The following is a 72089-nucleotide window of genomic DNA, read 5'->3' as shown; positions in this document are numbered from 1 at the left end:
CGTTATCACTTCTCTTTCATTTCTGATACCTTTATTTGGGTCCTTGATTTTTCTTGATGAGTCTGGCTAAAGGTTTATCGATTTTGTTTATCTTTTCAAATAACCTGCTCTTGGTTTCACTGATTTTTTGTATTGGTTTTATGGACTCTATTTCATTTATTTCCACTCTGATCTTTATTTTCTTCCTTCTCATAACTTTGGGCCTTGTTTGCTGTTCTTTTTCTGGTTCCTTTAAGTGTAAGGTTAGATTATTTATTTGAGATTTTTCTTGTTTCTTGAGGTAAGCCTTTATTGTTATGAATTTCCTTCTTAGGATTGCTTTCACTGTGTCCTATATATTTTGGGTCATTTTGTTTTCATTTCCATTTGGCTCAAGATATTTTTTGATTTCTTCCTTGATCTCATTGTTAATTCATTGTTTACTAGCATGCTATTTAGCCTCCATGTGTTTGTGTGTTTTTCATGTGTTTTGTGGGGTTTTTTTTGTAATTGATTTTTAGTTTTATTGTTGTCAGAGAAGATGCTTAATATGATTTCAGTCTTCTTAACTTTATTGAGACTTGTTTTGTGGCCTAGCATGTGGTCTATCTTGGAAAATATTCCATGTGCACTTTAAAAGAATATATGTTCTGCTGTTTTGGGGTGAAATGGTCTAAAAAATATCAATAAAATCCATCTGATGTAATGTGTTATTTAAGGCTTCAGTTTCCTTGTTGATTTTCTCTCTGGAAGATCTATTCATTGATATCAATGGGGTGTTAGAGTCTCCTACTATGAGTGTATTACTGTCAATCTTTCCCTTTATGTGGTTAATATATTTCTGTATATATTTAGATGCTCCTATGTTGGGTGTATAAATGTTCAAAAGGCTATATCTTCTTGTTGGATTGATCCCTTTATCATCATGAAATGTCCTTCTTTTTATTATAGCTTAGTTTTAAAGTCTGTTTTGTCTGATATAAGTATTGCTACCTCAGGTTTTTGTTTGTTTGTTTGTTTCTATTTGCATGAAATATCCTCTTCCATGCCTTCACTTTCTGTCTGTGTGTTTCTTTCAATCTGAAGTGAGTCTCTTGTAGGCAGCATATGTAAGGGTTTCATTTTCTTATCCATTCAGCCACCCTGTGACTTTTGATGAGAGCATTTAATCCACTTACATTTAATTGTTGATATATATGTAGTTATTGTCATTTTATTATTCATAGTTTTTATTTCTCTTCCTCCTCCTCCTCCTGCTTCTTCTCCTTTTTCTTCTTCTTCTTCTTCTTCTTCTTCTTCTTCTTCTTCTTCTTCTTCTTCTTCTTCTTCTTCTTCATCTCCTCCTCCTCCTCCTCCTCCTCCTCCTCCTCCTCCTCCTCCTCCTCCTCCTACACCTCCTCCTACACCTCCCTCTCCTCCTACTCTTCCTCTTCCTCCTCCTTCAAGAAGTCCCTTTAACATTTCTTGTAATACTGGTTTGGTGGTCACGAATTCCTTTAGCTTTTTCTTGTCTGAGAAGCTCTTTATCTGTCCTTTGACTCTAAATGATAACTTTGCTGGGTATAGTAATCTTGGTTGTAGATCTTTGCTTTTCATCACTTTAAATATTTTGTGCCAGTCCCTTCTGGCCTGCATGTTGAGAAATCAGCTGATAGTCTTATGGGAGCTCTCTTATAGGTAACTAACTGCCTTTCTCTTGCTGGTTTTTAAAATTCTCTTTGTCTTTAACCTTTCACATTTTAATTGTGATATATTTTGGTGTGGGCCTCCTTGAGTTCATTTTGTTTGGGACTGTCTGTGCCTCTAGACTTATATGTCTATTTCCTTCACCAGGTTAGGGAAGTTTTCCATCATTATTTTTACAAATAAGTTCGTAATCCCTTGCTCTCTCTCTCTCTTCTTTTTCTGGTACCTTTATGATACAAATGGTACACTTTGTGTTGTCCCAGAGGTCCCTTAAACTATCCTAATTTTTTTAAAGTTATTTCTTCTTTTTGCTGTTCTGATTGGGTGTTTTCTTCTACTCTGTCCTCCAAGTAGGTGATTTAGTCCTCTGCTTCATCTAACCTGCTGTTGTTGCCCTCTAATACATTTTTCGTTTCAGTTGTTGTAGTCTTTATTTCTGAATGATTCTTTTTCATGGTTTCTATGTCCTTTTTAATGCTTAGTATCTCTTTGTTGACGTTCTCCCTGAGATCACTGAGCATCTTTATAACCAGTGTTTTGAACTCCGTATCTTGTAGGTTGGTTGCCTCCATTTTGTTTAGTTCTTTTTCTGGAGTGTTTTCCTGTTCTTTTATTTGGGACACACTTCTTTGTTTCCTCATTTTTGTTACCTCTCTGTGTTTGCTTCTGTGCATTAGGTAGATCTGTTAAATCTCCCAGTCTTGGCAGGGTGGACTTATGTATGTGTCCTGTCGGGCCCAGTGGCACAATCTCCCTGGTCACCTGCACTGGGTGTTCCAGGAGTGTCTCTTTTGTGGGTTGTGTGTGCCCTCCTGTTAGCTGAGCCCTGATTACTATTGGCACATCAGTGGTTGGGATTGACCCTCAGTCTGACTGATTGTGGGGTTTGGCCATGTGCACAGCTTACAGGATGCTGTATGGGGGGCTTACCACATGGAGCAGGATTCGCCCCAGCAGGCTCTGGTTCCTGTTGAGACGCCATTTGAGTGTGCCACTTATGGGGCTAATTGGGGGGGGGGGGTCTGCTGTGGTCTGAAGCCAACCTTCAAGTATGTTGCTGCTGGGGCCTCTTGGGAGGGGCTCCAGTGGAGGCCCATGTCAGCCACTGCCTATGACTGGTCTGTGACTACCTGGTAGGAGCCAGTTACAGTGAGATCTACATTTGGTCGCTGCCTCTGCTAAACCTCGAGGCACGTGTGAGAGGCCACGCTATGAATTGAGGATGGCAGCCACTAGTACAGGGTCTGGGATAGTTCCACAAAGAGCCAGGACACATTGAGGCCTGCTGCTGGTTGCCAGCTGCCATAAGTTTCAGCCACTGATGAAACCTCCTTCAGAGTTGGATATGGCAGGTTCTTAGTGAGTCATTAGGGTTGAGCAAGCAAAGCTCACCAGACCAATTCAGATTCAGATTTGGTCATAAGTGTGTGGGGGGGGGCTCAGGTAAGATGGCATCCATCTGCAGGCTGCACAGGAGAAGGACAGATTTCTCTCACAGAGAAAATGGAGACTATCTTCCAGCTCTTACCCAAAGCCACACACCTCATTTTGTCCCCCATATGTCTCCGACATCCCCCAAGTCACTGTCCTTCTGCTTAAGCCTAGGGTGAGTGCGTGCAAGTGAGTCTGTATGGGCCTTTTAAGAGGACATCTAGGTTTCCTGCAGCCTTCTGTCCCACCCACACAGTCGGGATCCCCACTGTTTTTCACAGCCAGATGTTGTGGGTCTCCTCTTCTTGTCACCAGTACTCTATGCTGGGAGCCTGGTGTGGGGCTGGGGTACCTTGCTCCTCCATGGGGAACCTCTGTGGCTGAGATATCCCTCCCAATTTTCATCTTCCACATGGAGGTTTGGGGCCAGCCCATTTCGCATCTCTGCACCTCCTACCAGTCTCTATGTAACTTCTTTATATTTTTAGTTATAAAAGCTGTTCAGCTAGAGTTCAGATGGTTCTCCAGATTGGTTGTTCTATACTTTAGAACACAATTTTGATGTATTCATGGGATGAAGCAATTACAGCGTTTATCTACTCTACCATCTTGGATCTCTTCAAAGGGTTCTTAGTGAGCACTAGGCTGGAACTAACTAGAACTAAAACTTGTTTCTAGAACCTTGAAGTTGCTTGCTTGGCTTTATTCTGTGTTGTCTGAGGGGCTAGTAGTTGCAAAACAGCACTAATGTATCATGACCTAAGATGGATGGGATCATTAAGCCCTTCGCCTAGCAACTTGAATCAATGCAGTGTCCTGGGGCCCTGACTCTACTTCATGGAGCACTCAGGGCAACCACAAGTTTAAAAGAAGGAGGATGCTGGGCTCATGGGGCACATCCTGAGTTATTTCCTCTCTCACACTGCCTGGGTCTCCCTTATTGCCACTACCCACAGAATAGAGTGGAAAGTGCTCAACACTCAGTACTCCTGGGAGACAGACACATTTGCCTGACTGGAGGCCCCAGCCTCCTTATAAGCTCATCCCTGAGTCTCCTAATATACCCGCAGTGCAATGTCATCCCATAAGCCAAGTCTCAAAATATAAATTTAGAGACAATTTTAAATTGGTTAAATTATTTTTAAATCCAGAGTATTATTTTAAGCCTCACCAGGTATAATCAGATCCTCTTCCTGAAGGCAGGTTTTGCTGGCTATGAGCTATGGGCTATGAGCAAGACAGAGCTGAAGGCACTAGCTGTATACACAGCAGAGGAGGGATGACACATGCTGTTACCTTGGAATGGGGAAAAGGGTGTAAGAAAAGGTAGGGGCCTCAAAGACACTCCACTTACTTTTCAGGGCAGGTATTAAATGACTGCTGGCTCTGTGAGTTGGCCTGGGTTTAAAGAGCCTTCTTTTTAAATTGTCTCTTGTCATGTGATAACCCAGTTTCGGAAATCTTCTTCCAAGCAAGCCATGGAGAGCCTGGAGTCATCAGCAGGATGCATATGGACCAGGGCAGTTGAGACAGTAGTAACTCCTCTGCCTGAAATGATTAATACCATCCAAGCGAAATCTTAGAAAGTTAATGCCTAACCCCAAACTTCAATACCTTGAGGACCAGCCCCTAGGCTCCCATTCACAGTGGCCTGTGAATCCTTTGTTTCCCTACCAGACGGAAAGCAGGTGTTGTCCTCTTCTCCTTGCATCCCTTCTTGAGCACCATAATAAGTTCTAAAGCACATAAAGCTAAATGGAAAAGTAAACATTCTTCCTTTTAAAAAAATGAGGAAAAGGGGAAAAATATGTGTCAGATTTTCCTGGCCTGTACTTCTCTTCTAGTTTATCAGATCAAAATAAATTCATATCAGCAATAGCCTCCCTGGTATTTCCTATTTTCAATAATACTGGGTTGAAACACACTTCACCCTTTCAATGGGACAAAAGGATTATAGTTATTCTGCTCCTGATCTTACTTTCATGCTCTCTTTTGCTTCCTGGATGATTTAAGTAACAGCAAAATACAGATGTTGCCAACTCTGGAAATATTTCTGGCTGCATTCCTTTTCCTCCCTCAAAACCTAGGCTCTTGTGAAAACCTTAATTCATGGTGAATTATTAGCAACCAGACCAAGTTGTAGAATGAAATCCATTATGAAGAAACCAAGCTTCACTTGGAATCTGACAACTAGCTTCTCGGAAACAGCCTCATTTTCTAGAACAAGCATCAGCGGAATTCAGAGGGTCAGGGGAGGAGTTGTCTCAGCCCGCCCTCTTTTGTTTTATCCTCCAGGTTTGGTATGCCCATTTCCTATTTTATTTTTTTCTCTGCCTGTGACACTGAATTTTGCATTCTTGGGAGGTGTGTCAGGACAAGTCCCGTAAATGATTTGCACTGAAATGACCTTTAAAGAGCAGGGTAGAAATCAGCTGAATTTCAGGAGCCCAGAGCTGTCTTGAAGCCAAAACTTCCTGTCTGTTTGCTTTCAGCTGGAGCTCACTATTACCTCTCTGGCTGCAATCCTGATCATGTGATTTGGTGGTGATTTTAATCAGCAAGCCAATGCTGGCAATATTTACATATGCTAGGTAAATAAAACCTTGGGGATTATTATATAATCTCCTGAAAATAAATGAGATTAATAGGCAATTTAAAGGATTGGTGGAAGGAATAGGTATTATAAAGAGGGAACCTGGTTTATTTTAACTCATTAATGTGGTTTTTTTATTACTATTTCCTGTTCTATGTTTGATTGTAGCATTTAGTGCCACCAAAAGGAATTAACTTAGCCCAAGAAATAATTTAACCTAGCTACCATGGAGTATAAAAATTTTGCCAAATGCTTACTACATCACTGCTTTGTAAATTATTAGTACCATTGCTGATTTGAACCAGAGAGAAGTTTTTGTTTCTTTTTAGTGTTTTTAAAATGCTGTCTTTTTCCCCCCTGATCCCAGAAATAAAAATGACCCTCCTGATGGCCCAATCCTTTTATCTCTCTCCATTCTCTTCTGCTACCACCAAGGAACAGTTGTAAAAGGGTAATTTTTAATCACCATGGTGAGGATTCCAAGAATCATTCTCATGTACATTTACAATATTCTGAAAGACAAGATAAGGCAGCACCTTACTACAAAGTTAATCACTGGAAAACTCCAGCAGGTCACAGGACAGAAGAATGACCTGGGACAGTGGCTATTCTGAAGGCTCCAGTGTTCTTGAGGTCCCATTCCCCACCCCACCCCACCCCACTTCTAGCAAACTTTTTGTCCCCAGTCAGTTTTGTTTATGGTTTTATGTGTTTGCTTTTCCACCCACAAGGTAGTGAAGGTGGGGAAGGAGCAGTTCTGAGTTAGGTCATTAGGTGGTTTCCTTCTTATTTAAATGCTGAGCAAATGGTAGGGATTCTTCAGAGGAAATTTAAACAAGTTTTTGTGAACAGTTAGATGCTTTTTTTAAAGTAAGAAAATACACTATAAGATAATAATATTTGTATTTTAATGCTAAAATATTCTCTGCCTTTTGGATTTCCTAGACGTGCCATAGGAAGTTACTGGTGTGTGTGTGTGTGTGTGTGTGTGTGTGTGAGAGAGAGAGAGAGAGAGAGAGAGAGAGAGAGAGAGAGAGAGAGAGACAGAGACAGAGACAGAGAGAGACAGAGAGAGAGAGAGAGAGAGACAGAGACAGAGAGAGAGAATATGAGAGAGAATAAGAGAGAGACCATGAGTGAGAGAGAACAGTCTTAACGATGAGAAATGAATGGGCAAGATGACCTAAATCTCTGCTCAAAAGATAGAAAATTGTAGGGCTTTTGTGCCTGGGGTTTTTCTCCTCCTTGGTTTTTATTTCCATGCACATTTGGTTATGAATGCCAGTGGAAACCAACACACCAGGAAAACAGCTGTTCTCAGGGTGTTTCTGGCCCTGCACGCCAAACAAGGGAGGGTTGGACTTTTCCCAACTTCTCTGTTCTCACACAATTCTAATCTTTTCCCCAATCCCCACGTCAGCCTCACTTGGTCAGTTTTACAAACTTGTCCTTAGTAAATTGGGGAAATTTTACGTGTGGATTCCTTATTATATTTTAGAATTGTTTTTATTTGCTATTTAAAGCAGGCATCTGAATTGTTGGTAATTTAAAGTCCATAATCAAGATTTGAGATTAGTATATTATTTAAGAACAGTTGGTTGAATTTCACATAAAGTTATCCAGCTTTTTTATCTTGAAGTGCATGTGGAGCAGTTGCCTTGATCATACAGTGTTTTCTTGTATTTCTATTGAAATATTTAGATACTAGTTGTGTGCCCCAATCAAAAAAGAACCAAATTTAACTTTTTTGGAAATAAATTCTATAGTGAGGTTTTCAGGGCTAAATTTCAGGGATAAAGTAGTCTAAACTTATCCTTTTTAGGGCTGAATTTCAAGGGATGAAAAAAGTACATTCATTTTGGTGACTTGAAGAGGAATTTCCACATCCGGGCCAAATCTAGCCGCTCTGGCTCCTGCATTTTGAAATTGATCCTTCAATTTTAGCAAACTTGGAGAAAGATTTCTTGAAGAACAGAACAGCTTTTTTTTGTGTGTGTGCATGTGTGTTTGTGTGTATGTGTCTGTGTGTGTGTATGTGTGTGCCCTCCTACCTCTTGCAGCTGATTTAATAATTAAAATAGACATGAGACAGATTAATGAGAGAAAATGACCAAATTTAACTACATACATACCCTGTTTCCCTGAAAATAGGACCGGGTCTTATATTAAGTTTTGCTCCAAAAGACACATTAGGGCTTATGTTCAGGGGATGTCATCCTGAAAAATCATGCTAGGGCCTATTTTTCGGTTTGGTCTTATTTTTCTGGGAAACACGGTATGTATGAAAACTCTACATACATGAAGCATCAGAGACAGAGAAGGAAAATGAGGGAATATATGACATTCCGTACTAAGGATGAGGCACAGCACCTTGGGGCTTCAGAGGGGAAGAGGACAATTCACAGGAAAATAAAAAGAACAGGTTTTCAGTAATTACAAGTTTGATGTGCCCTACAAATAAGTACAAATAAATCACAAAATATTATTTCTGGCGATAACTATTATTATTGGCAAGGCCCCTAATTTAAATTCTTTAAGGGAGAGGTAAAGGTTTTTTGTGAACCCACAGGGTCTCGATTGCCTTCAGCTCCAAATAATTCACATGCCAAAGTGGCACATTATGGGAAGGGGTATTCTCTGTGTGTGTGTGTGTGTGTGTGTGCATGTGTGTGTGTACAAATATAGAGATAGAGATATAGAGATATATATAGGCATTAGTAATAGATAATCATAACTTAACGAGCAGTAGGAGACCTTGCCATCTCCCCTCTACCTGCCCCCAAACTAGGTCTTAAACTCTGGGAAACCAGCCTTCCATAAACCTAAAAGAGAAATCGTTGTGTTGGTCTCTCTGGCAGAGGTCTAAAGGTTATTTATCACTCCCCAGATTTCATAAGAACCAAGGGGCCAGACTCCCTTTTAGTGATGTCACTGTTGGAGAAATGGGTCCTTTCTTAGGTTAAAAAGAAATGGTCCTCCTCAGCAGCCTTGCAGCTTTGTTCTGTGTCTACAATTTAAACATTTCACACAGTGATTGTGTGATCTTTCCTGTGTTAAATGGCTCATTCACAACCACGGCCGTGCTAAAAAGTATCCAGACGAAATTTCATCCAATTGAATTAACGCTGGGACAAGAAAATGTCCATATAAGGCTGAGGCTGAGTTATTCCTGGGGTCCTCATATAGGACTCTTTCAGGATTGTTTTCAGGCTTTTTTTTTTTTTTTTTTTTTTTTTTTACTTTGGGCTGTGGGTAAGACGCATTCAGTCACCCCCTCCTCCAAGAGTTTCCTCATTTACTCTTGAGTTATACACAAGAGCAAGTTGTATTTCAAAGGACTAATTTATTCCTTGAAATTTAGCCCTGAAAGTCTCACTATAGGATTTATTTCCAAAAATGTTAAACTTGATTCTTTTTTAATGTGGGCACATAACTAGTATATATAAAGTATTATTTGGATTTTTTTATTTTTGTTTTTTGTTTTTGTCTTGGGATGTGGAGTTTTCATGAATATAAGCTGTTTGAAAAAGGAAAGTTTATAGCTGAAGACACTGAATGGGAGATGAGGGAAGAGAGATTTTTTTTTCCCACTAGAACCAGAAGGCCCATTTTTTACCTTCACTAACATATGGACGAACTCTTTCCCTTTTCACTGAGGTCAACAGCAGTCATAACAGGTAAGCCCACTAGAGAGAAATTTTGCTCATCAGTCATAACAATAGTAATTAGTAATAGTAGTAGCATGTGAACAGTAGAAGAATTTCTCTGATACTAAATGAGCACTGCTACAGTGCTTCCCCAGGTATAAGTCTCTAGGTGGAAACAGTGTGGGTCCACAGAAACTGTTCCTTTTTTCCTTCCTGTGTTGTTTCTGACTCTGTTCCTTTGGTTCTGAATCTGATCCCAGCAGTGGAGTGCATGGGCGAGGAGCATGTTCAGATGTTGCTTCTGCTGTGTCTGCTGTCTTGACAAATGCCTGCGCCATCTCAACCAGGTAAGTCTCCTCCCACGTGCCTCAGGGACACACAGAGGGGCCACTGGTGGACTCTGTCTCTTAGATCGGGGATTGGCAAATTCTTTCTGTAAAAGCAGAGATTGGTAAATATTTTAGGCTTTTGGGACATTCAGCCTTGGTCAAAACTACTCAACTCTGCCATGGTAGTAGGAAAGCAGCCATAGACAAAATATAAATGATTGGATGTGACTGTGTGCCAATAAAACTTTATAGACACTGAGATTTGAATTTCATATAATTTTCGTGTGTCAAAAATCTTCAGGGTGGCTGGTTAGCTCAGTTGGTTGGAGCGTGGTGCTGATGACACCAATGTTGCCGGTTTGATCCCCGCATGGGTCAATCTTCTTTTGACTTTTTTTAAACCATTTAAAAAAATGTGAAAATTATTCTTAGCTCTGGCCAGGGGAAAGCAGGCTGTCTGCTGGGTCTGGCTCCTGGGCTGGAGTTTACATTAGAACCTTATGTTGTTGAAGCCATTCTTCAAATTCTGAAAGAAATGTGTTTCTTTTCAAAAATAAAGAGTGGAAGAGGCTTAAAAAAAACCCAACCATAATGAATATAGTATAGCAACTGAGAGCTAATTTTCAGTGTCTTCTCCAAGAACTGTAATTTTCCTGAAAAGGAAAAGAATCACTTCCCTAATTTTTATATATTTCACTAGCCTTTCTCATTCATGCTATAAATATTCCTTTAAAAAATTACATACTATGATTGTTTGGATTGCAATTTTTTTTCTCTCCTGAGTCTTTTAAATTGATGAAAATTTAAATATATATTTTATATTTTGTTAGATAATTTAGGAGATTTTAATAGCCCTTAGTCAAATTTACACAAAGTAGTATTTAAGTGGTATTAAGAATACCTTTCATTATTCAGAAAGTGTAGTCTTCTTATAGTAAAGCTCTATTTTTAAGGCTCTTCTTAAGAATCTTGGAGTGTGTTTTAGAATGTATTTAGTTTTCATTTGGATTCCTTCAAACCAGCATGTATAAAACAGAGTAAAATACCACCTTTCAGAATGACGGTTCATATAGCAAGTCAAGCCAGACCCTATGACTGTCTTGTCATGTTATAATATCCCAGCCTCTCTCTCTTCCTAGAACTGTGTGCACATATCCAGGTGCCAATTTATTCCACAAAGATTTTGAGGTACATTACAAAAATGTACTATGATGACATGAACATCAAAGCTAAAAAACATATAGATAGACTCAAAAGACAAAAGTATAGACAAATATGTTGACCACATGGTCCTGCAAGTTGCCATCCCTTCTCACTTTGTTGTGAAAATTGAGGTTCTTTCCATGTCCCTCTTTCACTTATAGCTTTTAAACTGCCCCATGGAATCCTTGTGGATGCGGGGTCCACCACTTCAGTAGGGAAGATAAATGGGTGAGGAGGAGGAAGGGTGGGCTCTGCCCGTACCACCACCACCCTATCCTGCCTTCCCACCAGAGCAGCTCCACTTTTATCTGGGTTAGGAGTGGGATTCCACCGAAGGTTTCATTTGAACACAGGACTCAGATGCTATAACACTTTTGAAAACCACTGTCTCATACCATGTTCATGTTTGTTTTCTCTGCCCTGTCATCCTGAGGGACATATCTGCATTCTGAAATTTCATCACCTTATATTAATCCAATACCTTTTCCCTTGGAAGTTCAAAATGTTTCCAAGGTCATAAGTAGCTTAGTATTAACCACACTATAATTGTCATTGTAAAGGTGAGGAATCTTTATAACTGATGTACAATGAGAGTGACTGTTCTTGAATCACAAAAAAGCTCAGCTAGCCTTCATCCAGCTCATAGTGAATCAGTGTTGCAAACAGGGATCAGTCCTTTGGATTCTTATTATGGTGCTGGTGCACTAGGCCTTGACCTTGTTGATGGAAAGGTAGCTGCCACCAATTCAATGCCAACAGGAGTCCCCAATCTGGGATGCAATAAAATGAGAGACTTTATTCAGGAGAATAGTTACCAAACTGGGGAAACAGCCTCCAGAGGAAACCAAAAGTTTTCTCCCCCAAGACAAAGGGGAGGCCCTCTTATGTAGAGAAAGTACCCACCTTGGTCGCTGATTGGTCCATTTTTATGCAAATGAAGGATCCAAATTTGCACAGTTTGATTGTTCCAAACTTTACTGTCCTGATTGGTCAGAATCGCATGTTCTGATTGGTCAGTAAAGATGCAGATAAAGATATAGCTGAGCAGCCCTGATTGGAGAAGGCAGGTTTCAGCTCATTGGTCCAATAAGATTCCACAAACTCCTTTATAAGGTCAGCTCAGCTGCAGGAATGCAGTACAGGAGGCTTGGCAACTCCGTTTGTGGTTTTTCCTTAAAATGCAGCATATATGAGAGGCCCCCTGTAAACAGTGGCTGATAGATTCATTATGAATTTGGGCCCAGTTAACCACAAGGAGTCCTTCTTGACAGGTATATTCCTTTTTGGGGTCAACAAACTAACCCAGCTGTCAGAACAGCTTTAACTTGGAGTGGTTCATACAGCTGATATAGGCACTGCCGGGAGGTCTAAGATTTAAAAGACTGAGAAAGCAGAGGAGAAGGATGGAAAAGAAAGAGAAAGAATTGATGTGAATATTGATCGGGAGAGAAAGGTCACCTCTAGTCTAAATCAATTTCTGGAAAGCAGAATGAAATAAAGATTTTTAAGAATAAATATAATTATTGTACAATGGCAATCAGAGCTATTGTCAACCTCATTTGGTGGTGGACAAAGGAAAGTGAACTGAAAGTGAGAGAAGGAATTTAGATTAGCCTTTTGAAAAATTTCCTGGCACTAGAATGAATTTCTTGGGGAATATTTCTCTGGAAATCAGATTTAAAAGAGCTGATGCCTATTTCATTTTCCTTGTTTTGCGCAATAGGAGCTGGGAAATGCTAAAATAGAGTGAGATCCATTTGTTACCACCAGAACCCAGATGCTCTTAACAGCAAGGAGATTGGTTGTGCTTCATCACTGCTGCTTAAAAGCCTAGTCTGTCTTCACTAGTCCTGGAAGGGAGGTGGGTGGCAGTTGCTACATTTTGTAGACACCTAGCTGTAAGGCTCTGTATAATTCCCTTTCAGAGTGGGGGATGCAACCCCACATCTCGTCATCTCTCATTACTTATATATCTGCATCATAAATCCAGATGTGTGTATACCTGAAAAAGATTATATGTGTACCCCTCACACATTTTTTTATCCAACATGTATTTGTTTATTTATGCTGTACTTGAACATTTGAACTCAGGCATAATAGGGAAGGGGACTGTGGTGAACAGAATTAATTACAAGTGAAGCAAAGTCAGTCCTTAAAGGAGCTGACAAGGTAGTCTGAGGAGTGGGGGAACAGTCGGAGGCATTTGCGTGAGAGAGACATTTATGTAACAGTACAGAGAGGTACATGTTTTAAGTGCTAGAATGAGGGCTGTGGAAATTCAAAAAGGGAATCTTGGTAATTGGGGAGGTACTTTGACTTGGTAATTAGGAGATGCTTCTTAGAGGAGGTTGGATTTGTCAGACCTGAACATAAAGCATAACAGGAGGTCACCAGCTAACAACAATAGCAATAGCTGAGGATTCTTCGCACTCACTACATTGCCAGTGGTGTAAGCACTTTTCCTGCATTACATCATTTGTTAGTTTTCAACACAGCCCTTTGAGATAGCATCTCCAATTTACAGATGAGGAATCTGAGGTTTAGAGAGGGCACATAGTTAGTGGCAGAATTAGGATTCGAATTCATATCTGTTTTGTCTGTGAGATCCAAGCCCTTAACTACTATCATTTTTAAACAGCCAAAGAGGGAGTCACAACAACTGTCTGGGGTGGATTTCTTCAGTCCAAGCCATGGTCCAGAGAAGTCAGCTTGCTGGTAGTTGAGCAAGGCTTGTTAAAGGCAGATTCTTGTGAAGGAGGACAGGAAAGGTATAAGGATATTGATGGGGGTGAAGAAGAAATCATGCAATTATGAATCCAGAAAAGGCTTGTCAAGAGGTCAGAATCCACCTCCTCCCCTCAGGCAAGTCAGTATCAAAGCTTCTGGGAGGCCAGGTTGGCTTCTCAGATTTTCAGGTGTGGCGATCCTGTGGCCTCTCCTTCCCTTCCAGCATTTCCAGGAGCCTGACTGAGATGTTCCCTTATGGGCCTCTGCAAGCTAACCCATCAGCAAAAATGGCACATTTCTTACTGTTCCTTGTGTGTCACACACAGTTCCTCATGGAAATGTCTCCCTAAGTATACATCTCATCCATCGAGGACACAGACCTCTGTCCCAGCTATGATGGTGGTTTTAGATTAGTGTTCCTCTGAGTTTGAAACCCACGGGTGGACTACAGGATTCTTCCTGGTGATTCCAAACTGATCTGGACATTGGAGAATGTCCTTTCTTCAATTCTTATAGGCAAGTGGCAGAATTTCACGGATTTTCATTTTCACATACAACCAAGGTCTATTTACCAACCAGTAAAGTAGAGTTTGTTACTAAAATGTGTTATTTAGGAACGAAAATTGGTGTTTTACTTAGTTTTCTGCGGACTCAAATTCATTATTCTGTTAAGACCTCTGGCTACTATGATGATGGCTGGCAACCCTGCAAAGCTTGTGAATTTTGCAAACTGGGGAAAGAACACTTTGCTATGGGTATACCACCAGCATTGCCTTGTGTTGTTCAAGTGCCATTATTCTTGTCTTAGTCGACATTTTACTTCAGTTGTTCATTTGGCTCTTGTTTAATTCATTATATTTCTTTTTATCATGTTGAGCATTGCATTCCTCTTCAATCCTTTGTTCTTTCAGCAGAAGTGGAAATGGGGTAGGAAATGAGCTGTGGGCCGAGGTCAAACAAATTTGAGGACTATTTCCATGCCAGTCTCCTGGGAGGAGCTCCCAGTCAGGTGTAACAATAGTGAGCTTCTTTGTGGAACTTCCGTGAATTCTTCTACCTTGCTGAACTTCTGCAGAATGAGGAGGTCAGTTTAAATGACCCTGAGGGCCTTATGCGGCTTTCTCAACCAAACCTTCCTGAGGTGCCCAGTCAAGAGCTGGGGCATGTGGTCACCCTGCTGCACTGCCACTGTGACATGGTTTGTGTGGGATGTGGGGCAGAATAGGAAAAACGTGAATTGTGTGTTTTCCTGTCATGTGGAACATGATTGTTTTTTTTCATGCTGTACTTATTCATGATGAGGACTTACCCTGGGATCACAAAGATGAGTAAGGTTTCAGGAAGCCTGATCTCAAGGCACCGGAATCTTGGTGAGTGGGCTGAGAATGTGACTGAACAAAGAGGAGCCATCTATCTGCAGCCCCTTACAGTGATTCTCCCAATATTGCTGCTACAGGGTGATGACAATCAATAAATAAAATAATTGGGGATGAGATTCTGGTAAAATGCCAGTCACCTTTGTCCTTCTCAACAGTGGAGGACACTGTAATGTCCAATAGCTTTCTCATGCCATTTCTGCTGTGTGCCATTATGCAGGGTAGTTGGGTGCCTGGTGAATCTTTGCTGTCTCCCAGTCAGTGATTTGAGCAGAGGATGAGATGACTCAGATCTACGTGAATGTAGTCTGTAAAGCTGCCAACCTCCTTGACTTTGGCATCCAACTAGATATGATATAAGCCAATGCACAGATTACTGCCTCTTGGCATTTGATCAGAAATGCTGCAGCTTTCCGTTTTCCTGACTAACAAATAGACTGGTCAAAAAGGCCCCAGATAATCTGGTTGAGTCCAGTGCAGAGAAAAACTTGCTGCTACTTGGAAAACACAGACATCTTTCACTTCCCTACTTCATAGCCCCTCCCAAGCCTATGCTACCTGCCAATACTTTGTTTTTACAGTGCACATAATGTTGGTCTCTGTCTTCTAAGCCTTTGTGTCAGACGTGACTTTGTAATATCTCAAAGCCTTCCTCCCCTTTCCCCACCTTCCTTGCAGTTAGCTTGGTTTCAATGATTCCCTTTCTTGCGGTTCATCAATAGCAAAGGCACTCGGTGACTTTTCCTTGTCGGGTTTTGATTCATCCCAAGCCAACTGGCAGATCTCCAGTGACTCCTCTTCTTTCCTCTCCCTGGAGCAACATGTGCATTTTAGGAGGGAAAAAAATAATAAATATTGTGCAATTTATCTAACTAATGCAATTTATCTAACTAGATTATGGCAATGATATGAAAGTTCTTAAGAGGACACAGTTCTTTTGGTAACTGACATGCCACAGTAGGTACCCTCATCACAGAGCATCCAGAGAGCCATTTTTTCAATGACAGCAGCGGTTCTAAGTCCTGTCGCCCCCACCAACTGGTTTAGAGCTATTCTAGGGCAGCCAGCTGGTGATGAGAGCCCCAGACAGATGCCTCCATGTATGCGTGTCTTAGAAAGGAACTCGCATGTGTGTCAATATGATAGTTTGCATCAAGGCCCATTTAAAGAGAATGGTAATCCCCACAGCCCAGCTGTTTTGTGGCAAATGCTGCTACTCTGGCTTTAGATAGAAAGGAATTGAGACACCTATTTGTCAGAGGCCCCAGATTGTCTGGGAGAAGACTAACTATATCCTCATGTTTCCTGGTGCTGGCTCAGAACCTGTGCTTAGGGCCGTGGCTTCATGTGGCTTTCCTGGGAGCAGCCTCTCTGGAGCCTAGCTCCCACCTGCTGTGGGCATGTTGCAATGGTCAGGGCTCAGAAGGGTGAGGCCCTAAAGCCTCTTCCCCAAGTAGGCCTTAGCACCCTCTCCTCCTTTTGGGGTAGGACCCAGTGAGCAGCTGCCATCTTAGGTTGGACTCTGAGGTCCTTCCTGACTTGAAATTCTTCTACCTTGTCAGAGAGACAACTAATATTTGTTGAATAAGTGATTACCTCACTAGAGGGAAGGGAGGGTAAGTTATGCAATGGGCCCTCAGCCAATTAGGAAACCCTTCTGGTAGGCACCTGAGTGTTAGGCATTAATTACTTTCACTTCCTCTAAGGTGACTTCCTCGAAGGTGTGCAGCTCCTGAAGACAAGAACCACTTACGGGCACTTACACGTACCAAGCACTGTGCTAACTACTTTACATGCCTTCGTCTTCACAATGATCCTATGAGGGAAATACTATTATTATCCTTTTTCTTTTTTTAATAGAGATGACATGTAGGTTCAGAGAGGTTAAGTAGCAACCTGCTCTAGGTTAGACAGGAGGGCAGTAACAGAGCTAAGTGCTGAGGTTTTAGAGACCCAGTGAGTCATTCCTTCTTCTTTATCCAAGTTCTGAACAATTATGTGACACGACACAGGCAGATGAAGCTTAAAAGTATATTCTTGATGTCTAATCAGCAGGTGGGAAAATGCATTGTAGGAGCAGCTTATTAATGTTTTATCCCTGAATCAGAAAGATCAGCCCTGGGTCCCCCCCCCGTAAACTAAGGAGCTGAGAAAGTACATTCTTGGTGACAGGCTGTGCTCTGCTACTCCCTCAAAACTTACCCAGCCCCTTAAGTTTGTCTTCTCCTCTGGGAGCAAATGAGATGTATTACCCTAAAGGAGGTCCCTGGCCATGGAAATACAAATACAAGGTTACCCCACACCAAGAGAGGTCGTGGAGCACCCTCCCTTCCTTACAGCAGAACCTGGGATCCAGAGGGATTGAGGACCTCAACCAGGGTCACATAGTGGGTAGAGCTCGTTCTGATTCTTCTCCTCTCTACCTTGTATCTTCTCTCCCCCGCCCTCCAAGCTTCACTGAGACATCTGGGGACAGACAGCTATGTCAGATGACACAGTAGCAACCAGGGCCTACCTTTTAAGCAGAACTCTGTGCATCTCCCCGATCCCTCAGGCAACATGCTCGTAGGGGCAGAAGTGTGGGGAACATTTGCGTTCTGGGAAGGTTGGTGTCTTACCTGTTATTAATAGCACCACACCCTGAGTTTCCTTCTCCAAGTGTCCTCTCTTCTTCCTTCAGTCCTCTCCTTCTTCCAGAAGACAATTGTCCACATCTTATGAGAGCTCCCTCTTCCTCACTCCTTCCCCTCCTTGGACCTGGACCATATATCTATTTTTCTCAGAAGTGTGATAGACTGGGAAGAAGGCATACTTTGAGGCAGACAGGTCTGGGTTTGAACCATAGCTCCTTCACTTATGACTGGGACAGGTGACTTCACCTCTTTTAGGCTCAGTTTTCCCATATATAAAGCAAAATTCTTAACACCTACATCACAGGCTGTTGAGAGGGTTAACTAAGCTAATACATATAAACATAATAGCATGGTGTCTGGTTCTTAGTACATGCTCTGTACATGTTAGTTTCTTTTGTAAGGGGAAGGAGAGGGTTTAGGTCCTTTACTTTATTCATTCACCACATATTGGAGGTCTACCCAGTGCCAGACAAAGTGGGCATAATAATGCCTATCTCCCAGGATTATTATAAATAATTAAAGAGATCATATTTGCAAAGCCCTTAGTTTTGTGCCTGGCATGTAGAGGTAGATACTGAATCAATGGAAGTTATTATTATTAACCCATGAAGTGTAGGAGCTCTGATTTTATCATATGCATTGAGGACAGTGCTGATTTCCTCAGGTTACTCATGACATCTGTTCCATTAGGAGCACATCAGCATCCATAGGAAACATCTCAAAATACTCCTTTCTCTTCCCCACCACCAACCCTGCCAGAATCCCTGCAGTAATGACTTGTGGGGGAGTCGAATTGCTAAGGGTGGCCCTCCTGGTCCTTACAGTCCAGAGTAATGCCCAAGTTTCCCCCTTGCAAAGGGTGGTGGTGAGGGAAAGCCAGCCCTCAAATCCAAACCTGTGACCAGGAGACAGAAAATGACTGTGGTCCGAGGCTAAGGAATCATGCCCTGCACAGCATATCCAGTTGGCCCCTTTTTTCTGCATCTCATTTTCTTTCTCTCTTCACTCTGACTTTTCAGCAGGTAATGGCAGTTGTGTCTGTGCCCAGCAAGGGCAACTGGGACTGTTTTTCACAACACTGGTTCAAAGGGCATCTGATCCGAGGAATCGCCACTTGCTTAACTCTAAGGCTCCTTTCACAATCCCTATTGTTCTTTATACATTTCATCGTGACATGCTCCAGGTACGCTGGAAACATGCTGAGGGAGATTGCCTGTGTTTTTAACTTCCATCTATGAATACTATCTCTGGAGTCAGCAAAATCTGATTACCTCAAATAAGGAAGCAGGTGATACATGAAAACATTGGCTCTGATGATCAGTGTTTGATGTGGGGCCGTGGCAGTGCAGACAGATGCCCTCGTGTGTTCCTTCCATCACAGGCTAGTGTCGGCTGTGGGTGCCATCATCTATGATCACAGCCAGGGTGGGGACTGGTGGGGGCCAGATGGGGGAGGTATGTTCTCAACATTACCCTAAGGGCTTAAGAAATGTAAAGATTATAGATTCATTTTGACATTTCCCAAATTCATTTAGTGTGGAAATGAAATTAAACCATAAGTACCTCCTACTCCAAATCTAATTCTTCCTTGTGACAGACAGCAGGTTTCTTCATGTGATTTCTCATTGTCTGCTTCTGGAACTGAGTTTTTTCAGAGGGTTCCAACTGCCTATCTCTGAAGCCCACACCCTCCCTTTATACCTTGCCAGGCAAGGTGCTGGCTGTGAGGACATTCCTGCCCTGTCCTTCCCCAGCTGTCTTTGTCCTAGACATTAGACATGTTGGGAAAGGAAGTAATTGTTGGCCAGGGACTAGAGAATGCATTCATAAAAAGGTAAGAAGAAGGAAAGGAGCTATGAGTCACAGTGGTCACGGGAGTAAAAGCTGCTTTGATGCAGCAGTCAGTAGCTCATGTTCTGTATAAGTTAGAATCTAACAATGCTCTGGGCTCCCAGCACCTGAGTCTCGTCTTTGAGTGACTTCCACATAGGTGTGAATCTCAGCCACAAATTCAGTTGTGCAAGAAATACTGTCCCATGTCTCAACCTAATTTCTGACTAGGAGCTCTCATTTCACTGAACTGGTAGAAATTTTAACAAAAAGTTCTTGGGGGACTATATTTCCCCATGGGGTTATAGGAGGTATCAGGTGTCCCCAGGCATTAGTACATACAGGTGGCCCTTGAGACATCCATCTTCCTATCTCCTTGTCTCCTTAAGGCCCTGCTTGGGGAACAGGAATCTTCTGTAAGACCCCCACAGTCATTTCTGCCTGGATATGCTAGTGGTAGAGTAGCCAACCCTCTTGCTTTGCCTGGGACTGTTCTGGCTTTAGCAGTGAAGCCCCCAGTCTCTGGAACCCCCTCACTCCTGGCACACCTGGACCCTCGGAGAGGGCACTTCCCTTTAGAGTTTTGACATTTCTCCATGCTCTGCTGAAAAAAAAGCAACCTGGATCTCTGGTCAAGATCCACGCATCTCCTCTGCCTCCTTCCCCAGCCCAGGGGTATCTCATTTTCTCATCTGGGGGTGAAGGAGACCTGCATGCTCACCTGCTGCTCCCCAGTGTTTGGTTCACATTAGGAGTCCCCTTTCTTCATCTTCTCTACTGGTAGATAAGGGCTTAAAGAGCTTAATATTTTGGAAAGCAAAAGCCTGTAAGAATTGTGACTGGGTGTCTTCCTGCCCCCACCCATTACTAGCCCCCTAACCTCACCTTGGGGAATGAGCACAGAGCCTGAGTCCTGCTTGAGTGGGGAATGTGGAGAGGAGGGAAAGGCGAAAAGGAAAAGAAACAAAAGTCAGGAGAGCAAAGTAAACCATCAAACAGATATTGGGAAGAGCTGGATAGTCTTTCTGCCATTTAGTCTCATTTGTATGGATGTTTGAAAAACAAAGTCTGTGAAAAGTAGGAGAGGAAATGATTATGAGAATTTTGGTTCAGTTAGCTTGCTTATCTAGGTGGGGCTAGAAAGTTCCTAAAAATTTTGGCAGGTGGATCCAGGCTTTGAGAGTCCTTCAAGTGGACTGTCTTGAATCTTCCCCTTCCTTTTGCCTTGTGTAGAATGCCTCAGTTTCATAGAGGTATGGAGGGGAGAGCCATTTGCTAGACTTGCGTTCCTCCAAGGAGAAGACAGCTGAGGCCAAATGACTTCGTTAGGATGCATCTCAGTGTGGGTGAGAAGGGCGCTCTGGGCCTGTTTGCCATGCCCTTGTCGTGCCTCCATCAGCAGGCAAAAAAGAAACTCAGTGAGGTTCCAAGAACAAAGTGCTACTGACCTGGCTCAGTGCCCTGCACTCAGCCTTGAGCTTGGCAGAAGCACAACTTTCATACATGTCTGTGGATGGACGAATGATGGAATAGGAGAGCTCACACTTTCTCAGCACCCACCCTAGTTCATGCTGCCTTCACACAGCCTTTAGCATCTGTTAAGAGTAGCAAGGAAGCAACAAGGAAAGAGGAAATACATGCTCAAAAGAGCTGCCCTTTCCTGTTGGTGCTGCCCTAACAGCATCTGGGACTGATGGAAGGGAAACTGTTTTCCATGCACACGTGCCAGTGGACAGAGGAGGCTGACAAGGAAGCTTCAGAAAGTTCTGTTATTATAATGAGTGTCTTTAAGCAAATACATTTTCTCATCAAAGTTTTTAACTGCATGCTGGACCAAGCTATGGTACAAAGCTAAATAAACCAATGGTCTTTCAGTTATAGGATCCGATCAGTGGGCCTAACACCCCACGCCCACCAACAGTGTGCCCATGGAGGAACAGACACCCGACTTAAAATTATTTCCCCAAACACGCAATATATGAAAACATGTAAACATTCCTATTGCTGCTCTTCATCTCCTCGTTCCAATTTTCTCGGTCCTGAGTTTCAAATCAGAGATGTTTGATATCCTTCTTAACTCAAGAACTAACCTCCTAAAGTCTATAAATAACACAGCCATTATTGAGTTCTTATAGTATCCCAGCACCATGGTAAACATTTTACTGACACAGTCTAAGTTTATCCTCTCAAGGGTGCTACTGTTATGCGGTTGTTACTATTATGCCACTGTCCAAATGAGGAGGCTGAGGCCCAGAGCCCAAATTGCTGATCTAGGATTACGAGTTCTAGCCCTACTATGTGGTGATTCATAGGACTCCACCAACTGCGGCCTTCATGGCTTCATTGTGCTGTCTGGAGTTCCTTGTCAAGGACAGAGGTACATAGGTGTGAACCAATGGTCTTCTCTAACTAGGGCCAGACAGCTCATCTAGTTTATCTTGTTTATAAGGCCTAAAGTCAAAAAACAGTGTGAGCCTTTCCCATCCCCTGCATTTCCTATTTCACAGGTCCACAAGTTTAATTTTGCCTTGCAGAGGACCAGGCGTCCCTTCTGCCTCGCTCATTCCTCCACTGATTATGCCTAGGTCCCATGACCTTCGCAGTGGCAGAGTCCTGTAACTATGATGGGCTCACTGAACTGCTGCAGCCCTTTAAGAATCGTATCATTGTGCTGGTATTTTCACTGCAGAGTGCAGAGCTTTCTAGCACGTCAGCGACGGGCCACGTTCAGCAAGATGCAGTTGCCTGATTTGGCTTTTGGATTTGTGGGAGGAGGGGGCACTGACTATGAACCCCTAATTCATGTCCCATTTCCATCGCTTTTGCCTCATGACTTTGAGATTTTTGCCTCATGCCTGTTGAGATTTCCACTTACTTGTCACTAAAATGCCTGATTTGGCTTCCTTGTCACTAAAATGCCTGATTTGGCTTTTGGATTTGTGGGAGGAGGGTGCACTGACTATGAACCCCTAATTCATGTCCCATTTCCATCGCTTTTGCCTCATGACTTTGAGATTTTTGCCTCATGCCTGTTGAGATTTCCACTTCCTTGTCACTAAAATGAGAGCATTTTCTTTCGTGAGGTCGCAGTATCTTTTAATCCTAACATTCCACTGAAGGAACAAACTGACTGTCAAATCAGTTTGGGTTTTGTATGAAGAAATATTATTTGGAAGACAACCTTGATTTGCCAAAAGCACCCTCCTTTACCTATTCAACAAACATTAGCCTTGCAGAGAGGACTGAGGTCTGGAACAGCCTCTTGGCAGAAGAAACAGCATCCTGTGGGGCAGTATGAGGTGCCGCTGGTATAGAGCAGGTGTGTGTGATGATAATCATGGTGGCAGTGCTAGGTACATTTCAGAAAGGAATGAGACTGTCATTGTCCAAGAGGCTATAAATGTTTAAAACCCTGACAAAGTCAGAATAATAATGAAACGCACTAAAATCAGGAGGTGGGAGAAAGTGTGAGAGGAGTCATCCTTTACTATTCATGCTGCCTAAACTTAAGACACAGTGTTAAGAAAAAAAAAAGTCCTCTAACCTCTTAATTTTCATAATGCTTTTAAATGATTTTTTAGAAACTTAAGTCTTGTGTGTGAAGATACATTTGCCTGAAATTCAAATATTCATTCAGTGTCAGTTTAGTTTCATTTTTTGTTGTTGAAGTCAAATTACCATTAGAATTTTGTATTTAAAATATCATGCAGAGCATGGTTGCATTTTTATAATTTATGTTCACCCACTGTCCCTCCTTCCTTTTGTCTGTGGATACTTGCAAAGAAAGGTTAGGTGAGGTCATGTGATAGTAATTTCTGAGGAGTGGAATCGGAGTGATTTTCTTGCTGTCTTCTTTGTCTCTTTCTATGTTGCTTGATTTTTTTAAATGATGGACATGAAAATAATAAAGTCATTATTCCAAAAAATAAGCAAAATGTAAATAAATTTTAAAAGAGCACACAAAACAGCCCTGCCATGTGCCTGGCTTTACAGGCAGCAGCAGGTCTCAGCAAAGGCATGATTCTTCTTCCATCCGGTCTCCACCTCGTCCCAACCCTGGAGGGGACTGGCAGGTTTCCCCATTCCTATCTAATTGGCTTTTGGCAACTGGTGACCAGTGCACTCTGGAACTGACCTGAACGGTGAATGGCAGGCCCTGCCAGGCCCAAGGGCTCTTCGCACATGATCTCCTTCAGCATGTGTTTGTGATAAAAGCACAGCTTGGGATGGTTCCTGCAAGTTTTACTGTAGGTCCTTTGAATGTGTGGGGATTTATCTGGGTTCAGACTTCACTGTATTTCTTTCAGTTTTGAGGAAAGGATGAATACCATGTTGTGCATTCATTGTCCATTTTCTTGAGTTTGAGTAGTTCTTATTTTATTTTGAGTTGATAAATATCAGAACTTTGTTAGGATGGCCTTCCAGAAAAAAAGCTCGCTATTCATGGTATGATTTTTTGGAAATACCTTCCCTCCTATACGGAGGAAAGCACTGTTTACTTTTCTGAAGAGTCAACAGAGCCTGGGGTTCATAGTTCCTCCACTCAGAGAAGAACGGCTTCAATTTACAGGGAGGACAAATGGCTGCCCTTAGCTGAGGAAGGACACAGGGCTGAACTGTGCTGGCTTCAGTTTTGACTTAAGGAGCAAAAATGTTCTTTCTGTGTAAAAGCTGCGATTTGCATTCTTGGATAACTCTCAAAGTAAATTAAAAAGGTAATCCAACTTTTCCATTCCCTAAAAGTACTCTTAAATCTCTTACATTTTTCTTTAAAAAATAAGAATTCTGTGAAATGGGAATAATAATATCCATGGTGATTATTTCTTTGAGTTGTGAGAAACATATGCGATCAAATAAGATCAGAACAGGAGGGTACCTGGTCCACTAAGAAGTATGCATGGACATCGAGCATCTTTATGTAGAACTAACTGTAGGGCTGGCAGACACCTTGACCAGCAACAGAACAAGGCACCTGCGAGGTGACATTACTTAGTGCATGCCACTCACCAGTGTTTGGAGGCAACGTAGTCAGAACCCAACTTCTTTCCACTGAGCCACCCTGCTGCGTCCTTAGGTCTTTTTAATGACACATTTCATGAGTGGACACTTTATGATTTTAAACCCTTGGGAAAAAGAAGCACAAAGTACAGCTCAAACTAAATGTTTTCCTGATGCACCTGAATGAGTCAGAGAGCCATTTCTGGAAAGTGATGCCACATGGGTCGCGTGTGTGTGCGCAAAGGGGAATGCTACGTGACGTCTCTGTGCTTTAGTTTCCTCGCCAACCTCATCACCTTATTGGGGGTGTAAAGGATTAAATTAGTCAACGCATTCAGGGGAATATAGAATACAGCCTGGCACATGGCATGCACTCCTTAATGCTTGCCATTATTATTATTTATTCACACACAGAAGATGCACACCTGCTTACTAACAGCAAAAAAACAAAACAACAAAAACCAGAAACAAATTAGGAAGCTACTGTCAGGTCTATGGCAAAAGCCATTTGGGACATATCACTAAGGCATCTCTTGAAGAGGGTTGGAGGAAAGCAGAATACCTGGAAACAGTGACAATTCCTAAGACTCTGATTTTCTCCCCAAAGAAGAGCTCATTTTCTTTGGGCCTGGCCCCAGGCTTATGATTGCTAATGGAGCCAGTGTGCTCAGTGGGTGGACAGTCAAACAGCATTTATGTGGCACTCAGGCAGAGCCCCGTAGGCACTGCGGAGGTACTGAGTTGGCACTGGGAGTGAGTATTGGGAAGTGCAGGGCTTTGTAGCTCCAGAGAAGATGGTGATGATGGGAGACCTGCCCGGAACCTTCACAAGGCAGCCTGGGAGAGCTCCCAGAAGGACAGGCTGAAAAATCACACAAGTTTTGAAACTTCCTATTGCTTCCCTTGCTCTACACGCAGTATTTCAGCCCCACCAAGGTCTGGCTCATGACTCCTCCAGACCTGTTTCCCACCACACTTTGCTTGGCCCAGAATCTCACTTCACTGCCTTTTCCTGCTGCTGCCTCAGCTCTCACCCACCCCATTCCCTGCAGGGGACAGCAAACTTTGGGAACCAGCTAAGTGCCACTTCTGAGAAGTCTTCCTAACCACTGCCCTCCCCCAGGCCTCTTCCTCCCGGTCACCCCCAGCCAGTGCTTCTATTCTCTGTTGCTCTCACAATCGTACTTTAGTAATTGTTCATTGTTCACAAGTCTTCACAGCCACACAGGACCTTCCTCCTTTGTGTCATTCCCCTACAATCTCCTGCCACTTGTGACAGACCTTAGTGGACAGTCCATGAAAGTCTGAAAACTAGTCAGCCTATACCTAAAGGGAGTCTTAAATCCCAGATGAGGGAGTGAGAATGAGGACCTAACGTTGAGGTTCCATTGTCAGGTTGGGAACCCTTTCTTGTATCTACTTTGTGTTTTTATAGCTTCAATTTTAAGATGCAGAAATATCCACTATTTGGTGATGATAAAGAAACGTGCACACCAAATTGTGGCTGGTAATAAATTAATAGTTTGATAACACTATCTCTTTTTTTCTTGCTTAAAGATAAGCCTTCAGGATATCCTGATTAATTTTTGCAGCTAGCAAAGCATATCATCTAATCTTTATTATTTCCCGTCCTTTCCACATATTGTTGAGGTCTGCAGGTTACCTTAGCACGTTCGTCCTGAGTCCTGTCGGTGCAAATCCAGATGCTCTGAGCAAGGACTTACAACACCGAACCTTTAGTGCAGTCCGTCTTCCAGATGCCGGACAAGGAAGCAGCTTCTACTCAGAATAAGTGAAAATGAGCTAATGCTGAAACTGCAGAAATTTTCAATCCTTATTCTGTCTTGAGTGATTCTTCCCTCCTCCAGCTATTCGTTCAGACATTAATTCTAGGCCTTTCTTGCACGCAGGGTTGACCCTGTGGTAAAATGCTAATGGGATAGTAACTGCAGCACGCATGCATAATTGCCCAATCAGAAAATGGTTTGAATGCCCTCTTTCAGTGACACGATACATAAAAGAGAAGATAAATGGTTATGGGCCCAAAAAATCTGTGGAGTCAACACATGCATGAGAAAGTACTATTTTAACCATTAATCATTGTAACCAAGGACCAAAATCTATTTTTATTGCTATGAGTAGTAGTGCTAAATTGATTACAAGGCCATGGTCTATAGGTAAAGAAGTCCCCATAAAAACTGTCTTCTCCAGTATGAATCAGGAAGGACACTAAGAACCTGAAGGACACTTAGAAGGGGAAGTGATGGAGTGGTGGGCTGGGGACAGAGACTAAATGCAAAGGAAAAGGTCAGTTGTCATGTGGTGGAACTGCAGCAGCAAAGAAAGACCATGTTGGGGCCTGGAATATGGTCTGGAGAGCAAGTCCTGCCCTTCTTGGGTCCCTACGAGTGGGAGGGATTTAAGTCTAAGGATAAAGAAAGCACGGGTCCTTTCCACACCTCCTCAGTGCTTACAGAGTTGCTTGTGTTTCCCAGTTCTAAATCATTTTTGGTGAGGTCTGGATGATAATAACAACCCTTTATTATATGCTTTCCATGTGCCAAGAGCTTTACTAAGGGCTTTATAGGGAACACGGTCTTTAATCCTTCCAACATCCCTTGGGAGTAGGTGCTATAACTCACTTTATAGATAAGGAAATTGAGGTCTGGAGAGGTGAAATCATTTGCCCATGACTGACAGCCAATGGTAGAAGTGGGATATGAACCCAGAGATTATCTGGCTACAGAGCCTATGCTTACCTTAACTACCACGCTTTTAAATACTGTTTTGTTCTAATGAAATTGATAGTGTAATGTCCAGAAGGTTAGAGAAAAAAACAAACAGAAAAACTGATTTACCCGGAGACCTGGGGAATCGACGGTGATCTTTTTTTTTTTTCTTTTTAAGATTTTATTGGGGAAGGGGAACAGGACTTTATTGGGGTACAGTGTGTACTTCCAGGACTTTTTTCCAAGTCAAGTTGTTGTCCTTTCAATCTTAGTTGTGGATGCTGTTCAGCTCCAGGTCCAGTTGCCGTTGCTAGTTGCAGGGGGCACAGCCCACCATCCCTTGTGCGGGAGTCCAACCGGCAAACTTGTGGTTGAGAGGACATGCTCCGACCAACAGCCATTCGGGAGCTCAGCGGCAGCTCAGCTTAAGGTGCCCTGTTCAATCTTAGTTGCAGGGGGCGCTGCCCACCATCCCTTGCGGGACTCGAGGAGTTGAAGCGGCAACCTTGTGGTTGAGAGCCCACTGGCCCAAGTGGGAATTGAACCAGCAGCCTTCAGAGTTAGGAGCACGGAGCTCTAACCGCCTGAGCCACCGGGCTGGCCCCTGGACCATGATCTTGGTTTCCAGTTTATAAAAGAATGATAATACCATTCATCACCCCCACCACTGACCCTACAGATGTTTTTTCAGGATTAATGAAAGCTCCGAAAACCTTAGGTGATTGAAGATGCTTAAACAATGAGCAAATGAGTTTCCACATCTTTCCTCAAGACTTAAGTCCCCAAACTGGGGACAGCTTTCAATAACAGCCATTTTGCATTCATTCAGTTCTAAATCAGAAACCAAAAGTTGTTTGAGGATTAAGGCATTCCTGAAGGACTTCATCTGACTAAGAAAAACCTCTCTGAGGCAAGCAGGGAAGGTGTGTACCCACCCTTTTGTCTTTTAAAAACTGAATGTTCCTCTCCAGTTGGCTTGACGAAAAGGGAGTTTGGTAAAGTGGTGAGCTCGTGCAACTGTCTTACTCCCATGTTTCTTACTCCTCTCCACTTCCTCCATCACTTACTCTAATTAACGCTTGTGTTGTTAGGGGCTGAATTATTGCAACAGACTCCAAATTGGTTTCCTTACGTTTTTGAGTTGGTGTGTGAAAGGATTAATTTGTATATCATGAGATGAAAACTTTAATCCTTATCCCATGCAAAAGGAATGACAAACCCAAGCAGGTAGTATTCAGTGTATTTTCCCAAGAAAGCTATAAATTCTTTGTTGTAAACTTCAGTACAAGTAGTATTTTTAAAGATTTAAAGGGAAATAATAGATTTTTTTTTAATGATCATAAGGGGAAGATATTTTGGAAAAATGACCCAAGAAATTGTGTCATGTGAACATAAACACAAACACACACACACACACACACACACACACACCCTATACACCCTCTTTGATTTAGTAATCCCATTTATGGAAATTTATCCTTAAGAAATTATCCAAAATCAGGAAATTAAGATGTTCAGTGTGTAGTTTTTATGATAGTAAAATATTTGAAATAGTCTAATATGCATGTCTAAGCTGTGTACACACACAATGCTGATAAAATATGTATTTATTAAAAATTAAAATTATAAAAGCCATGGAGCAACATGAAAATGTTTATTATATGAAGGAAAAAAATCTACAGTGACACTGTACCATTTAAAATCTCTGTTTTTTTATTTCTAGGATTTCTATTCAGTTTATTTTCTACTCTGCCTCTTCATTTTTACAACATGCCGTTCATTCCTATGATCATTATTCCTTCCATTATCTTCTTAGCATCTTTAACATAGTCCCTGGAATACTACATCTCAGATTGTTCTCAGATTTTCTTGGGTGTTGTGCTGTTTATTTCCTTGGGTCATCTGTAACTTTTCCTTCATCTTCTTCAACAGTGGTTGTCTGTGGGACTCCACCTTTTCCTGGCCTGATGTTGGGGGGAGGATTGGGAAGGGAGGTATGGTTTTCTTTTTTTCTTTTTTTAAGCTTGAGTTTCACAGTGATGTCTTTTTTTTTTTTTTTAATTGGGGAATATTGGGGAACAGTGTGTTTTTCCAGGACCCATCAGTTCCAAGTCAAGTTGCTGTCCTTCAATCTAGTTGTGGAGGGCACAGCCCAGCTCCAAGTCCAGTCACCGTTTTCAATCTTAGTTGCAGGGGGCGCAGCCCACCAGCCTATGCAGGAATGGAATCAGCAACCTTGCTGTTAAGAGCTTGCGTTCTAACCAACTGAGCCATCCGGCCGCCGCCGCCTGGGAAGCTCAGCAGCAGCTCGTTGTCGTCAATCTAGTCGTGGAGGGCGCAGCTCACTGGCCCATGTGGGACTCAAACCAGCAACCCTGTTGTTCAGAACTCATGCTTTAACCAACTGAGCCATCCGGCCGCTCCGAGGTATGGTTTTCTTTGCCCCTCCGAACCATAGTGGTCCCAGGCAGGTGGTGTACTTCTTTATCATTTTCCTGGGATGGTTGCTTGAATTTGAACTGAGTACAAATCCTGAATTTGTGCAGGGCTTGAGCATTGTCTCTTACCCAGAGGGGATTAAGTCCCCAACCCCCAGCCAGAGAGCCTTTAGTGATTCCATGCCTATTGAGCCATTGGGTTCAGCTCTTTCACCAGCCACTAGGGTCTGCTTTGTTTCTAGCACCTAAACTTCCTTTTCTGTCCTCAAACTCTGCTGTGTGTTAAAAAATAATTTATACTTTACCCCTCATTTCCATGTGTGTGTAGTGGGATGTTCAATCCACTATACTGACCAAAAGTACTAATTTCTCTTTTCCGTTTACTCCAACTATGAAAATATATATGTCTATAATCAGACTGGAAGGGACTATAAAATGAAATGATTTATTATGGGTTTATAGTAATCATGTTTCTTTTATAAACATTGTCGTTGTCTTTAAAACAATATACGAATCATCATCTTTTAATCTATTGTCTTTTGTTTCAGAATGCATATACTGCCATGGCCATTAATGGGATGGACTTTTGTACATCAGCGAAAGATGCACTCAAACTCTTATCGAAGAATTCAAGTCATTTCACATCTGTTAACTGCTTTGGAGACTTCATAATTTTTCTAGGAAAGGTAAGAAGTTGTCACTAAAACAATAAATGAAGGAACTTGGGACCCCAAAATGAAGTCATACAATAAGGCTTGGAATGAAAATGAATGTTTTTTGAGTGCTTACTCTGTGGTAGTGCTTACAAGTATGCTGTGCTTACTTGTCTCGTTTAATCCTCAACCCTGTGAGCTATTCCTGTTTTGCAGCTGAGGAAACAGGTTTAATAACTCGTCCATGTGTCCACAATAGGTAGAGCTAGGCTTTGAGTTCTAGTCTCACTCTCTTATCTATGATCTATTCTCTCTACCATTCTGAGTCTCACTGTTTCATACCTAAAATGAAAATAATACCAGCCTCAGAAAATGGATAATTTTTTGGGGGGATGTCATAAAATATATGGAAATAGTATTGAAACCTGATAAAATGTCTGCATTATGTGATGTCATTAAGTCCATAAGTAGACAGAATTGTTGATTTTTCCAAATGGAGCCAAGGTTACATTTCTGTTGTCATCTGAATAGTTTTCTTCAAGGAACTGTCTGTAGTCTTGCGGAGCAAAAGAACATCTTGGAGCACCAACATCTCATGGTGTGAAGGGCAAACCTTGAAGTTGGGATCTTTAACGCCAAACCTCAGTCTTCTGATCTATAAACTAAAGATAACACATGCCCTTTCTAGCTTGTAGGAAAGAGGAACTGGAATATTGATGAAAGTGGTGCTGCAGCCCCACCTTGCCCAAGCTTTAAGTTGAAGGCTCTTTATACTATGCCACAGTGTGTCTTTCCATGTGATTGTCACCCACTGGGCCTAATTCTGGATGCCTCAATTGATTCCACTTCCACTTGACTGCCCTTTAGATTCTTGACCATGGAAGTCCTGACCTTCCTGCCCCATCTTTGCTGTTCCAAGCTAGATATCCTTGCTTCTTCCAACCATTTCTCCAAATAGGACATGAATGTGGGGTCTTTGCTGGTGCCCCAGAGTAAACAAGATCTCAGTCTCCAGTTGTGACCTGGCCTATGCCAAATATGGGGACTCTTGGCTTCTTATTTAACATTTTCGGCTTCTGTGGCATTTGGTGTGTCTCTGGGGAATATCACAGTTATCTGTTGTTAGTAGCAAGTTATAACATACTTGGATTTCACAGATGTGTATTAATTGCGCATATATTTTGAGGCTCAGCTGGGTCCTATAGACTTCCCATGTGACAGTAGCTCTAGAAGCACAAACTGATTATGCCTTTCAAAATAGCCAAAATAATCTAAGTTTTAATTGAATTTAAATGGCTAACATTGTTTACATTAGTTTGGTAGGATTATAGGTGATGCATCTTCAAACAACTAGTTCCAAAAATTTTTGGTATGGTATTTCATCTTTGTAACAGATTTGTCTTTTATTTTAGGCAATAATCCATTTTCCATAAGGAACACATAATTGCTAATGAGCTTCTAATGAGCATGTGAAACCAGTGAGTCTTTGAATGAAGTAGCCTTCAGAAAGTCATGCCCATCTTTTAGATATCCAAGGGCAATGTGGACCCTAGATGGGCTCCATTTTGTCTGATAAGGAATTAGGTACATCCTGGCCTGTAATCCTGTTCCTGGAAATATAATAATTGCAAATAGCCAAAGCCTGGAATAATCCTATTATCTCCCCACACCAGCATTGGAAAGGCCTTCTGTTTAATCCCCATGGTAAAAAAATCACATATTAAACTACACTACTGTATTTCCCCGAAAATAAGACATAGCTGGACCATGAGCTCTAATGCGTCTTTTGGAGCAAAAATTAACATAAGACCTGGTATTATATTACATTATATTATATTATATTGTATTATATTAAACCCAGTCTTATATTAAAATAAGACCAGTATTATATATGATATGATATATTATAGCCAGTCTTAATTAAAATAAGACCGGGTCTTGTATTATACTAATTTTTGCTCCAAAAGGCACACTAGAGCTGATGGTTGGGCTAGGTATTATTTTTGGGGAAACATGGTATATCCACTCAATGGATTTGTTGCACATTGTAAAAATGGCATTTGTAAAAAAGTTTTTAAATGAAGATGCTTATTCTGGTGGTAAGGGAAAAACCAATAACAAGTTTGTGAGGTATCATTACATCTACATAAATACAAAAACTAGGCACAGATAGAATAAAAGTACATATACTCTTCCCACTCTCCAAATTAACTAGGTTTTTTTGGTATAGCTTTTCATTTTTTCTTCTTTCTATTTCATTGCACCAAATTTTCTGACAAGCATTCTGTATAATGGGGGACCCGCAAACACTCACACACACATATGTACATGAAACTATGGTAACTGACAATCTTTTCTACAATTTATAATCAATCTGTTTATAAAGATTTGCAACAAACTCTTGTTTTGACAGGTGTTAGTGGTGTGTTTCACTGTTTTTGGAGGACTGATGGCATTTAACTATCACAGAGTGCTCCAAGTGTGGGCAATCCCACTGCTATTGGCAACTTTTTTTGCCTACCTAGTGGCCCATAGCTTTTTATCTGTGTTTGAAAATGTGCTGGATTCACTTTTCCTATGTTTTGCTGTTGATCTGGAAACCAATGATGGATCACCAGAAAAGCCCTACTTTAAGGACCAAGAGTTTTTGGTAAGCAAGCATTTCATTTCCTGAGGCAGTCTCCATCCTCACGAAAGTGTTGCAGACTAACACATAAAGGAGGCATGCACCAGCCTCATTTTCTCTTCCTGCGGCTCGCTGAGCTCTCTCACATGGCCTGAATGTTCTGAGAGTGAGATAGGAGCTGTGTTCTGAGACAAGTGAAGCTGAACAATTAACACTGACTAGGTGACGTTGGGTAGGAGATGTTCTGGACACAGTAGCAGTCCAAGTCCCTTTAGTGCTAAGGGCTTGGTCTGGCCTTTCAGGTGGTCTGGAGGTTTAACAGTCTATCTTTTTCTAAAGCATTTTTGCATCCCCAAGCGTCATGTCATACTCATTGTCTGTTAGGGGGCACGCACTCCAGTGAAGACTAATCCCCATCTGTGCCAGTATGGGCAGGTCTGTGATCGCAAGCCCTTTAGTAACCCAGGCACACTACCACAAGAAAAGCCACACCCTTAGTGGAGCCCCATGCTGCCTCTGTCTGGAAATAGCAGGCAGCTGTTTCCAACAGCTTTTGTGACACACTTGTTATTTGCATTATCCTATGTAGACAGGAATATTTTAACAACTGCACAAAGTCTCTCTTCCCTTTCCTTTGTCTGGATCAAATGACATTTTAATAATTTTCTTTCATTCTGTTGTAATAAAACTTAGGTATTAAAGCTCTTTTGCTTTTGAATAAAAGATTCAAAGCACTCTTCCGTTCAGCCAGGCACTGAAGTTCAACAAGCACTTCTATAGTTTTATAAGTAATGTGTCCTCATCCTTCTCCACATAAAACATAAAAATGTAATAACACTTTCCTTATTTGTACATACTCTCAAGAAAATATTTCTGATGGTGGTAGGAAGCAAACTAGGTCTTCTTTTTCTGATTTACACTTTTCTGATTAAAAATACAGTATGAAATCTGGATTCAACAGGGAAAACTTTTTTTTAGGGTTCAAGTCTTCAAAATGATAAGGCCAAGTAAATCGTTGTCAACAATGTAGACACATATAGTCTAACTCATTCTTTTGTTTTTCAGAGTTTTGTTAAAAGGATGAACAAATTAAACAATGCAAGGGTACAGAGAGAAGAGAATTTAAGGAATGAAAAAGGAACAGAACTCTGACTCATTGTGAGATAAGCACCCGTTAGTATTTGTACCTGGAAAAAGTTTCCTTCTTCTAAGAGAGACAGTCACAGAATCAATGACAAAGCCCAATAGACCCTATTCTTCTTCATTCTTTTGGTCCTTATTGTTTGGCCATGTTACAATACTAGAACCATCAAAGTTTTTGTGCCTACTGGGACAGAAAAGCCTTTTACGACCTTGTTTATATGCATCAGTTAAAAAACACACTGCGTAGGGGTGGCCGGTTAGCTTAGTTGGTTAGAGCAAGGTGCTGATAAACACCAAGGTTGCCGGTTTGATCCCTGCATGGGCCACTGTGAACTGCACCCTCCTTAAAAAAAAAAAAGAAAGAAAGAAAGAAAGAAAGAAGAAAAACAAAAAAGCACACTGTGTAAACACTCTTTTCAGGGCACTGGTGAAAAGCACACCCCTCACTGACAACCAGTAAATAAACCCTAGAAGAAATCTCTGGAATGCTGCCCTAGTACAGAGCACAACTTTTCCTGACTCATCCAATCCTGGGAATGTGCTAAATATGTTGTAACAATTCTTAGTTTTTGTGACAATTAAAACCAGAACTGTCGGGCTGGCCTGGTGGCTCAGGTGGTTGGAGTACCATGCTTCTAACACCCGAGGTTGCCAGTTCGATTCCCACATGGGACCGTGAACAGCTGACGACTGGTGACTGACTGCCTCAGCCAAGGGAGCGCAAGACTCATAATACCAGCATGGGCCGGGGAGCTGTGTCCTACACAACTAGTCTGAGAAACAATGGCTTGAACCAGACTGGGGCGGGGCAGGACGGGAGGGTGGCAGGAGGGAGGCAGAAGAAGGGGGGGAAAACAAAAAAACCCAGAACTGTCACATGATAAGATGTGTTCTAAAACAGAGGCAGGAGAAGTTTAACCAGATATCACTCAAGTTTGTTAAAAGTACAAGGCTACCTCTTAAAAATTAACAAACATTCTTGAGAAGTGATTTCAACCACAGCCCCACCCAAAAATCATCTGGGGGAAGGTTTATAATACTCTGCCTGGATTCCATCCCCAGAGATTTAGATTCAATGGCAGAAGAGGGGTTGTGTGTGAATGAGGGGGGGAGAGAAAGGTGGGAGATGCCTTTTCTTTTTACAGCTTTAAACAAATAGGAACATTTAACATATTGACTGGCAGCTGCGTTTCAGGTAGATGAGCAGGTAAACAGAATTACTCTCCTAACAGGCAGTGCGTTGAAGGCTTCCCTAAACCCCTTTTCCAAGATGGCAAGAAAGAGCTTGTCACCTCAGGTCTACTTTAACAAACGCAAATTACCACCTTTTTCTTAAACAGCACCGCTGAATTAGTTGAGCTCCAAAGTCTCCTTTAGGCAAGGGATTTATAGAGCAGTTTCTGGAAACATTAGTCACTGTGGCATGATAAACAAATAGACTTCATTTTTATGGATGCAGCACACCCCGTGCATGTTCTCACTATCGGCCTCAGCAAAAAACAAGCAGGCATGTGTCACCCGCAGCCCTAATAGAGCCAATCCTATCAGAAGAACTCACAGGGCTAAGAAAATCTCAGAAAGCGTGAGTTACCAATTTTCTTTTAATGAATGGATTTTTTTTCTCATTACAACCAACTTAGCTGTTTGATCTTCTCTACGTCATGACTGAAGGTTAGGGTTTATTAATACTTCATACTGTAAACCCTAGTTTACTATCAAATGGCATATCCTATTTCTGATTCCGGAATGTTTCTTTCTTTTTTTAAAAGTATATGTTTCTTAGAAAGTATAAATGAATAGATGAATAATTGTTTTAAAGTAATGGCATTATAAGTGATTTTTAAAATTTTATTCATCTAAACATTTTGTGTGCTGTATTTCCATGTAATGCATTCTTTTTTTCAATTACAGTTGACATACAGTATTATATAGTTTCAGGTGTACAACATACTGATTAGACATGTGTATACCTTATGAAGTGATCACCCTGGTAAGTATAGTGCTCATCTGAAACCATTCAGTTATGGTAGTATTGACTATATTTTCTATGCTGTTCTTTATATCCCTGTGACTATTTTTATAACTGGCAATTTATACTCCTTAATCCCTTCACCTTTTTCACCATTTCCCAAGTCCCCTCCCATCTGACAACTATCAGTTCTCTGTATCTATGAGTGTTTTGTTTGTTTTTAGATTCCACATATAAGTGAAATCATACAGTATTTGTCTTTCTCTGACTTATTTCACTTTGCATACTACCCTTCAGATCCATCGCAAATGGCAAGATTTCATTATTTTTTATGGTAATATTCCATTGTATATATTTGTATACCCAATTGTTATCCATGCATCCATCGATAGACACTTAGATTGCTTCCATATCTTGGCTATTGAAAATGATGATGCAATGAACGTAGGGGTGCATTTATCTTTTCGAATTAATGTTTTGGATTTCCTCAGATAGTGCCCAGAAGTAGAACTGCTGAGTCATAAGGTAGTTCTATTTTGACTTTTTGAGGAACCTCCATACTGTTTTCCACAGTGGCTGTACCAAGTTACATTCCCACCAATAGTGCACGAGGGTTCCCTTTTCTCCATATCCTTGCCAACACTTGTTGTTTATTGATCTATTGATGATAGCCATTCTCACAGGTGAGAGGTGATATCTTATTGTGGTTTTGATTTGCATTTCCCTTATATTTAGTGATGTTGAGTATCTTTTCATATGTCTATTGGCTGTCTGTATGTCTTATTTGAAGAAATGTCTATTCACGTCCTCTGCCCATTTTTTAATTTTGGAATTTTTTTTTGATGTTGAGCTATATGAGTTATCCCATTCAGTAGTTATCTTTATGTTTTGTTGATGGTTTTCTTTTGTAGTACAAAAGCTTTTTAGTGTGATGTAGTCCCATTTGTTTATTTTTTATTTTGTTGTCTTTGCCCTTAGGAGACATATCAAAAAACTTTCTAGAGCAGTGTCAAAGAGTTTATTGCCTGTGTTTTCTTCTAGGAGTTTTATGGTTTTGGGTCTTACATTTAAGTCTTTAATCCATTGAGTTTATTCTTGCATATGGTGTAAGAAAGTGGTCTAGTTTCATTTTTTGCATGTATCTCTCCAGTTTTCCCAACACTTATTTATTGAAGAGACTATCTTTACCCCACTATATATTCTTGCCTCCTTTGTCATAGATTAGTTGACAAAGTGGGTTAATTTCTGGGCTCTCTATTCTGTTCCATTGAGTGTCTGTTTTTATGCCAGTACCACGCTGTTTTGATTACTATAGCCTTGTAGTAGTTTGATATCAAGTAGTGTGATACCTCCAACTTTGTTCTTCTTTCGCAAGATTGCTTTGGCTATTCAGGGTCTTTTGTGTTTCCATATAAATTTTAGTATTATTTGTTCTAGTTTTGTGAAAAATGCCATTGGTATTTTGATCAGGATTGCATTGAATCTGTAGTTTGCTTTAGGTAAGAAAGACATTTTAACGATGTTAATTCTTCTAATCCATAAGCATGGTACATCATTCCATTTATTTGTATCTTCTTCAGTTTCTTTCTTCAATGTCTTACATTTTTCCAAGTACAAGTATTTAGCTCCTTGGTTGAATTTATTGCTAGGTATTTTACTCTTTTTGATACAATTGTAAACGGGATTGTTTTCTTAACTCTTCTTCCTGATAGTTCATTATTGGTGTGCATTAATTTTATCCCTTGCAACTTTACTGAATTCAGTTATTAGTCTTTTGGTGGATTCTTTAAGATTCTCTCTGTATTATCATGTTATCTGCAAATAATGAGTTTTACTTCGTCCTTTGCAATTTGGATGCCTTTTCTTTCTTTTTCTTGTCTTATTGCTATGTCTAGGACGTCTAATACTATGTGGAATAAAAGTGGTAGTCATCCTTGTCTTGTTCCTGATCTTAATGAAAAAGCTTTCACCTTTTCACCACTGAGTATGATGTTAGCTGTGGGTTTGTCATATATGACCTTTATTATGTTGATACGTTCCCTGTAGCCCCATTTTGCTGAGAATTTTTTTTATTATAAGTGGATGTTGGATTTTGTCAGATGCTTTTTCTGCATCTATGATTTTTATCCTTCATTTTGTTTATGTGGTATATCATGTTAATTGAGCTGCAGATATTGAACCAACCTTGGATCCTGGGACTAAATCACACTTGATGATGGTGTATGATCCTTTTAATGTATTGCTGAATTTCATTTGCTAATATTTTGTTGAGGAGTTTTGCATCTATATTCATCAGATATATTGGCCTATTTCCTTTTTTCATAGTGTCTTTGTTTGGTTTGGGTAATGTTGGTCTGATAAAGAGTTTGTGAGCTTTCCCTCCTCTTCAATTTTTTGAGATAGTTTGAGAAGGATAGGTATTAATTCTTCTTTGAATGTTTGGTAGCATTCACCTGTGAAGACATCTGTTTATCGGCTGTGTTTTGATTACTGATTCAATTTCGTTACTGGTAGTCTGTTCAGATTTTCTGTTTCTTCTTGATTCAATCTTAGAAGAGTGTATTTTTCTAGGAATTTATCCATTTATTCCATGTTGTCCAATATAGTTGTTTGTAGAATTTTCTTACAATCCTTTATATTTCTGTGGTGTTTATTGTCACTTCTCTTATTTCTGATATTCTTTATTTGAGTCCTCTCCTTTTCTTAATGAGTCTGGCTAAAGGTTTATCAATTTTGTTTATCTTTTCATAGGACACGCTCTTGGTTTCATTGATCTTTTAAGTTTTCAAATTATTTATTGTATTTATATATAATCTTCCTATATTTGTCTTTTAACCTTCATACTAGTTTTATAATTCGTTGATCCATTACTTTTACTGTTTACCTTTGTCAGTGAGTTTTTTTTCTTTCCTATATTTTCTTATTTTGGCCTTTTCTTTTCTACTTAAAGAAAACCCTTTAACATTTTTGTACTGTTTTATTGGTGAACTCTTTTAGGGTCTGCTTGTCTGAGATACTCTTTATCTCTCCTTTGATTTTAAATGATAGCCTTGCTGGGTAATGTTAGTTGTAGGTGTTTCATTTTCATAACATTGACTATTTCCTGCCAAGCCCTTCTGGCCTGCAAAGTTTCTGTTGAGAAATCAGCTGACAGTCTTATGGGAGCTTCCTTGTACATAACTGCTTTTCTCTTGCTGCTTTTAAGATTCTTTGTTCAAGCATTTGAATTATGTGTCTTGTTGTGGGCCTCCTTGGGTTCATCTTGTTTGGGACTCTCTGCCATTGCTGGACTTGTATGTCTATTTCATTTGCCAGGTTAGGGACATTTTCAGTCATTATTTCTTCAAATAGGTTTTCAATTCTTTTCTCTCTTCTCCTTCTGGACCCCTATGACACAAATATTGGTATGCTTGAGGTTGTCCCAGAGGTCCCTTAAACTATCCTCATTTTTTTTGGATTCTTTTCTTTTTGCTGTTCTCATTGGGTGTTTTCCTCTACCTTGTCTTCATGATCACCCATTCGATCCTCTGCTTCATCTAATCTGCTGTTAATTCTCTCTAGTGTATTTTTCATTTCAGTTATTGCATTCTTCAGTTCTGATTGGTTCTTTTTATATTTTCCATCTCTTTATTGATGTTCTCCCTGAATTCATCTATTTTTCTCCTATATTCAAGAACATCCTTATAACCAGTGTTTTGAATTCTTTATCTGGTAGATTGCTCATACCCATTTCGTTTAGTTCTTTTTCTGGAATTTTGTGCTGTTCTTTCATTTGGGACATCAGTCTCCTCATTTTGGCTGACTCTCTATGTATTAGGTAGATCCACTGTGTCCCAGTCTTGAAAAAATGGTCTTATGTAGAAGGTGTCCTTTGGGGCCTAGTATTGTAGTCCCCCCAGTCACCTGAACCTGATTCTCTAGGGGTGTTTACTGTGTAGGTTGCATGTGCCCTCCTATTAAGTAGGGCTTTGATTGCTTGGGCACAACATGGGTGAGGCTTATCTTCAGTCTGACTGGCTGGCTGCTACTACAGCACATGAGCTATTGTGTGGGGGCTGACCCCTTGGAGCTTAAAGTCATTTTAGAAGGGCGCTGATGCCAACCAAGGCTATCCATTAGCTGTGTCAGTTGTGGAACTGGTTGGGAGGGAATCCCAACCAGTCTGAAGGCAGCCACTGGGTGTGTTGGGTTTGAAGACTCTTATATTGATCTTGGGGCTGACTGGTAGGAGCTACAAAGTGATCTGTGGTCAGTTGGTGCTGTGTCAGGCTTGGAGGTGCTTGGGAGAGGCCATGATGTGAGCTGAGGCTAGCTGCCACTTATGTCAGGCCAGACTTGGGGCCAGGTGGTGTTTTTTCTTTTTTTTTTTGGTCCCCTCGACCCCCAGTTTTTAAGCCATTCTTTCTGTCTAGTTGTAGGATACAGCTCCCTATTCCATGCTGGTATTATGAGCCTTGTGTGCCACGGCTGAGGCAGTCAGTTGTTGGTCGCTGGCCGCTCACAGCAGTTCACGGCAGCTCTCATTGGCTGCCGGCCACTCATGCCGACTGCCGGCATGGCTGCTGGCCACTCTCGGCAGCCCACATCAGCACACAGCAGCTCATACCAACCTCCGGCTGTTCATGGCAGCCCAGCTCCAGGGAGAGCTGTTGTTCAGTGTTAGCTGTAGAGGGCGCAGGTCACTGGCCTATGTGGGAATCAAACTGGCGGCCTTTGGCATTAGGAACACAGCGCTCTAACCTCCTGAGCCACCAGGATGCCCCTGAGTTGGTGGTTTTACAATGCAAGTTGGGGCCATTTGCTATTTGTGCTGGGCATAGGACTGCTTGACAGGAGCTATATAATACTTACTGAGGCTAGCTTTTACTTGTGTGGTATTTTTGGTCCTTTGAGACTGCAGCACAAGCTGAGAAAAGGACTTGTGTGGAGCTGCTGTACAGTCTTGGGCCTGGTGTGTGCATTGGTTGGGGCTGGGTCTCCAGAAATCACCAGGCAGGGCAAACCACGTTATCCAAGTTGATGGAAAGCATAGATTTGGCATCTGCCTGCAGTAGGCCAGCTGGGTGAAAGGAGAGCTCACAAAGTAACAATGGTGCCTACCAGCACTTCCATCCCTGGGGTAAGTTCCCCTGATCTCATCCTCCAGCCCTCACCCTGAAGTTAGTCGTTTTAGATTCTCATGTATGCCCCTGGTGCTTCTCAAGCTGCTGCTCCTATGCTCGACCTGACACAGATGAGTTTGTTCCACAGCCCTTTCTCTGAGATATAATCCCCACTGGTTTTCACAGCCAGATGTTGTGGGGACTTCTCTTCCTGGAACTGGTGCATTGGGCTGGAGAGTTTGGTGTTGGGTTGTGATTCCTTGCTCCTCAGGGGGTCACCTCCAAAGCTGACACATTCCTCCCAATTCTTAATTGCCACCCTGTAGTTGTGGGACCTGCTGGTTCTGTCTCCACCCCTCCTGCCAGTTTTGACATGGCTTCTTTATATCCTTGGTTATAGGAATTCTGTTTAGCTAGTATTCTGGTGGTTTCCAGTGATGGTTGTTCTATAATTTCTTGTAATTTTGATGTGGTCATGGGAGGAGGCAAACTCAGGAGTACTCTGCCATCTTGACTCCACCCCATGGGTTTCTTATTGACATTTATTCACCCAAAGAGATGAATATAAAATCACCCCCTGCCCTATTTCCACCAATTCTTGAAGATGATTATCCCAAGCTGGATTTAAGATAAATTTGGGGCAGCCAAATCACAACAGAATAAATAAGGGTCCACTAATAGTTTGAATCCTAGCTCCCATTTACTGTGTGCAATGGGCAGGTCCCTTCATTCTTCTAGGTCTCTGTCTCAAGCAGGATACACTGTTGTGTGGATTAAATAAAGAAATGTTGCAGTACCTATTTATAACAGTACCTGAGAAAGAGTGCTTTTTAAAATAATCAGCCCGTCTTATATGAATGTTCAAAAAAATATTTATTTATAAAAAATACAATGAGATAAGTTTATGCTGAGAAATGCAGCAATAAATACAGTTGAAGAAAACAGCAACTCTACATTGATACATTGGCACAAACAGGAAGAACACACGCACCACCCAGACCTATGTGTCTAAAGGCTGATTTTATACATGCTCCTTTAGAAAACACCTCTGAAAAGATACTGTCAGCTCAGGTGAGAGAATGAGTACACATATAATCACAAATGCACACGGATCATGATTTTATTTAAAAATTAGCAAATACTGTAGAAACATTGATGTGTAAATTTCTAAAATGCTGCATCTTAAGTTTAGCTGGCAAACACCACCTTAGCTATAAGCATGAGTTTAGTCTTCCACATAGAAACCAGACACTAAACTGTAAAACAAAAAAAAAAGCTTCCTATTATTTGAAAACACCAGTTTAAGTAGAAGATTGTAAAAATGCATAGATCTGTAATAAAAGAATTGGCTGTACAAGAGTACTCCCCTTTCACAGTATTCCTTTTTACTTCATATGCGAGTTATTGGTTATGCTGTAGGAATTTAACCATTACAGCACTAAAAGGCAACTATTTAGGGAAGAGGCAGAAAAAGGAAAAAGGAATGTATGTAAGGCAATATTTGTTTTAGGTACAATAAGCATAATAGTGTTTTAGGAAGACAAGATAAAAATTACTCAAGGCTAGCTTGGTTCTCACTGAATAAAAACAATGGGCTAAATACTGAGCTCCTCTCTGTGAATCTAATAATCAATGCCTTGGTCACCATATTGGTAATCTCTGGGGTAGTCATCTTGGTACTCGCCATGATACTCATCTGGGTATTCTGCCTGATAATCGCTATCACTGATTTCTGACCCATTTGTTCCTGTTCCTTGGCTTCCGTTGTGAATGACAGGTTCTGTTGGAGCAGCACAGTATTTGGGATCATATACTTGCCGCCCGAGCCCATACACACTCATTCCTTTCTGGGAAGCGACTTTGTTGGTACCCATCTGTAGAGAAATTGTTGAGTTGTCCACTGGTTGTAAGGTTAGCTTCTGATCGTAGATGTCTCTTCTAGTACCGGGTGCCAACATCCCCGCCTAGAAGCAGAGTATAAAAATTAAAAGAGCAGCTAAAATCTACTCTTCTGAATATTTTATAAATGATGAAATTACATTGAATGTGAACACTAATATAATAACTTTCCTTTGGTTCAGGCGTAAAGCTAGCTTACCAAAATATCCTGATGGTGAATCTCTCTTACAAAGCAATATTCATTGGCTTTTGAACTAGGTTGCCCTGCCTTCAAATCCTTGCTCTGCTAGAGAACTGCCATGTGCCTCAAGCAAGTTACTTTTAGTTTTAGGTTTTGCATAGGTAAAATGGAGGCAATACCACCTACTTTGGATTTAAAGGAGGATTAAACATAAAAAATGTACAAACAAAGCGTCATGCTGGCACACCTGAAAGTTACATTTGAATGTCTATTATGATCATATACAGGAGCTGGGTTACCAATTTCAAAAGGCTGAGACACAGAAGAGCCATTTCTTCAGAACAGCCACTCACCTCCTTTTCAGAGTACAATAATTCATACTTCATTTCTCCATTGGTGTCAGGCACACACTTCCACATTTAAGTCAGTAAAAAAGCAAACTTGAGTGGCAGCTATGAGAGATACAATGCCACACGTGGGAGGACGTGTCCCATAAAGGGTGAACAACACCAAATCTCCTCTTGGGGTCATTAAAAACAAGCACACACTGGTTAGATATGAGACCTGTCTGTCCACCAATGGGTCTGGGAACCTCCTTATGAGGTGCTGATGGTCAGTCAACAAGGAAATAATTCCATCTTGTATGGTGTTCAAATATTGGCATTTTCACCACCTGCATTTCCATCTGTTGTACTCACATCCACACATTTAATAGGAATGCTAGCTAAAAACACTTCTTAGTAGGACACCAGATAATAATTTTACCTACCAAGTTAATTAAGAGTTCCTTTAAAAATAAAAGTCAGAAGCATTAGAATGAACAATTCACTTGGATTTGGAGCAAGAACACTGTAATAAACATTTCTTTTTTCTTCTGGTTGGGTAGAAAGGCCAGCTGTTCTAACTGCTAACAAAAGCCATGAACATACACCATACTTGCACTGCTACAGAAAAGGTCCTTTCATTCTTTTGCTTTCTCAGCAAAACCTCCTTTCCTAAGGAATATACTCTAAATATACCACACAAAATATACCTACTTTGAACTTAATTAATAAGAGTAACGTAAGTGCTCACTGAAATAGCCCTTTTGTATGTTTTGCTGCAAGTATAAAAAGGGATTACTTACCTGGCTGGCTCCTTTGTTGGTGCCCATCTGCAGACTAATCGTGGTCTGGTCAAAAGGTTTGTCAGTTTGCATTTTGGGATCATAAAGATGCCTCCTGGTCCCATAGGCTGTCATACCTGCTTGACTGGCGCATTTGTTGGTTCCCATCTTTTAAGTTAAGAAATAAAATTAGCACTATTACCAGAAATTAGCAAGATATACGAGACAGAGAAAACTTTGTTCTTCTTAAAAGATGGAAGTGGCACGATTAAGTCCCTTCCTGTGCTGAAGCTGTGGTCAACTAGATACAAAGTCTCCTCCATGCTTGCACAAAGTTCAAGGTGCTCATCTTAAAAAGAAGAATTTCAAACGATTCATTGGATATAAAAACTTCATAATTAACAGTATAACAACATGCACAACAGGAAGGGATGGACAGACACAAAAAGTTATTACAGTGGCTGAATTATGGATAATTAATTTCCTCTGTTACTCTTCCCCCTTATTCTCTGTAGCATAGACAACCAAGTTAAGGGGTGCCTGCTTCAACCACTTAAAAGAACAGAAGCCAGGCAACATGCTTTTCTACTCTAGGTATGTTTTGCTTAAAATATGGTAGCAAATGCTAGATGTCTTCTCGGGAAACTTAACAGGGGCTTCTTTAAGCTTCATCAAAATCATCCACATTTTCATGGTAAAAGAATCCCATTTTATTCCTCCAACTCATGTCACTGGACAGAGTCAGACACAGAACGAAGAATGTGAACTCAACCAAGTTCAGAGGAACAATAATTAACTTCCCTTCCTCACTGAGGGTAATATGGCTTCACAACCAGTCAGTACACCTTGTTCTACTGGTTGGGGACACGTTTCTACTGTTGGTCTTTTTTCCTTAAAAAGATTACAGGAAAAATTTATTACTAAAAGTAAAACATGTTCATTGGAGAAGATTCAGAAAGTATATATAAGCAAAAAACAAGGGGGAATCACTATAATCCCACCACCCAGATATTCACTGTAAGCATTTGTATGTATCCTTCTAGTTTTACCTTATGTGTCTATGTATGTATCTATAAATACACATGCATATAAATATATACATATACATAAAAAATGCACATGCATCTTTTAAACAAAATTGTGGTAACACTGACCATAGAATTTTATTACCTGATTTATTTTCCTTAATCTTTGAATTCTTGTCTATCATTTTTATATTACTAGTTCTTTTTAGAGTTATCATAATTTAACCAACTGACTACTATCTGGAAATTCAACTTTCCAATTTCTTAACACTGATACAATTTTGTACTGTATAAAAATAAATCCATCTCACACAGACTCAGCAAAGACAGAGGGGCACTGTATCAAGCAGGTGTCAGATAATAAAGACAATAGCATATTGGGCATTTAGCAATGGTGTTTTTGTGACACTTTTCAGGGGAATAACGTGAAAGGAAAGAAAATAGTGCGTGTATAGTGCTTTCTTAGTTTAAATAAATGACTTTGGCATTGAGGTTTTGTAAAAACTGCCTCATTTAGTCAATAACATTTATTGACTAAAAATAATAGGGGGGAAATCATTTCCTGTCAAGCCAGATGGCGTGCCTAAGTTTCTCCTAAAATCATCATAATCTCATGAGCTTTAATTGGACATACATTGTAAAAACCACATATTTACCTCCAAAAACCTACATTATAGTCTTATCTATTACTTATAAGAGACACTTTGCATGGTGAGAATTAATGATATAGAATAACTGATTAAGCAATATCACATTATTTACCTGCAAACCAATTACACTTTGGCCAGCTTTTAATTTTCCTTCATCAAAACGTCTTGTTTGTTTTTCTGCATACTTAACTCCAATGTCAATGGTTGTGTGGAAGCCTTTTGTTTTAGCCTAGACAGAAATATGCACACTTACTGAAAAGAAACAATTAAATGAAGATTTTGCCAACAGAATTTTACAGAAGTAGCAACAAAGAAATGATATAGCCCATGGATGAAGGCTTCATTAGATATGATCCAAACTAGGGGTTAAAAACTTATTTAAGACCATTCAGTAATACACTGTACCTCTAAAATGTGAGTATTCTAATTAAGCTCTCTTGTATGAGGCAGCTGATGTCAGTAGCCTTTCCACAAAGCTAATAATTATGAAAGAGATGGGCTTCTCCCTGCCTAGTCTGAACTCCCACGGGAGAGCAAAGAGATAATTCATCAACGTGGTGAGAATTTTTTAACGAGCCATTAAAGGCATATACGTACCAGACCTGCTAGAGCCACCAGTGTAGTCTGAACCTGCGTCATGTTTCCATTCTCAAAAAGATCATTTGCTTCAAATATGTCATGTGGCTTCATACCATAAGCCTGAATAGCTTTAATAAAGTTGCCAATGTTCTCCAACTATAAAGAAAAAGAGTCATAATTTTTGGAGGTAAATAGTGACATTCATATTATCTAAGACTTCTACATCCTCATGGTTCAATACAAGACTCTAGGCAGAAAGGTACCGGTCAAGGACTCTTGACCATACATACTAAGTACAGCTCACTCTGGAAAAAGAAAACAGTAAAAAGAGTACTTCATATTGGGTCACATAATGGTCTTAATAGTATTTTTAAGCAGTAAAATTTTTTCATTTCCTCAAAGGCAAGTTCTTCCTTACATGCTTTTAAGAATTCTGTGTCACATTAGTAATCAGAAATGAGATATAATTCCCCAATCCCTCCCTGAAAGATTTGAGTAGGATCCTACTGTAAATTGAAGGGAGTTTTGCCCTAACTCATGGATTGTGCAAGAATGAATTGCTGTAAGGCAACTCACAATGCTTAATAAAAAATCTTTAGTATTAAAAAAATAATTTATTATGTTTTAATTTTAATTTAAAAGTAAATTTGTGGTTACTAAATGCTTATTCTATCTCGAAATACATACTCAAGACTAAATTATGCAATTTTACTTTAATTATACATATTCATAAACTAAGACTATGCTTAATACTGTGTTCTACAGTCAGCCATTAGTTATGTTAAATTCCTTGCTTTTTCCTTCTTTTGTCCTTCTTATGTTCTAGATTGTATTTCTCTGTATAAGCTATCAAATCCCCTGAGATGAGACACACTAAATATAAGAAAAATTCTAGGTTAAACATCTAATAATCATAGAACTAATTCTAAGTAATTATGGAAACATTAAAAATAACATGGTAAAACATAGCCATGTGCACAAATTTCTGCTAAACTGTCTATTTTAAAATGGTAATCAAGTTTTCACTGCATAAAGATTAACCAACTAAAACAAGAGGTTGCTTGTTTGGCTGTTACCTGAGGCCAGTTTAACGAGGACTCATTGACCTTCTTCACGGAGCCTGGCTGTAGCTTGTTTATGAGTCTGAAAAGAAAAGTGTAACAAACACCTTACTTATTGGTCATACAATAATGAGGATTGGTATGTAAAGTCGGTTCCTTTCATGTCAGTAAAGGATGTACATTTGTAGAATATCAAGGTTTCACACCCTGGACTGGGAAGCAAGGCAAGACAGCAGCTTATAGAAAGACTAGAAGAACAGAAATGGCCAAATCAGAGTCAAAACTTACTCGCAGAGGATTATGCCATCTTTTAAGCCCAGCTGAAAGTTGGTGCCAATGCTCATGCCGGTCACTTCTTCTATCCAATTGCGAAGATCTTCTTCTGCTTGATGATCATACTTGGAAGCAATCTGAAACACAAGTAACTTGAGAATTTTCACTAAATCATCAGAAACTCCTGACTTACAACTTGCTCTGTGATCCATTAGGACCACAGCTGTGACACGCAGTAAATTACACTCACTGGAGTACATTAGCTAACCTAACCCACTAGTAAAGCTTCAGTAACTAATAAAAATGTTTTTGGTTAAGTCAATGTTACATAAAATTTGAACAGCATGTGGAGAGAAGCTGGGACTGAGAAAATAATATGGATCGAATAATATGGATCGAGATAAAGGAAGTGAAAAGGGTTAATAGCATATTACAATATGGCACCACACCAGCCATAAACTTTAAAGATTAAATCACTATTTACCACATTCCAAGAAAGAGGATGATAGGGTTCTGATGCATTCAACCATTTTATATAGTATTGCAAGTGGCCAAGGCGTTATCAATCCAACAGCACTGTTGTCTGGAAAACTCTGGTGTTTCTATGCCTTCTATTGGGCTTCTCTCTCTCTCTCTCTCTCTAATTATTCTACAACTCTGTTTATGTTGTCTATATCCTGTTAGACTACTCAGAGTTACTTTTGGACCCTTAGTACCTGACTTCCAAACATTTAATAAAACTAAAAGAAAATGTAACTCTTTACTTACAAAATTCTACAATGAAGGCAATTTACTGACATAGATGCTATACTATTATTGTACATGCTAAAACTACCACAGGTTTTGAAAGATCCCTTCATACCTTCAGACCATAAACCTGTTTTTTTAAAAAGGCAATAAAATTTATACAAAAGATGGTTAAAAATCATATATTCAAGTTCTTCAGCTTGTTCTTGTATTCGGGTCCTTAAAGAAGCAGGTCCCTCAGAGTTATTAAAGCGAAGAACACAGCTGGGAGAAAGGAAAGTTTGTGTGTCATTTTCCTTCTCATTAGCACAGGTGAAAACGCCAACATCACGCAGCCGGTGGAGACTATGATGAGCTTGGCAGTTACAACACTCTTGGAAATGGAAATAAACGTAGAAAGGTTTAGTTTAATTACTGAAAAGAAACGAAGTGGAATGATGACATTTTCGTCATGCGTGGAGAAGTCCTTCAGGCTCTACTCTACGTCAGTCGGGGGAACCCTCTCCCCCTGGGGGGAGCGATCTCACCAATGACTGTGTCATTTAGGGAGACAGCAGTCTTCATCACGGCACAGAATGGATAATTCGTTTACATTGTAGATTTACTTAACCAGGATTACAAATGGAAATTCACTGAGCTCATATTATTAACTAACACTGTGCAATGTTTCCTAGACCAAATTTTGGCCTGGAGGTTAGCTTAATAAAAGATAAGTTTAGGCACAATGTAAATAAAGCTAGCACCTAATGTCTGGTGATTTTCTGCCCCTCGTATCTCTGTCCCCTAAAAATCACACATCTATTCTGGTTTCCTGCCAACCTGGGTTTCAAGGGCATCAGACGTGGCAACAGGGATGGAGGACATAGTGGTGCTGGAAGGTTTTGCCACAGGGACGCATCGGCCTCTGGAAGCAAGAAGGAGCTACTATTCCTGTTATACCTGCGATAAGTATTCTTAGATAATACATCTCCCAACATATCAAACACATGTGTTCACATATGGCACCTTTAGAAAATGGAATAAGTTGGTGGAAAAAGATTTAATACTTGATTATATTTTCACACTTGAGTCTTATTATAAGTGGCTGGAAGAAATTCTATATAAAAAAATTGGGAGCGGGTAATGCATAGAAAGAAACAGGCAAAAGAGAGAGGAGAAATTAGTACTCCTTCTGCATGAACTATGGAAAGCAACCTCTAAGTTGAATTGTTTTCAAAAGTGAAGCACTTTCAAACTATGAGATGCATTTCAATAAACCTAAAAACAAAACTGACATGCTAGGGTATGTGTGTGGAGTGTCTGCCTTGGCTCTGAGCCTAGCTCCACCCATCTTGTTATGGGCCATTTGTTAATTCATCTTAACTTCTGATCCATTTACTGTCTATATAAAAGGAAAGCTGCTGCAACATGGATGGACCTAGAGGACATTATGCTACATGAAATAAGTCAGACTGAGAAAGACAAATACAATATGATCTCACTTATATGTGGAATCTAAAGAACAGAATAAATGAGCAAACAACAGATTATTATCAGAGATACAGAGAAAAAAATGATGGTTGCTAGATGCGAGGAGGTTTGGGGGACGGATGAGAAAGGTGTAGGGATTAGGAAGTATACATTGGTAGTTACAAAATAGTTACAGGGATGTGAAATACATTATGAGGAATATAATTAATGTTCTAAAGACTATGTAGGGTGCCAGATGGGTGCTGGACTTATTGGGGGGGATCACTTCATAAATTATATAAATGCCTAACCACCTGAAACTAATATAAAATATTGAATGTCAACTATAATTATATACATGTAATATATATATATGTGTGTGTGTGTATGTATATATATATATATATATAGTCATGGGATGTAAAGTACAGCATAGGGAATACGTCAATTTTTATAATAGCTATGTACAGTGTTAGATTGGTAGCAGATTTAGTGGGATTATCATTTTCTGAAGGGTATAAATGTCTAATCATTATGTTGTTTTGTATACTTGAAACTAATTTTAAAGATGTTAAAAAAAGTAGAAAAAAATGAGAGGCATACATACTCATATGTATTGGAACATATAATAAGCACACAATGAGAAATGTTGCTGATTTAATTATGCTCTAATAATAGTTTTCAATTTCTTCTAAAAAATAGTTTCCTGTTCTTTGTTTAGAAATTTAGATTCTTCGAATAACAATATTTGCACATGGGGAAAATGAATAAGGCCACTGAGTGGGAAGCTGAGCATTAATCCAAATGTTTTAGGTAAAGAGGTAATAAATGAGTTAGGTTTTTACTTGGGATTATTGGCTCTGTATTTTAAGAAAAAACAAAGTTAAAGCTACAAGATAGCGTCATGAGTCCTGACTAAACCCAGGGGCTGCTGATATGCCTTCTTTTCCTGTCATGTCAACAGTACTGTTATGGAAGACCATCAAAAACAATACCGATGGAAAGAACAAAGTCCTTGAAATCAAAGTTGGGTCTTCCTTGTTACTAAGTGAAGATCCTACAGAATCATCTGATACACTGGCTAAAACCACAGAAAATATGGAGTGGGTTATCACATTGTAGTTCATGAAAACCATTCTCAGATGGTATATAAATACACGAAAACCATAGCCTATACTTACATCCCCATCTTTATAGTAAATGTGTATGTATGTATATCTAAGCATGTGCATAAATTTTTCTTTTATTTTCATCCACACCATTTTATACAGAGGTTCATATGAATACATTTTCCATTGAGTTTCTCATTAGAGGACAAAGTCATTATACGAGAGGGGAAAAGCACTATCCACACATCCAACGATGCACTAAATAGAACAGAGAATTATGCCTCTGTGGGTAGGAGGTAAATATGGATTTAATTAAGCACACATTGTTGTTTGGCAAGTGGAATTTTTAAATAAATGAATGTGAAAAATGGTGTGTAGATGTCGGACAACCAAAGTATGGAATAAATATAGTGGACATTGTAAAAAAAAAAAAAAGGAAAGCTGAATTCAATGAGTACACTAGGTCTCTTCTCATTCAAAGCTGTCTAAACAATTTAGTCAATCAGCAAAAATTGTAATAAAACTCTATCTCTCCACTTTTTCCAATGTAGAGATGGAAGTTATGTTGGAGGGCTTTTGGGTGTTTTGTGGGGTGGTAGTGGTAATTGTTAACCAAATGAGACCAATTATTTAAACAAAAAACTATAGAAGCATATTTATGTTTCCATTGTTCAAAAAGTGTCTGAAAGATCCAACACCATGCCCGAACCACAAAGTGGCTACAGATCAAACTTGAACTATCGCAGTAGGAACATCAGAGAGGAAATTTCCTTTTCTCTGTTGACTGTTCTCGTCAAGGGAGTGATGAGAGAAAAATCAAGGACTGAAGTCAGATGAACATGGCTCAAGCATGACTCTACCACTGACTAGTTAGTTTACAGGGTTGGGGCTCTGGACAGGTGACTTTGTCTCTGAGACTTAATGTAATAGCACATGCACAGAAAAAATTCATAAGCACATACATACAAAGCTCAAGGTCCCAAGTGGTAAACTAAAATGAAAACTAGGTATGCTCCATGTGATGTCACTGTTGGTTTTGCCTTAGGGTTTTCCTACTCAAATACTGCTAATATTTTTTAAATAAGTGAGCTTTCTGCAGTCAAGCCAGCTAACTAAAACTCACTATTTCCAAATATGTACTTCTTTTTAAAAAAAGTTTAAAATGAAAAAAAAAACTGTCTAGGGGAAAAAAAATCAATTCCAAATTGCCTCTTAGCTTAGTTCCACAGGACACAGAAATCTTAAGTGTTTCTTTTAAAAGTATAATATATCAGAACACAACCCAAACAAATGATACATAATATCTCTAACTACAGAGGTTATTTTTGAACTGTTTGATATACATATCTTAAAATCCAAGGACTGAGAGCAATTAATATAAAAATAAAAAGTAAACTTTGACACAAAGTTTATTCACTGTTTTCATCTAAAAAGCTTTAATTTCTGAACATGAAGCAGAAAATGCTGACATTTACTTTCTTCCAACAAGAAAGTTAGCTTAAATTAATTTTCTCATTAACACCTCAAGGAAATTTTACTCTAATTTGTTTAGAAATCACTCTTCCAAGTTGTTTATAAACATCATTTTCTTTACTCTTCTTCAAGATTTATTTGACCTTCCCCAGCGACTTTCAGAGTTCCTGCCTGGTTCTCTCCAGTCCACGGTAGCCCCTTTCCTCAAAGCCCGTGCCTCCTTTCCTAAACACCCAGATTCCCTAAAAGCAGTGCCTCTCCACCCTTCCCAGTCAAGGCACACTTGCAAAAGACTTCTGCACAGAGGAGAGCACCAGCTGGAGGCTTCTCACTATAGCTCACCAGCATCCCCCTTGCCAAACACAAAATCAAAAAGCAAAGGCAAAGAATATGCCATTTGCAACAACCAAGGATGGATCTTGAAAATATCATTCTAAGTGAAATAAGTCAGACGGAAAAGGGCAAGAACCATATGATTTCACTCCCATGTGGGATATAAAATAGAAAGCAATAAATGAACAAACTCAGACACACACAACAGTATGGTGGTTACCAGAGGGGAAGGGGGGAGAGGGGAGGCTGACCAGGGTAAAGGGGGTCAAATATATGGTGACCGAAGGAGACTAGACTTTGGTTGGTGAGGATACAATGCAATACACAGATGATATATTATAGAATTATACACCTGAAACTTACATAATGTTACTAACCAATAAATTTAATTAATAAAAAAGGGCAAATAAAAATAAAAATGAAAAAAAGCCTCTGGGGCATTCAGTCCAGTTGATCATCCTCCCTTCTGTGCTCCTGTTCTGCTCCCACCCCTGGCGTCCTTAGAGGCTCCTGTCTTCCTTCTCTTGAGCTCAGGCCCAGGGTGGCTTCAGCCTTCTGCTCTTCCTACAGTTCTCTCAGCAGAACAGCTCAGAGCACCAGTCTGGAGTCACCTTCAGGTTCAAAGGCAGCTCCGTCCTCTCTAGCTAGTGACCTTCTTTTGGATTTCTAAAATAACACTTATTAAAAAAAAAAAAAAAGGTAAATGGTATGTAGAGCATGCATTCTCAATGGGGGTGATACTGTTCCCCAAGGAGGGGACAACCTTAGATACTACAATAATTTGTGACCCTCTCCAACAAACTCGACTCCTTTGTATTTAATTTTATGGAGGTTGGGAAGTAATCAGGAAAAACATCTACAAAGACTCTGGGAAAATGATGATGAAAACAGTCGAGAAACACTGAGACAGAGTAAAAAGAACAGATCTCTCTTCACACCGCTCCCCCAAGTCCTACTCCCCTCTAAGAGGTAAGCTCCTACCTGCTAACAGTGAATCATGTCTAAAGCAGCACTAGAATTCAATCCCCTTCAAAACACAAGTCCCAAGGCCTAAGCCCTTCCCAGGCAATGAGGTCGGTGAAGTCTCCCTCTCAATCCCTACCAGGGGTACAGAGTAATGAGGGAAACCAAGCTTCCAAAACCATCCCAACAACTGATCCAAGTGCGGCCCCTGCACTGTTTTACAGGGCTTCTCAGCATAAGCAGGGAGCATCAGCCAACGTGAAATTTAGTAAAAACACAGGGTGTACCTGGCATGAGACAGAGTGGTAATATATGTGCCCAAGAACTGTCTCATGGGCCCGCTTACACCCAGGAATATTTGAGAATCTACTAAACAATGGAGACATGTCTTTTCCCATATATTCCCTCTTACAATATATTCTCATCACAATACTTGATAAAACCTGCAAGCAGACAATTCCAGGTTACCATCTCTGGTGGTTACAACAGTGTTCTCCAAATTTCAGTCATGCCTGAACTCTCAATTCTCACCAGTCTCCCTGTTTTGACCACCAGGACAATCCAGTATTACCCCAAGCCCTCCATGTAAAATCACATTCAACATTAGCTTCCCTCTCTGAAATGTTCCTATGTGTCCTGGACTCCTCCTTCAGTTGCTTTCTCCATCACTCCTTCTTTCTGTCCTTCAAATGGCTACTCTGTACCATGCAAGGTTCAAGCACAAAATCTCTGCCTTAAAAGCTTACATTCCAGTGGAAAGACACAAAGATTAAATAAGGTGTGTTAAGACATTTGCCAAAAAAATAAAGTAGGGTATTGAAAATAAAGGGAGAACAGAAAGATAGGAAATAGAAAAATAGGAAATTTCCATCTGAAATATCAAGATGCCTCTTCCCCTCCTTCTCTTTATCACTTGCCACTTTGATTCCTAGTGCAAGATAAGGAACAGGCATTTTTCACCCACCTTAAACCCCACTATGGAGCCTCCAAGCATGTCGATACCTTTGCAAGTGTTTTAAGTTTTCATGTTGGGAATACAACAGACTAGTGATCACATGCTTTGATATCAAACTTTCAAAAACTTCCAAAAACTGTGTTCTCAAGTAACTGACCTAAGTAACTTAACCCTGGTGACCCCATTTCTCGCAGATAGTCAGTCTCCTTCCTTCCAGGGTCACTGTGACATGAAACCCATGCCATAGGCAAAGCCGCCAGTCTAAATACCTGACACATGTCAGAATTAATACACTCTATATCAGCTTGAGTAGAGATACAAAGCTTTCTATTCACTGAACCCCACTGAAACTGTCACAAACAGTTTATTGTCACAATAGTTTAATAGTTTAGCTTATTGTCTACATTTAAAAAGAAAGTCCCACTGTAGACAGGATCATCTCAGTTACTGCCCATCACCACTCTATCACGACTGTCCCTCCCATCACTGTCATCTCCATACTTGTTCCTATCTCTGTCTCTGCTCTTCTCTCTACTTGGACTGTATTTGCACCCCAAATTCTCATTTTCCTCCCACATTATTGCTGATAAAAAAGATGAAGAAACTTTTTTAAAAGCAGGTTTGTATCTTACGGGGGGCAGGGGGATGGAATTCTACAAACAATCTAGAATTCTAGAAACTTTCTATTTGTGACAATGATGTCATCGTAGATTGCATGCCTTCCTCAGATCATTATAGAATCTGAGACTCCCTCTATGGCATAAACTTGCTAAAAATTTGATGGGGAATAACTACTGAGGGGAAGCAGACTTTCTCATCCCAAAATATGCCTTTTGGCATAATATTTTAAGCTGGTTATTTTTAAGAAACAAGATTCAGGAAAAAAAACCTTTGACTCTCCCCCTAACTGCCTAAAAGATAACCTTCTCCAGGAGGGGAGTTATCATCTTAGATAACTAGTTTAATGTGAAGTAAGTGTGATAGACAGGGAGGAACCTAGCAAGGCCTACTTTATCAAAGTCCTCTCTGTGTCCCACTGTTAAAGCTGGCCCAGCAAACTTTATCTACCAAACATTTGCTTTGCCTTCTGCCCTTTTCCTTAGCTTAATATGGCATATTAGTCTCAACTGCCCAATACATCCTTAGGTCTCATATTCTTATGGAATCCCCATATGCACATACGTAATTAATTCTGGGCATTTTCTCCTGTTACTCTGTCTCATGTTAATTTATTAGCCCAGACAGAACTTAGAAGGTGGGAGGAAGTTTCTTGACCATCCTCCAACACAATACATTCAAAACTATGAAAAATCACATTTGCCTCAGGTAAATAGGTATGCCAGATAAGAGCATTTTAGGCTCAAATTGAGCCCTTCTTTCAGAGGTACAGGCAGATCTTCCGATCAAGGTACTAGCATGTGGTACCAGCACAATTTTTTCCCCTCCAAATATATATATATATATATATATATATATATATATATATTCAAATAAATACAAAGACATTATGACTCAATATACGAATACTGTGAAACTCAAAAAAAATTAAAGCTTTAAAAATAACTTAGGAGGAGTTGGTCCAGTACCTAAAGTAAATAGTACAACTAACAAACAGAAACATGTGGAACCAACAGAATGTCAATTTTGTCTTCTCTACCTAGAAAATGACCTTCGGACAACAAAATTTAGGATATACAGAGTTAAAAGTGGATTTTGAAAGTTCTAATTTAAACAAGGAGGGAATAAGGATAGAGACTGAATTCCCAGAAGGATCTAGACTCAGAATAATGATTAACAAAGATGTGCATATTTAACAGCTCACTGTGAGAAATCTTGACAAACAGTAGTAACAGGGCCTTCGAGGGTAAGCAGGCACTTGGGCCAGCATAGGTACGCAGGGCATATCTAAGAACACCTGCCTATGTCTTCTTGAGGGCAGGACAGGCTTCATTGGTCTTTGTACCTCTAGAGCCCATACTGGACACACAGTGGGTTCTCAAATGATTTGTCATCCACTGACAGCATTACTAGATGAGGAAAACGCCAGATTTACAGACGTCCCTTGTTAGGGAGGCATCTGCATTTGAATGCTGTTGACTTGCACAAGCATCGCATCTCCTTGATCTACCCATCTAGTAATCTTAGATGGATCGCTAGGGACGTTTTGTTTTACTTTGTGATAAAGGTCCCTTATGTCCACGGGCCTCCTGAAGTCCAGCTGAGTAATCCTAGAAGTGGGGCCTGGTCAGAAGGAACAACCATGCCCACTGTGCTGACCGACGTCAACACAGGAGGAGCCCCTGGTGATGTACCCGAAGGCTGAGATTTAGATCTGTTCTCTTCTGTTTGGGTAACTTAACGATTTGGAAAATACTTGGCATACTTATTAAACTTATAGAAAGTAAAATTCAGATAGTTTAAAAAGAAACAAAATTTGGATTCAGAAAGACAACAGCTTAATAAATTATTCAACATACATGCAAAATCCTGCCCCAAAGTTCTAGAGCTAAATTGTAATGTTTACTCAGTGAGTCTAAAAGAGCTAATGCTACTATGGTCTGCACAGGCGTACAATTCTCTATAAAATACTATTGCTCGTCATATTTGTTTGATCGCAACAGCCTCCTGAGGTAACCAAGGAAAGGATTACTTAAATGAAACATCACCCCTACTACAGACAGGGAAAATCAACTTGCCAAAACAATGCTTAGAATCCTCCTTTGACGGGGAGGTGCCTTGTCTGCCTGACCAAGTGACTGCATTGATCAAAACAATGAGTTAGGGCTTTGTAGTCAAATACAGGAGGTAGTTAATAATCCCACTGTACCCTGGTGGGTTACACTGCATCTGTGGCATGATCAATTCTGGGTGCCACACTTCGAAAGAGAGCACTGAAATCAGTTTCTAGAAGGAGCAACTGGGTAGGGAAAAGATCAGAAAAATCAGACAGCCTACTGGGAGAGACTCGGTTAGCCAGGAGTGGCTATATACGACCTAGAAGGGACTTTGGGGGCAGGAGAAATACCATCTAACTATTTCCATGAAGCCATATAGACGAGGGAGTTGACTGATTCTGAATGTCAAAGGAAAGACCAAGATAAACCCGTAAATTCTCACGAGATGGACAAGAGACATGGAGGAATGGAAAGCCAGCACGTGAGTGTCAATGAAGCATAGCTGGGAAGGAGGCCCATAAGAAGGCTGGCTAGACAACATGCTCTTATTCCAGAGGAGTCCACTGGGTCTTGAACTTGATGTTACTGTAGAAAGATTGCTGAAAGAGGATCTTAACTGAAGCCCCAGGTAAAATAAATTAAAACAGACCTCTCACCTCTAGAATTCTGAAGGGCCTGTACCTTACTCATCACAGTATTTGCAGGTATCAAGTTTTCGAGCATCTGCACCTCCTCAGCAGCTCTCTTGGTGCCTCCTAAATAACCTTGAGTTGGACACATGAATAGCAAAAAGGGGTTTTGTCTTTTCCCATAGTTACAAGGGATATCATGGTAGTAATTTTCCGTAGCTTTGGAATGTGTACTCACTCCTTGTCAACTATTTAGCAAGTTCGCCTCATAGGATGAGTCTCAGTCCATTATGACCTGAGGCATGAAATCCACCTGTACTGTCTCAAGTAGAAATTGTAGCTCATCTCTGTCAACTTGGGAAACTGTCCACTGACCACATTCATCCGAGTGCTCCCAGCCACCTACCCCAAAACTGAGTCAAATCATACTCTGCTCCTATACTCTGAGCTACTGATGGGACAAGGCAGAGAGGAAGCCAAGGAGAAACAGATCCCAGCATTTCAGTCAGCTTTTAGTAAACTGGGAGTTCCTCTTGGGGACCCAGGTCTGGATCCAGATCGTGAATGCTTTTCCCGCTCACTACTGTGGAATCTGCCATTTGAGAGGTGGCTTTACACAACCAGTGAAGCACAGAGTGGGAACGCATTGTTTTAAACATAGGACAGATGCTGGCTGAAAAGATTTCACAGGAGTCTTACAGATACATTCACTGTGCAACTGAGTTTTACTCCCAAGTAAAAATTAGGTATGAAATTCCATTAAATTAAGATGTAATTTCCCATTTGCTCTTTTTCAAAAAAAATTATATTGTACCTCATATACATGCAAAGATATATGATACTCACTTTTTGAGACCTAATTAGGTAAAAACAGTTTTGGTTTATTCGGTTTTAATGGAGAGTGTGAAAAAAGGTGAAGTCAGGCGTAAGGTTCAAACACCTACAATCTACCAAGTCCTACACAAATACCACCAAAGACATGCTTTATACAAAGGCTCTTATACATCAAGACGAAGAAGGAAATAATCAAGTTACAGATTGACAGATGTCCTAAAACAGGGAAAAAAAAAGCCTGCACAAGGCACCCTCCACACCTTGACAGTAAACACTTCCCTGACTATAAGGCAACCCGAGCACAGAAAAGGAGGGAGAAAGAGCGCTGCGTTCTCCAGCAGGGTGCTGCACCCCAACACAAAGGTCTCCTGGAGACTGGAATGAAGGCTGGTTAAAGACCCCCTGCACAAGGAGCAAAATAAACGCAACTTGGCATCCCTTCTAGATCAAGGGCCAAAGGGTGAGGACAGAGAAGCACGCAGGCTGCAGAGGAGGGGACTCAGCAGAGAGAAGCAGCCAATCAAATGTGTGCTCCACATGAAGGCCTTGCCTGGACCATCTCCTCCAGTCCCCGCTGCCTACACCAGTGGCTCTGTGGCAAGAGGAATACAACAATCGCAATGGAACAGGAGATGTCTTATCCATCAGGTTCTGTGTTTTACTGGCCCTTTTCCTTTCTCCTTTCTAGCTTGCTTTGGGAACCCTTGTCCCCCTGCTACTTTGCCCCCACCCACCATGCATATCAAGACCTTCCCTTTATTTGGTTCATCGATGGGCACAAACCACCCCGTCTTATCTGAAACGAGCATCTTTGATTGATCGAACATGTGGCCAGCCTCAAACACAGTCCTGTTTCTCTTTGATTTCATGACAAACCTCTCCATTTCCTAACTTAGTGCTCCTTCTTACCAACCTCCACCCCCTGGGAAATTTCTGAATATGATCATTCAAAGTACACCAGTGACTTCTCAATAGCCAAATGCAGTGGTCTGTTTCCAGTCCCCCTGCTGTCCTCTCTGCAGCACTCTTGGAGGCCCCTTCAGTCTCTCTTCCTCTGGCTTTTTGTTCAGTGGTACCAGGCTAGAGCTTTCCTCTTTGGTCTGCCTTCTCCACTTCCCCTTGAAAGACACCAATCCTCCTGAGTTCTGGCCTCAAATTAAAATGTTTAGGAGCAGGGGCTCTGGAAATGGAATCCCATCTCTATCACCCTTCAGTTTCCTTTAAGTCAGAGATCATCAATAGCACTTACATTAGAGGGTTGTTGGGAAGAATCAGTAACTTAATTGATATAAATCTTAAGAGCTCAACAAATGTCAATCCTTGTCCTTCTACCTATGCTTTGCTGGCCATTCTTGTCCAGATACTAAATACTCTTTTGAATTCAATATATCATGAAAACCTATTACTTGACACTATTTAATAGCCATTTTGATAAGAGATCATTTTGATGCTGCTTAAGCTTTCTATTTAAAAAATGATTTATATTATCAAATAATTTGCAAAAGAGATGCCCTCCCATTCCTTAGCCTTATCTCACTGGCAACTCCCACTGGAGTCTGGTGGGAGTGATGGACAGAGAAATGGTCACATGTGTCAGTGACTCAAGACTTGATAATAAAGAGCTAAAGCAATTGACCTGAATTTTGACAAAGGTGCTCTGATACAGTCTTGTCTTAACATCAAGAGATCTTCCTTCTTTTGTGTACCATTGGTGGGGAGTATAAACTGACTTTTTTTAGAGCTATTTGGTAATACCTATAACACATGTAAATGTTAGGTCAAAAGTTATACACTTTTCCACACAAGTACTTTTTAAGGAAATATCCACCAGTAGGACAGTAATGAACGAATAATGGAAATCCATACAATAGACTATAATTCATTTTCTAAAATGTAGAAGTTCAAAGTTGTACAAGTGGTTGAGATAAGGGTTACAGGATATTTTCGCTTTTTTATTTTAATGTCTTGGTACTGTATGCATTCTTCACAACAAATATTTCACTCACAAAATAAGGATAAAAAAGAGAAGAGGTTCTCAGAGGCAAGGAAGATGGCACCCCAAGGTAGATGTACTGTCTTCATGCAGAGATGACTTGTCCAAAGGGCTCGGCAGGGATTTGGACCGAGGTCTGGCTTCCGAGCCTAAGTGTTCCGCACCACTGGACGTTCTCCCACACCCGCCCTCCTGACCCAGCTGAGAGAGACTCTATGAGGACCACAGTCTAGGGCACAGGTAACTAACTATGCTTGGAACTGTGAGTTCCAACTGTGAGTAGGAAAAGGACTAACAACAACAGAGTAGGGTGGTGGCATACACTCTGCCTTAACACAAAGTCCTTTCAACTCATGGAGAAGTGACAGTGCGTCTAGAAGCAACCACCACCACCATCACTCTATCACTGATGCGCTGTGAGTAAGCTGTGGAGTTGGAGAGAGTATGGATTCAAACCAGCCCCTCCGGGAATCTGCAGCCTCAAAGAGCACTACCAGCATGGTTCAGAAGTTCATAAGACCCTTGGCAGAGATGTCTCAATTAAAACACTTTAACTCTTCTACTCACCCCTATAAAAAGTAGCTGCCTGCCTCATGCATGTTTTAGAAGGTGCTATAAGACAGGCTGCAGGAAAGGGTGTCAACGGCAGAGCTGTCACTGAAGAAGAAAAAGAAAATTTCAAAATCAAGCCCAGAGGAGGAAAATGGGACATGAAAGCTTGGCTGGCAAAGCACATGCCTGTGTGTGTGTGTGTGTGTGTGTGTGTGTGTGTGTGTGTGGCCTTGGGTTGGCGGTGGAGGGACAGGGAATTATGCAACATCCAAGTCTTTGAAGAAAGGTAAGGAAAAAGCAGAGACAAATGCATGTTAGTCTTTGGAGCAGAGAATGGGCCCATCAGGGGAAGGATCTGTCCACCCATGGACTCTGAAAAGCAGCCCTAGGATCCCAGCTCAGTTGCTAAGAAGGACCAAGGGCCTGACAAGCTCACAGTATGATTAATATATGTATAATCTTTATATTAGAAGTATGATTGTTGTTGCTATTTTTGCATTCAAAGTAGACTCACATGTTTGAATTATAAGAGACTTACAACACATGGTATTGATTATTTCCTCTCCTATTTCCTCCCACGTGAAACAAAAGGAGGGAGGGAATGCTGCAACAATAAGGCACACACTCTATCCATCTGTGGAGCTTTCTGCAGCACTAAGCAGGCTGAGATGCTTGGGGTAAAGAAGAAAGATCAGCATGCAAACATATGAGAAGGGGAGGAGACGAAACAACAATGATATCACAGCCAGCCCCATCTAGCCACTCAGCATCTAGGATCCCTTGGACAATTTGATGAGGAAGAAAGGAAAACAACCATCAATACTTAGGTTTTGACTTACCCAGAAGAGTACTTCTAAGCCCAAAGGACCTTCTCTTTACCCCACACTCATATCCCCAATGCCTTGGCCTTCCCACTGCTGATGTACCCACCCAACAGTCAGTCCCCTCACATCCTGAAGCTTCCTGGTCCTGGGGGCAGAAAGAAAATGTTGAAGAAGTTCCCTTCCTACCACGTGGGGAAAACTAGGAATTAGTCCTGTCAACTCATGGACTCGCTTCACACAGGAGCCTCCAGTAACAAGCAAGGCTTAAGCACTAGAAGGTAAATATGTTTATCAGTCACTGTGGAGAAATACGAGCCCTCTCTGAAACCAAGAAATGAAAGTTGTATCTTGTTTAACAGAAATCGATCTTTTAGGAAGAAAAAGCCAAATAATACCATGACCAGAAATAAAGGCCTCTAGCTCTACACAGAAGTCCTGGCCCCGAGGGCAGTGTGGAGCAGAATGAGAACAGGGTTAAACACCCTGGGATTTCACTGAGGGAAAACATCACAGGCTGCTGGGGAAGAGTTGTGGATAGGGACTCTGGGGGCAGGTCACAGCCCTGACAGAAGTGAAATAGAGTGGTACAGCTTGGGCATCATGGTTCCTTGTCTGCCGAAGCCTCATTCAGATAGAAACAGATTCATGCACGAATATCCAATTCCTGGAGATAATCTTCCTTTATCTAGAAGATAAAGAAAGCTCAGGAGAACACAGGACTGAATCTACCCAGCAGAGAACCAGCCAACAAATAAAACTTTACATAATGTGTGTGTACTCTTAGTTCCAGGCATTATTTTAAACACTTCACATGGATTGTCTGTCTTATTTATGTCTCCCAACAACACTATAACGGTGGGTATAACCATAGCCTCATTTTACAGATGAGACATACACAGGTTACTTGCCCCAAATTAGATTAAGAGCCAGAACCAAAATTCCAACCCAGTCTCCATGGTTCATGTTCTTGGCCATTAGGCTCCACTTTCTCACTAAGAACCTGGAGGAGACCTACCAAACATCTTCATGTTCACAATGATTCCCATGGTCATGTTTTTATAAAATTTGCAAGACATTTTTGTATCTTTTTGTAATGATGACCCCAAAATTGTATAAATTTCAGGCCCTACAAACAACGTTGATCTACCCCAGGCTCAAGAAATTCTTAAAAACCTGAGCACAGTATATATGAGTAACAGTTAAAGAGTCCACGATGGCTATGAGTTCAGAGTTAAAAAAGAACCAGAGCACGTAGTATATATGTTGTAGAAGCCTAATGCCTAGAATAAAAGGAAATGTGCCAAAAAGTTTGAAGGACAAACTCCCTTCCATGACCTAGTCATACTGAGAAGGGAAATAAAGCATGCTCTCACTCTACTAGATATAACGATAACGACTGAAAAACCAAAACCATACAATTGTGTGTGTGTGTGTGTGTGTGTGTTTTAACGTTACAGATTAATATTAATTGTGCTTCATGATACATTGTTAAGTAAAAACACTCATTAATCCTCATGACTCCATCTGGAAGGGAAAAAGGCATAGGAGGAAAAAAGGATATACCTCTGGTTGAAAAAAGGTCTTCATTGTTAAGATTATTTTTGAAATCTAAAAGAATGAATAGAGGCAAATAGTACAATTTCCAAACAGTATGTAGCTGTAGGTCACAGGATAGGGAGCTTGATAATAATACTTACTAATGCTCCAGAGTAGATAAATATGAGCATTTTAAAGAAACAGCATGGCACCTCTTCTCAATTCAGTAAAATGTATTTTCTTTATCTTCTCTATCCTTTTTGGTCAAGGGGGGACCTCTACTGCTCCTCCCTAATTTGGTAGTCTAAGAAAGAATCTCAGCAACAAAGAAAGAATTATGTTAGTAATAACTTTTCAATGTAATATTACTAATAAGAGAAACTGCTGAAAAAAAATCTATAAAAGTCACCTTGTCCTTCAAAAACATCTCACTTGCACTACAGAATTCCTTTACATAGACTACTCAAACCGTTAATTTCTAAAGATAGTAAAATCTATTGCTGATGGATCGATTCATTAAATCCACAAACATTATTGAGCATATGCTATGTGTCAAGTTCTATTCCAAACTATAGATCTTACGTATCTCATCAGTGAAAAAGAGCGAGATCCTGGTGCAAAAAGACAATAAACAAAAAGTTTTGAATTAAAAACCTATTTCTGAACTGCAAAGTGAAAAAAAAAAAAAGATAAGCTAAACCAATCTATACATTTTTACCATGATTCTGGTGTTCTAGCTGCAAAACAAGGCAGACCACCTTAGGGTACGATTTACAGCTGGAGTCCACAGTCATCCTGGAGTTACTCTGATTGGGGGCACCCTAGGATCAACTGCTTGATTAAATGGAACTGAGCAGGAAGGCCAGAGGGGCCTCATGGGATACTGGACCCAAAAAGGTTTTTAGCTGTTGAGTGATACCATTTTGAAACCAAGCAGATTCTGTGAGCTCAGAGCTACTTTGCTTCAATTAGACATTCCATGGGTACAGAAAACTGTTAGATTGTGCATGCCAATTCCATGCTTAGTATTCCCTCCCAGAAAACATACCAAGGTCAGGTCATCTCAGCTCCACCCACTGCTCCCTAACAACCCACTTCTCCTAGTTTCCCAGAGACCTATAAGAAAAGCTCCCTGAAGCATCTGCTCCAGGACATGCTTCACTGCGTCCTCAGCTTTACAGAAAACTACCCCGTCTCCAGTATTGTGTTCAGAGCCAAGTATCAGGAAAGCCTGTGCTTCCTTCCCCTCAGGACCTCTCATTTTCTCACCGCTTATAAGGCACAGAGATGTTTCCCCTTACATTCTCATCTCCAAAATGCAGTCAAGGGTCTGTATATACGTGTTGGACTTTATTACTTTAGGTTTCCATTCCTCACCAAACAACCTATATCAGCTTCTGTATTTTCCCTGACTCTCTACTCTATTATGACCTTTGTAGATTGTAAGTTATTGATCCTTTTGTTATGAAAGAGACGTCGTTCATATTCCAGGCTGAAGGATTCTATTTTTTAAGGCGGTTTCAAATACTTCCTTGCCCATTAAAAAAAGAAAAAGTATATTCTACCAAGTATTATCATCTTGTCAAACAAGTATCTTAAGTTTATAGATATTTCCCTGAAATTTTACTAAAAGTACCTAAGATCAAAGGCTTTCTCAATTCATTGATGAACCGCTTTCACAGATCAAAAATGAAAGACCAAAGGTTTATTTAATAGAAATAGAATTACTTAACAGGCAAGGATATACAAGTCTAAGAAGTACCAACAGCTACAACGTAAGTTCATTGAGTACTTAATACAAGCCAGACACATCTCAACAACATAGAGTTTAGGGGTAGTAATTATTATCCCCCCGCCCATCTTACTGATTAAGAAACTAGAACAGAGATATTAAATACCTTGCCCAACACCATACAAGGCAGTAAGTAGCAGATGGGGACTAGAAACCCACGTCTGCTTGACTCCAAGGTCCATTCCACATTGCCTCCTCAGGATACTTATGCTTTTTCCACTCTGTCAAATTAGGTTTCAAGGATAAACAAATATTCTTACATTTAAGTGACTTAATCTGTTATGTAATACATAAAGAAAAAGCAGGAAGGACTTGAAAGGTGTCCAAACCAAGCAAGGATCCTGTTCCATATACTCACTCATCAGGTGGTTCTGAGCCCTGAGTGGAAATGCAAGCACTCATACAAAGGCCCAGCAAGCATGGATATGTAATTCCCAAGCCCAGAACAGATTAAAACAGAATTACAGGAGTAATCATGATGTCAAGAGGTGACAGGTGGGCAGCAAAAATGGGTGTGGGTGGCAGACAATAATGATCCTTGAGTACTTCACTAAACTAAGACACACTCTTAGAATTAAAATTCTTATAATATTTCAAGTTTCTTCTACAATCATGGGCAAATCACACCCTTCTGATTTGTAAATGATATTGGATAGTCCTCACCTCACAGGGCTGTTGAGATCAAAAGACTTCCTATGAAAGGATACTGTATGAAAGGACCATGTAAATGAAAAGGGTTATTTTAAAAAGGGGTTTGGTGCTTAAAGGGATAAAACCATAGTTACAGCTAACTTTCCAATGTTTCAGAACACTGAAGTTTTACTATTTTAAAAAAGTCTAATAGTGGTCTAGCTTCAGTCTATGCCTTCCCTTCAGTCTGCTCAATAATAAGTAGGAAAAGGGCACAAGCTGCTTTATTAGTCAACAAAAAGAAGTTAATATGGATATTAACATCTAAGAGAAGCTAGTCACTTGAAGGACTGCCAAAGTTATCAGTGCCTCATTTACAATGCAAAAGGTAGAGAGTAGACTAAGGCCAGCCAAGAATCACAAGAGTGAATTAAAATTAATGTGTACAAGCCAGGCCAGGGTATCACATTCAACAGTGTGGGGATGCAGATTCCTCCGAAAAGATTCTTAAAGCTCCGTGTGTAAATCTTGGAAAGAAAAGAACACTATTTTGCAAGTTTTTCAGTGGGTGAGGTTTGTAGTCAACTATAAAAAAACACACAAAAAAACATAAAACTTTTCGAGTAAGGGCCATGCACAAGACAAAATAAAGGACCTAAACATTTCAATTTTAGAGATATGGACTAAAATCAACTCCTTATTTCAAAGATTGCTCAGAATTTATTAAGAACTGAATTATATATGAGGCGTAGATTGTAACAGGGGATGAGAAGAGCCACAATTCTTCCTTGGGGTTTGACAAGGGTGTGCCTCCTCACTGCATAACGCGCTACAGACCGAGCACCCCCCCACCCCCAACACTGGGATGCTACAGCTCCCACAATGCCAGGGTACTCTAGATGCGGTGGCCATCCCAACGGGCAGCGGCTCCCGGGAGGCGAATGGGAATTAAAACACAGCGGCTTTCCTTTGTGGCGCTTTGACCGAACAGCAGAAAGGAGACAATGAGCGTTCTGTGCGCAGTTCCGCGCCGATTGGCTGGTCTCTCCCCCCAGAAACCCTTGATGTCATGGACTTGGAATGTAGGGAGGGAGGAAGGAAGGAGAGGATTTGGGGAGGGGGGCGCCTCTCATCTCTTTCCCAGACCCAAAGTCCCAAGATAAACCCGACGCATTCTTCTGCTAGGCAAAATAGCAACTCTGAGCGCGCCCGAAGCCAGATCACTCTAAACTACAACACGCCTCCACAAATTAACTCTGAACAAAAGAAATCCACGAAGACACCCTTGATACCGTTAGAGCCTCATGTATACAAATTTCTCAGGGTTTCATAAAAAAACCTCAAATCTCTAGCTGATATCACTCCAAAGCGGTGCTCTCGGGCTTTGTCTCGGTTTCCCACAGAAACGGCAATTCGCCCCAAGGCACCGAGATTCGGAAAACTGGGAATGGTCCCCGGGGTCGAGGAGACGGGCCCCGGGAAGAGGCAAGGAACAATGGGGGCCCCCTCGTTGGCCACGTAACCGCCTAACTTTGCTTGAAGCTGCATTCGACCCGGGGATCGGGATGGGAGAGGAAGCTGGGTCGGCAGTAGCCCCGGCCGGCGCTGCTCTCGGGGTCCCTACCCGTTCGGACCGGCCCCACCTAAGAGCGAGTGACCGTGCAGGAGTGCCCCCTGCCCGGAGGGCCGCGTCCTGCAGCCACGACCGGCTCCCGTGCCCCCAGGCCCGCGCGGCGCGATTCCAGGAGCTGGGGAGCCCCCGCCCGCCGCTCGTTCGGCCCCCGGCGCGGGAACAAAGCCAGGAGAGCGCCCAGGGACTGCGCCTCCAGCCCCGGATAGGATACGGACGCGCAGCCACTCTCCGCAGCCCCGACGCCTCCGCTCCGCAAAGACAGCAAGCCGAGGCGCGCGGGAGGTGGCGCGGCCCGGCGCCGCCCAGTCGCAGGGACCCCACCCGAGCCCGGGCGCACCTTATTCTTGACTTCGGCCGAAAGCCCGTAGGAAGGGCCCTTATTGAAGTGGGTCATGGTGATCGGCTGCGGGAAGAGGCTGCGCTCGGCTCGGGGGTTCTCCCACTCGGCTTCCCCGCTCCTGGCCCCGAGAAATGGCCGAAGCGCCAGAGGCTCGAAAGTCGCTCCCCTGGGCGTCGGAGGAGCGCTGGCGGTGCCTCAGAGGCTGGATCCGACTAGGTCCCGCAAAGCCTCGGGTCGGCTCCGGAGTCCCGCACGCACTGCCCCCACCTCCGCCCGCGGCCTTTGGGGATTGGCCCGCCAGCCCGACCAATGGAGGGCTGCTTGCTCCCGCCTCGCGGGCTAGGGGCGGTGCGCTCCCTCCCCGCGGGGCCCAGGCCCCAGCCCTGCGCTCACGCCACCGAGGCTGCCGCGAGGTGGCCCCTCCTCCGGGCGGGGCAGGCCAGCGCACTGACTGGGAGCCCCTGGGGGTTTCCCGGTAGCCTGGAATTCCCGTCAACTTCCAGGCCTCCGCTGCTGCGTCCGGGGCAGGGGGGGGAAGGGTCGCACTACCAGGGCTAGCCGTGTGTTGACCTGCAGCCTCCGTCTGCCACGTCCCCAGCGAGCCCAGAGGGAGGGCCGGGCCCCTCCACCCGCTGCAGAAAACCCGGGGCGCAGCCTTGGAGCCGGGATGCCCGAGAAAGGGGGCCCCTTCTCCGACCCCTGCTTTCTCCTCCGGTACCTCGCCGCCTCCCACACCTGTTGATCTGACCTCTACCCTGCTGCCGCCACGGGAACAGTCGAGGCTTACGGCAAAGCTGGAGATTTCCAGTCCTTTTTTGGATTCGCACCAACAGCTTTTTAGAAGCATCTTCACCAGGAATTCGGCTAGACCAAAACCCAGGTGGCTCGGCTTCTTTTTCTTTCTTTCTTTTATTTTAAATCTGGAGGCGTCTTTTAATCAGGACACTTTTGTATAAAGACCCTTAAAGCCAGAAGCAGCTTCCTACTCACCACTCTTCCCTCTGATCTCAAAGAAGTAATTTTAATAGAGAGGAGGAAGGGAATAGAACTTTCTTTACTCACCTGAGCGCCTGGCACAGCGGTAGATGTCTTCCAAACATTATCATTATCCCAAACAACTAGTAGGCATACACCATATCCGTTGTGGAGGTGAGAAAGTTGAATCAGAGAATTATGTTCCCTGGCCTAGGTCTGACCCCATCCAAAGCTTTGCCTCTTGCCATTGCTTCCTGGGGCTCACCTAGGACATGTTCTAATCCCTGAGATTCTAGTATGAGGTTTTGTTGACTAAATACCAGCTACTGTGCCAGACGAGCCTATGGAACCAGGTGTGTGGCCACCTGCTTGTGAGAAGCCAAACATCTAACCATAGTTGAGCCATCCTGGAACAGAAATGAATAAGGCAACTTTAGAAGAAAATGAATAAAACTGCTATTAACTTTTCAAGGACTTTGGAATGACTGTGGGGTGGAAAGGTGGAGGAAGCTAATAGGGAGGAAAGTTATTTATGTGATTTGCTAATTTAGTCAGGAGATAGTGATGATAATTAGGTCATTCTTCCTACACAATAATGACATAATTGACCCATGGTTAGTGGCAAGCAGTTTGGGCTGTTTGTTTGCTAGCGTGATAGTGGCTACACATCATGACAAGACCTCACCCATGTTTCTTTGGAACTACGGAGTGTGGGAAATGGCCAGGTTTGAAGTACAAATCACAGTTCTGTCACATGTCCCACACATAAAGCTCTCCTGCTGCTATCTAAGCCTGACAGAGTGCTACTTCACAGTGAAGATGGAGAACATAGGGTCAGTTATTTTAATCTACATAAATGTCATTCCTTGCAGAATGTTCAAAAATTATATTCAGTTTTGTCATGAAAAACTTAGACAAAACGTGAGTTTTGTTTAATGGGAGTTATTGTTTAATGGGTACAGAGTTTTAGGGTTGATGAAAAAGTTCTGGAAATGGGTAGTGGCAGGGTTACAGAATAATGTAAATCTACTTAATGCAACTGTACACTTAAGGCCCACTCCTTAAGCAGACAGCTGGGTTGAGAGAAGTAAAGAAGAATCCATAGGGGCCAGGAGAGCTGGAGAGAGGAGTTCATGGAGTCAGAGGGACTAGCAGGAGCAAGGGAGTAAAGTGCTTCTTCTGGACTCGAGAGGGAGGGCTGGCCACCTCTCCCCAATCACCCACCTCCTGCCTCATCTCCCTTTATCATGATCTCTTTCCTTCCTCTCTTCATTCCCATATTCATTCATTAATTAATTATTCATTTTCTATCTGTGCCTTCTTTTCTCCTTCCTTTGCCTTGTTCCTGCTGGAAGGAATGGGTAACATTGCAGTAATTTTATCTATCTATTCAGGATCAAAGAAATTGCTGACTGTTGAGGTTTGGTGTTCAAGATAAAATCAGTCTGGAGAAGGAGCTTAGGAAGAGAGAAGAGGCCGCAAATCAGGGGTTTATAATTTTTGCAAGATTTTTATGTAGCAACTTTTTTGAGTAATGTGCTCAATTGCATTTTGGGGGGAGAAGATTCTACTGTTTTCATTGATTCTCAAGGGGAAAGAGGGTCAAAAAGTCTCAGTGTCTCACTGCCTTTCACCTCTATCAAATACAGTTGCTTAGTTGTAGCTTCTTTACAATAATGTGTGTTCTTGATTTTATAAGGATGTGATTTAAAAGCTTCTGTTGGTAAGGCGAAGGGTTAACATCAAGAATCTCAGCTAAGCATTCATTTTGAAGTACAGAATGACTCACATTCCAGTGTCACATTCCAATCTTCTTTGTTGCTTATCAAAAACTTTAAATAACTTAAGATGGTATCAAAATACTAATGCAGTTTAATTCCTTTGTAAACTTGTTTACTCTAAAACATAAAGGTCAGAGTTCCCTAAAGAAATGCAATTCCTTTTCACTCTTTGAGGAGTCATTTTCTCAGTGGTTTAAATTTCAGCACATAGCACTGTTCTGACAAAGGAGAGTACTGCTAGATTATGTGAAAAGTGGCTTCGCACGTGTTTCTTGAAATAAATATGTCTATCTTTTGGCAATGAAAACATCTGGAAAAAAGACATTTCATGCAATAGTATTAAAAGCATTAATATAGTAAACAGAAAACTAAACTAGCTGAGTTTTTCTTTTATTTCTCTTTTTTTTTATTTTCCATTTTCTTTTATTTCTCATGGAGGTTATATAAATTCCATGAGAGCAGGAACTATTCTGTTCAACATTGTATCCCCTACACTTTATACACAGTAAACATTCAATACATATTTATCTAATGAATGAAAAACAACAAGCTGATAACAGAACGTACTTTATAGAAAGCATTTTTGAAGGCATGTCATTTGATCAACCCTTACTTCATTCAATTCATTCATTATTTGCTGAATGCCAACCCTGTACTGGGGGCTCTTGTTGGCCCTGGATACAATGGTAAATGGGACAGTTAAGATCTTTCTTTGGGAGCTTTCTATCTAGTAGGGTTGGGGCACAGGTGATACATAAGGTAGTACAATAAGGAAGATAATTTCAGGAAGCCATGAGTACCATGGAGGCAGTAAATGGATATTGTGTTGGAGAGTGTGTGTGCTGCTTCACAGAAGGTGGTCAGGAAGGAAATGATATTCAAGCAGAGATGTGAATGTACAAAAGATAACAGAGAAATACATTCTTGGCAAAGAAAGTTGTCAAAGCAAATGTATTGAGAATTAGTGGGAGACGCTGAGCAAGAGAGAGAAGGAGGAAGTG

The 72089-nt window shown here is 41.1% G+C and overlaps 2 protein-coding genes across 2 annotated transcripts in view; one reads left to right on the top strand and one right to left on the bottom strand.

Annotated features, from left to right (window-relative positions):
- SLC44A3 (solute carrier family 44 member 3) overlaps positions 1-34030 on the top strand; it is a gene marked incomplete at its 3' end in the record, with an annotated part of 88076 nt that extends 54046 nt beyond the window's left edge. Inside the window, 6 exon segments of the mRNA XM_081026183.1 lie at positions 6057-6141; positions 6145-6213; positions 9597-9683; positions 30148-30285; positions 32666-32902; positions 33944-34030. Coding sequence (XP_080882309.1) covers positions 6057-6141; positions 6145-6213; positions 9597-9683; positions 30148-30285; positions 32666-32902; positions 33944-34030 — 703 coding nt within the window.
- An 8164-nt stretch (positions 34031-42194) lies between these two features.
- CNN3 (calponin 3) lies at positions 42195-69110 on the bottom strand. Its single transcript, XM_081026776.1, has 7 exons — positions 68330-69110; positions 47881-48002; positions 47608-47674; positions 46550-46687; positions 46065-46181; positions 44299-44445; positions 42195-43056 (listed from the first exon to the last, which is right to left on the bottom strand). Exons 1-7 carry the CDS (start codon positions 68384-68386, stop codon positions 42715-42717), a joined length of 990 nt encoding a protein of 329 aa, XP_080882902.1. The 5' UTR covers positions 68387-69110; the 3' UTR covers positions 42195-42714.
- Between the last annotated feature and the right edge of the window lie 2979 nt (positions 69111-72089).

The sequence above is a fragment of the Rhinolophus hipposideros genome (genome assembly GCF_964194185.1).
Source record: "Rhinolophus hipposideros genome assembly, chromosome: 19".
NCBI classification, from domain to species: domain Eukaryota; kingdom Metazoa; phylum Chordata; class Mammalia; order Chiroptera; family Rhinolophidae; genus Rhinolophus; species Rhinolophus hipposideros.
This window is presented reverse-complemented; position numbering and strand designations above follow the sequence as displayed.

What these genes read in the sequence shown, in the direction of transcription:
- CNN3 (XM_081026776.1), bottom strand. Translation starts at nt 68,386, where the DNA reads ATGACCCACTTCAATAAGGGCCCTTCCTACGGGCTTTCGGCCGAAGTC. An exon ending in TGGTGGCTCTAGCAGGTCTG is followed by an intron (nt 46,182 to 46,549) that starts GTACGTATATGC and finishes ATTTCTGTCTAG; the next exon opens with GCTAAAACAAAAGGCTTCCA. An exon ending in AAAGTGTAATTGGTTTGCAG is followed by an intron (nt 44,446 to 46,064) that starts GTAAATAATGTG and finishes TTAACTTAAAAG; the next exon opens with ATGGGAACCAACAAATGCGC.